This window comes from Molossus molossus, unplaced genomic scaffold (genome assembly GCF_014108415.1).
Source record: "Molossus molossus isolate mMolMol1 unplaced genomic scaffold, mMolMol1.p scaffold_m16_p_20, whole genome shotgun sequence".
NCBI lineage: Eukaryota > Metazoa > Chordata > Mammalia > Chiroptera > Molossidae > Molossus > Molossus molossus.
This window is the reverse complement of record NW_023425356.1, coordinates 31,607,594-31,662,359: the sequence shown is the minus strand read 5'-3', so window position 1 is coordinate 31,662,359 and position 54,766 is coordinate 31,607,594. Positions and strand designations below refer to the sequence as shown.

At 40.3% G+C, this 54,766-nt stretch overlaps 2 protein-coding genes across 5 annotated transcripts; both read left to right on the top strand.

Moving 5' to 3' along the window:
• The first annotated feature begins 57 nt into the window (after positions 1–57).
• RAB29 (RAB29, member RAS oncogene family) lies at positions 58–6,197 on the top strand. Of its 2 annotated transcripts, XM_036272809.1 has the most exons (6): positions 58–79; positions 394–640; positions 3,213–3,284; positions 3,963–4,144; positions 4,971–5,092; positions 5,361–6,197. In XM_036272809.1, exons 2-6 carry the CDS (start codon positions 517–519, stop codon positions 5,470–5,472), a joined length of 612 nt encoding a protein of 203 aa, XP_036128702.1. In that variant the 5' UTR covers positions 58–79; positions 394–516; the 3' UTR covers positions 5,473–6,197. The 2 variants fall into 2 exon arrangements, with proteins under 2 accessions (XP_036128702.1, XP_036128703.1); XM_036272810.1 differs by lacking the exons at positions 58–79; positions 394–640 and adding an exon at positions 2,559–2,637.
• Positions 6,198–36,018: 29,821 nt separating this feature from the next.
• NUCKS1 (nuclear casein kinase and cyclin dependent kinase substrate 1) lies at positions 36,019–52,588 on the top strand. Of its 3 annotated transcripts, none has more exons than XM_036272214.1 (6): positions 36,019–36,147; positions 38,354–38,459; positions 41,710–41,765; positions 44,644–44,796; positions 45,502–45,651; positions 47,368–52,588. In XM_036272214.1, the coding sequence occupies exons 1-6, from the start codon at positions 36,051–36,053 to the stop codon at positions 47,565–47,567; spliced, it is 762 nt and encodes a 253-aa protein (XP_036128107.1). In that variant the 5' UTR covers positions 36,019–36,050; the 3' UTR covers positions 47,568–52,588. The 3 variants fall into 3 exon arrangements, with proteins under 3 accessions (XP_036128107.1, XP_036128108.1, XP_036128109.1); XM_036272215.1 differs by having other exon boundaries at positions 45,505–45,651; positions 47,368–47,627; XM_036272216.1 differs by lacking the exon at positions 47,368–52,588 and adding an exon at positions 46,947–47,035.
• The last annotated feature ends 2,178 nt before the right edge of the window (positions 52,589–54,766 follow it).

Below are 54,766 nucleotides of genomic sequence, written 5' to 3'. Positions count from 1 at the left end.
GTAGTTCTTTAAGTAACCTGCATGTGACCCGTGCAGAGTAGGCGAGAACGACAGCGCCTGCCGGGTCTGGGGAGAGAAAGTATGAGCCGCTCCCTACTCAGAGTTTGGTTTGTTCTGTGAAGAAGGGGGACTCCCATCTTCTGCCCAACCCGGGAAATGAGCTGGCCCGTTTAGTCGCTTGCTGGAGCCGCTCCGGGGAAGTCCCGGCGGGGAGGCACCTCCAAGCCTCATTCCGTTTCTCGGCAGCGGGGCCGGGAGGGGGAGAAGGTGCGATCAGCCGGGGCTCGGAGCTCGCGCCCCGGCCCTGCGCCCCGCGCTCCACGCCCCACCCAGGCTGCGGCCGCGCGGGGAGGAAGCGCGTAAATTCTGAGTGCAGTTTCCCTTTCTCATCAGAGCAGCCCCAACAGGCGGTGGGCGGAATGCCGAACTTCAGTTTGAAGGGGGTCGGGAGCCAAAGGGGTTAAAACCAGCGACTTCTCCCGCTTCCCGCCTCCTAAAACGTCCACCCGGCTAGCCATGGGTAGCCGTGATCACCTGTTCAAAGTGTTGGTGGTGGGGGACCCCGCAGTGGGCAAGACGTCCCTGGTGCAAAGATATTCCCAGGACAGCTTCAACAAACACTACAAATCCACGGTGGGAGGTGAGATGTCGCGGCGGGGCGGGGTGGACAAGAGGCCGGGACCACGGGCTCGAGCTGGGGACTCAGTGGGATGGGAGCTGGGGATCTGGTGTCGTTGGGTCCTTCGCCGGGTCAGGGAGTAGGTTCCGGGATCCTTGAGGGAATACTTGCTGGGTGTTTGGTTTGCGTGCCTGTTTGGGGTTTCCGCAGGTAGGCTTTCCTGGCCTGAGCAGACTGCCTGGAAAGAGAGGGCGAAGGTGTGAAGATGAGACATGGGGAAGGGAGGAGCAGAAAATGAGCAATTGCTGTGTTCCGCGAGGAACTATGGACTCGGGTCTCTTCGTGCATGCCCTTCAAGCGGTCGTGGGCAAAGCTCTGAGACCAGCGTCTGGGACCCTGTGGAGGGCCTGGTGAGGTGCCAGCCGGGCTGCCGTCCTGCCTCTCACGGAGTTCCGGGAAGCTGTTGCAGGGGCAGAAAGGCATTTAACCTGGCCTAGCTTTGTTTGCTGGATGCATGCATGGGAGACTCCTAGGCCACACAATCAATCAGGGCTGATGAACTGTGTGTTTGCTGTCCATTGATTGCTTAAATAAAGGCAACCTAGGAATTCTTCAAGAATCTGAAATATACCATTTCTTTGACCTAGCTTCCCACCCCTTTTTCTCTCAAACTGGGTTAAGGAGGAAGGTAGAGAACACTTTTGTTGTTGTTGTTGTTGTTAATCTGCTGTTGTTAATCCTCATCTGAAGATTTTTTTTTTTCTATTGATTTTTAGAGAGAGGAAGGGAAGGGGGAGGAGGACGGAGGGGGGTAGAGAGAGACATCCAGGTGAGAAAGACACATAATTGGTGGGGGGATTAAACCTGCAACCCAAGTACCTGCCCTCCACCAGGAATCAAACCCAGGACTCTTCTGTACACCAGCCCACACCCCAACCACTGAACCACAGCGGCCAGGAGGAAAACACTTTAAGAGTTACTTCATTTCTTTCTAGGTTTGATCTTTGGACTGTTTTTTTTCAGAAGTAGAAATACTTTTATGTAAAATAGAAGGTGCTTGGCTGGGCAGAGCTAGTAAAGGGGGAGAGTAACAAACATTTATTTATCTCCATTAAAAGAACTTTTTTTAAAGGAAAAAAAACTTGCACCAATGTAAATTTTGAAACTGTATGTTGGCATTCATTATGAAACTTAAAAAAAGCTAACAATTGCAATTAAGACATCCTCCTTAAGAACATCGAACAAAATTAAAGGTTTAAAGTTTCAAAGACTGTTGTCTAACCACTCTGCCCACCCCCACTCCTAAATAGTCTGAGGGTCCCTATTTCATGGATTTGGTTTAAAAGTGTCCCCCTAATAAATGTTTAGCAATTGCTCTAGTGTTCCTTTAGTAAAGAATGTAAGTGACTCTGGCTAATTTTTTTTTCAGTGTTTACTCTAACTTTTCCTTAACTTTTATTTCTGTTACAGATGTGGAAAACAGATTTCCAAATCTCAAAAATTATCCTATTTCTGCCCTAGCCTATTTGGCTCAGCAGTTAGAGCATTGGCTGGCGGACCAAAGAGGCTCAGATTTGATTCCGGTCAAGGGCACATACTTCAGTTGCAATTGGGTCCCCAGCCCTGGTCAGGGTCATGTGGGATGCAACTGGTCAATGTGTCTCCTTCACATCGATGTTTCTCTCTCTCTCTCTCTCCCTCCCTCCCTTCCTTTCTCCATTTCTCCCTCCCTCCCACTCTATCTGAAGATTAATGGAAAAATATCCTCAGGTGAGGATTTTTTAAAAAATTTATCCTATTTCTCTCCTTATCCAAAAGCTCTTCCCCTGCATACTCATTGAACTTGAACTCATGGGGTCTCAGCCCCTGCATATGTTGCAGTGGATTCCAGCCCAGCTCTTGAGCTTCATTTATGCAGTGTCTTCTTTCTAGGAACCCTCCGGGACCTTTTCACTCTACCCCACTGCTGCCCAAGATAATTCCTACAGCCTTATGGAAGATGTAGAATTCACCAAAGAGTGTGTTTTTATCATAATACAATTGGATTAGAAACCAAGAGTGAAATTGAATGTGGAAGAGGCAAAAGCCTTCATTTCTCCCTTCCTTGTACCCTGTCATCTCTTCCCTGAGAAAACTCCCTAAATCTCCACGAGACTTTTAAACCTGAGATTAGGAATTGTTTTCGTGATTACCCCCCACTCCTATCTCCAGCCTTGGAGACAAGTAGTATCAAATAAATTGCTTTGACAAGAGAGTAAAAGCTAAAGAATTTCTCCTAAGGTTGAGTACGAATGATTTGTCTCATACTTAATACATGAGTGTAGGCTCATCTCAGCTCACTGAGGGCTTAAAAATTAAATGAATAAATAAATAGGAATTGTGTATCCCTAGGGTTGTAACTGTGTATTTGATCTGAGCTTTTCCATGAATTGTTTAAACGTAAATTTTAGCCCTGGCGGGATTGGCTCAGCGGTTGGAGCATTGGCCTGTGGACCAGAGAGTCCCGGTTTGGTTCCCGCTAGAGGCACATACCAAAACTAAATAAATAAATAAATGTAAATTGTATTCAACTATATTATACATCTATTTTCAGTGGATTTTGCTCTGAAGGTTCTCCAGTGGTCTGACTCGGAGGTGGTGAGGCTCCAGCTGTGGGATATTGCAGGTAGGCTGGGAAGACTGTATAGGAACTAAGGGAGAAATTTTGGCTTAACCAGCCAGCTCTCAGAAAAAAAGCGGGGCTGTAAAACCACAAGTGCTTTTCTAAAGCTGCAGTGATTGAGCTGCTCTGAGGATGCATGAGCTAACTAGACGTAGAACTTTTGTAGATGTTTTCTGCAGATACCTTGCCCTGATTAATGTAAAGTAGTCTCTGTGTGGGTGGAGGGGCTGGCAAGGTGGTGGATTGTCCAGGCCATAGGTTGGATGCTCCCACAGCAGGGGGAGGGTTCTTTTTCCAGGTGTTCAGCAAATCTTGGTGAGAAACTAGATACCCAGAAAACAGAGACAATAGTAATTGCTATGATGTGTCAAGCAGTTTTCTAAACATTTTAGATTAGCTGACTCTGTCCTGGCAGCCATCCTATGATAAAGCTACTGCTTCTGTCCCCACTTTACAGATGGGAAATATTTAGCCATTAAAGGCTTGACTTGTCCAAAGTCACATAGGTAATAAATGACAGAGCAGGGTTTTGGACTTGGATAGTCTGGATAAAAATCTGAACTCAACCACCATGCATACTGCCTTCTCTCCCACAATGACGGTAGAAATAGCAGGGTGTTAGCAGGTGTTCTGGGGCTGGTTCTCAGGATCACCTTCTAGAGAACTCTCCTCTCCTCCCAGGTCAGGAGCGCTTCACATCTATGACACGACTATACTATCGAGATGCCTCTGCCTGTGTTATTATGTTTGATGTTACCAATGCCACTACCTTCAGCAACAGCCAGAGATGGAAACAGGACCTGGACAGCAAGCTCACACTACCCAATGGAGAACCTGTGCCCTGCCTGCTCTTGGCCAATAAGGTACATGGACAATCTAGGAAAATGGCCCCTGGCCTCAATCTGTGGTGAGAGAGCAAGCCATCTAAAATGCTCTTCAGGCCCAGCCGGTTGTGACTCAGTGGACTGAGCATCATTCCATGGTCTGAGAGGTCGTGGTTCAATTCCCCGTCAGGGCAGATGCCCAGGTTTCAGGCTCAATCCCCAGTAGAGGGCATGCAGGAGGCAGCTGCTCCGTGTTTCTCTCTCACATTGATGTTTCTATTTCTCTCTCCCTTCCTCTCTAAAAATTCAATAAAAACATATGTTAAAAAATAAATAAATAAATTTCTCTCTGGGCCCAGGCTGGTTTGGCTCAGTGGTTGGAGTGTTGGCCCTTGGACCAAAGAGTCAGGTTCGATCCCTGGTCAAGGGCACATCCCTCATACCTCAGTTGCAGGTTCTATCCGCAGCCCTGGCCAGGGTCCTGTGAGAGGCAACCAATCGATGTGTCTCTCTCACATCGATGTTTCTCTCTCTCTCTCACTCTCCTTCTCTCCCTCTCTCCCTCCCTCCCTCCTTTCCTCCATCTCTTCCTCCTTCCCACTCTATTTGAAAATCAATGGAAAAATATCCTTGGGTGAGATTTAAATAAAAAATGCTCTTCAGTTCATGTTATCCACTTTCCCTTTCAAGTTGGCAAAATTATCTCTACCTCCTTTCAAGGGATGTTGAGACTTTCTTTGGGAAGAATGTTGAATATAGATTTTAGATGCTACTGTTCTCAGTCATTGGTGGAAAGATTTTAAATCCATAGATATCTATTCCTTAGAAGTTTATGGTGTTGCCTTTTATTTACTCTCTTTGCCAGTGTGATCTGTCTCCTTGGGCAGTGAGCCGAGACAAGGTTGACCGTTTCAGTAAGGAGAATGGTTTCACAGGTTGGACAGAGACATCAGTCAAGGAAAACAAAAACATTAATGAGGCCATGAGGTGAGTAGCTTATGGGCACACAGATATACCCGTCTTCCACTGCAACCCCGTAGTACCTTGTTTTCCTGTTTCTGAGCAAATAAGAACAGACTGAGCCACTGGAATGCCAGCTTCTGAAGGTCAGGGATGCTGTCCTCTCTCCTGAGATTAACTGGGGACGAACCATGCAGCTTTACTGAATGCCATCTGGTGTTTAGACAGACAATATCTGCTGTTTCTCCCTTTCCTCAGTCCAGCTTTTCAGACTTATTTTTTATTTGTTTTTTAGAGTCCTCATTGAAAAGATGATGAGCAATTCTAGAGAAGATATGTCTTTGTCCACCCAAGGGGACTACATCAACCTACAAACCCGGCCCACCTCCAGCTGGGGCTGCTGCTAAGTAGTGTTTGCTCTCCAGGTTTTAATCCCTTCCCCTTGGTTGTCCACCCAGTGGTTTTATTAAGTACGTCTGAGCTGCATTCTGCTGACTGTCCAGCAAGGAGGGCCATCCTTACTAAGAAGAGACACTGGGACCCACGTGCATTTCTTGCAACTTGGGTCTCACTTGCTGCTGGCTCATGTAGACCTGTTAGTGCCCCCCCCCCGTTTTTATTGAATTTATTGGGGTGACACTGGTTAACAAAATTATACAGGTTTCAGGTGCATAATTCTACAACACATCATCTGTACAGTTAGTGAGTTTTGTATAAGAAAAATCATCTCATCGCTCAATTTGTGATCTGGGATTTTGTGGGAAGGATTACAAATCAGTATCTGTGTTTTAAGGATCATAACTCTCAACTGCTTTTGAGCCTATTTTTCCCACTGATGTATGTTGAGATATCAATCTGCTATGACTTCAGATTGAGAGGAAAATGAGATCAAGGGTCATTTCCCAAATTCCTCATAGGTCATGACTTTTGTCTTGGATTTTGAATTTAAACATCTGATTCCGAAATGCGGGAGTGGGTCTTGATATCTTTGGGTTTTGGGCTACTGAAGGTGACCCAAATCACTATATTTTTGAAGCTTCTAAAGTCATAATTAGTTGCCCTGGCTGGTTTGGCTCAGCGGTTAGAGCATCAGCCCGCAGACCAATGAGTCACTGGTTTGATTCTGGTCAAAGGCACGTACCTTGGTTGCAGTTCGTCCCCGGACCTGGTCGGGTGATGCAGGAGGCAACCAGTTGATGTGTCTCTCTCAATTTGGTGTTTCTCTCTCTCCCTTCCTCTCATTCTATCTGATGATAAATGGAAAAATAGCCTCGGATGAGGATTAAAAAATAATAATAAAATAAAGTCATAATTAGCTAGCTGTCTCTTGTCTTGGCTTCGAGAACAGTCAAGCTTGCCCTGGCTAGTATGGCTCAGTTGGTTGGAGTGTTGCCTCAGGTACTGGAAAGTCTGGGTTCAGTTCCTGGTTCGGGCATATGCCAGGTTTTGAGTTCAGTCCCTGCTTGGGGTGCCAGCAGGAGGCAACCAGTTAATGTCTCTCTCTCCCACACCCCCCTTCCTCCCTCTCTAAGAAAAGAACAGCCAAGCTTTTAAACTGTCTATCTTGTGTATGAGAGCATTTCTTTCCGCACAGAAATGACTTCTCACATTAGGGTGTTCCCTTCCAGTAGGGTAGGGGCGGGGTTTGCAGGTTTCTGGGTTGATGTTGCAAGTGGTGCAGTTATCTGTTCCCCGAGGTTCTGGGAATCTGAGTGGAGGAACAGGGAAAGGTTAATAGAACAAAATCCTGCGGAACAACTTGCTTATGAGCTATTTGGGTGGCTAGCGCTGAACAGCTACAGATCTTTGCCTGGGGGTGGGAGTAGATAGACAGGAAATCATTAGCTAATTTAAGTTCTGAATTGGTAAGGTTTTTAGACCGTTTCGTTTGTTAAATTCTCATAGGATGGTGATTTATAACCTACCCAGAGTTGTGAATATTCTTAGTGAACACAGAGACCTGGAATTCTTTGAGAGACACTTATCTAATTAAGTGTCCTAAGTCAGTGGTTCCCAATTCTGGCTGGTCAGATCTACCTGGGATATTTGTTAAAATTTTTAAAAATGTTTTAAGATTTCGCCCTGGCCAGTTTGGCTCAGCGGTTAGAGCGTCGGCCTGCGGTCTGGAGAGACCCGGGTTCGGTTCCCGCTAAGGGCACGTACTTCGGTTGCAGTTTGTCCCCGGCCCTGGTTGGTCGTGCGGGTGGCAACCACTCGATGTGTCCCTTTCACGTCGATGTTTCTCTCTCTCTCCCTTCCTCTCTCTCCCTCCCACTCTATCTGTACAAAACATGGAAAAATATCCTCAGGTGAGGATAAAAAAAAAAAAAAAAATGTTTTAAGATTTCTGGGTCCCAACCTCAAACCTACTGCATCAAAATTTCCAGGGGTGAAGCCTGGGAATTTGTTATTTTGTCAAATCTTCCCAGGTGACTCTGATCAGCCTGGTTTGAAAACCATTGCTGGAAAACTTGGTAAAGATGCTGAGACCCAGCCTTTCCTGTTTAAATGATTCTGGGCTTCTGCTAGCTCTCTAGGTAATTCTGATGCACACCAGACTTTAAAAACCACTGTCCTAAGAGAGAGATCAGAGTCCAAATACTAGAAAGAGAATGAGAGCCAAGCCTTCAGTAGTTTGTTTGCTTATTTGTCTGTCTGTTTTTAAGATTTTTTTTAAATTGATTTTTAGAGAGAGAGGAAGAGAGAGAGAGGGAAACATTGTTGTGAAAGTGAAACATCAGCTGGCTACCACCTGCACGCCCCACACTGGGAATTAAGCCCAAAACCTAGGCATGTGCCCTGACCAGGAATCTAACCAGGACCTCTCAGTCCGTGGGGCGACCTCAATCCACTGAGCCACCGGCCAGGCAATGGAGGGTCAACCTTTTATTCTATTTAGGCCTTCAACAGATTGGATGAGATCCACCCACATTGCTGAAAGCAATCTGTTTTACTCAGACTACTGTTTAAGTGTTAATCTCATCCGAAACAACCCTCACAGAAACACCCAGAATAATGTTTGACCAAGTATCTGGGACCTGATGGTCCAGTCAAGTTGACACATAAAATTAACCATCACATGCACTTAGTAGTACTTTGCTGTATAAAATGGTGATGTTTTGGTACCTTTTCTTTACACTTTAATTTGATTCATATTCAAAGTCTCTCTGATTAGGAAGTAACTGTGGGAATAAAGAGGAGAAAGCAAATAGGAAGAGGAAGGAGAGAAGGTAGGCCTTCTACATTTTACCATGTGAGAAGGATAGCACTGGATACCAATGTCTGGATTAGTATTAAACTCTTCCCTGAGATATGTGAGTGGTGTGTGGTTCTTACACTATCTTGAAATAAAGCAAACAGTTCTTCCCATTTTATGTTTGCGGGAACAAATGTCTCTAAATCTGACTGTCTGAAAGGCAGCTGGTTGAATTTGTAATAAAGCCAAGACATAACTGCAAGTCGTCTAATTACCCATCTTCATTCTGTCCTCTAGGTTTCTGGAGAACATTTAACCTGAAAAAACCTATTTTAGAAAACAAGCCCGGACAGTTAGAGAAACAGAACTGACCCCTTTTCGGTTGGAAACTCTTGGTTCGTGTTAGATTTTGAGACCATGTTCATGGGTAGACTCGAGAGAGATGCGTGTAATTAAATTTGGAGCCAAATTAAATGCAGTTTCGGTAGCATGCAGTACAGATATATCATAACATGCATAATTGACAAGTTCCACTTACTGAGATATGTCACTGAAGTGCAGTGACGGTCATTTAATTTTGAATACCAGCTCTCCTGTTTGCAAGTACAGGGGTGTTAGTAGCAATTCCATTTTCGACTGTTGCTGCTAGTAGCTGACATCTGAGTGTTGCCATAAACCGAGTATTCTGATCACTTCATGTAGATTATTGTTATTTTCACAATGACCCTGTGATATATATTAATAAGGACACTGGGGCACAAAAATTCAATACTTTGCTTGAGGTTAGACAGCTAGCAAGTGGCAAAACTGATTTTTAAGCTTAAGTAGTGTGACTTCAGGAACTGGGCCCTTCACTACCATACACTGCCTCCCATTTTGCATGTGTGTTTTGGTGGGGGTATCCTTGAAGTTTTTCCATATAACGATTTTTCAGTACGGTGGAGACAAAGAGTAATTTATTAAATGGGCCCTGGCCGGTTTGGCTCAGCGATTAGAGCGTCGGCCTGCGGTCCTGAGAGACCCAGGTTCGGTTCCCGCTAAGGGCATGTACCTCGGTTGCAGTTTGTCCCCGGCCCTGGTTGGTCGTGCGGGTGGCAGCCACTCGGTGTGTCCCTTTCACATCGATGTTTCTCTCTCTCTTCCTCTCTCCCCCTCCCACTCTACCGAACAAAAAATGGAAAAATGTCCTCAGGTGAGGATAAAAAAAAAAAAAAAATTATTAAATGGGCATACAGGTGTTCTAATACCTTTATAATGAAAATTTTTAAATCCATTCACTAAGAGAAATGGAGGAAAGAAGAAAAATCCAAACCACCACTTATTTACATTTTGATAAATTTGTTTTCAGTCAGTATTTTTAAGCAAAGATTATTTTTTCACATAATTGTGTGATGTTTTTTAAATTTTATTTATTTATTTTTTTGGTGTGGCAAGATGATTTATTTATGATTCAAAACCAAAGAAGTTTCCCTCCTGGGTTCTCAATGTCCCATCTCTGTCCATCATGCCAGGTAAGACATTCAGCTGTGTCTTCAGCAAGGCCAAAACAAGGGTCAGTGTCCAGAGTTTCTATTTTATATTAAAGCTTAGTGGCTGCCCATGTGGCTCAGTGGATTGAGTGTCGTCCCATGGACTGAGAGGTCCTGGTTCAATTCCCAGTCAGGGCACATGTTCAGGTTGTGGGCTCGATCTCCAGTAGGGGACGTGCAGGAGGCAGCTGATTGATGTTTCTATCTCTCCCTTCTCAAAAAAAATCAATGAAAATATATATATATATATATATATATATTTTTTTTTTTTTTTTTTTAAAGCTTTGTTTTTTGGAGTCTGTGGCTCCAATTGCTGCTAGACGTACATCATGCTCCTGGGTGAGAGAGAATGCAAACGAATGGTCAGAGAGAGAGAGAGAGAGAGCGAGCGAGCTATACCTTCTTTGTTCACCTCTGTATAATCATTTTAGATGACAGTCCTTTTATGTATCTAGTATTATAGTAGGAGTTGTGGTGGATATAAAGATTTATGTCATAGAAGTTTGAAGATGAATGAGGTCAAGAAAGATTTCTTAAAGGGAAACAGGACTTTGATGGATACAAATTGAGGAAGAGATGGACTAGGATTTCAGGTTGGGAAGAAAGGGAATTTAGAATTCTTACACAAGTTTGAAAAGTAGTCAGTAGAACAATGGGCTCATCTGTAGAGCAGTGAGAAAATAGATTAGAAAGATTGTTGACAAATTGGCCCTGGCCGGTGCAGCTCAGCGGTAAGAGCATTGCCCGTGGACCGAAGAGTCCCAGGTTTGATTCTGGCCAAGGGCATGTACCTTGGTTGCGGTTTGTCCCTGGCCTCAGTTGGGGTTGTGTGGGTGGCAGACAATCGATGTGTCTCTCTCACATGAATGTTTCTCTCTCTCTCTTCCTTCCTCTCTCCCTCCAGCTCTGTCTGAAGATTAATGTAAGAATGTCCTTGGGTAAGGATCGATAATAATAATAATAATAAATAATATCTTTAAAAAAAGATTGTTGACAAATTGTATAGGTCACTGGTTAATGTAATTGATAGTGACGTACCTACCACATGCCAAGTACTTTATTAGAAGCATGGGATGAAGGCCTGGAGAAAAGAAGGTTCTTGCCCATTCCATGAATGGCAGTCCAGAACTGCATCTCACTGCAGGGGAGTATCAAGTCTACTTCTTGTAGTGATGGAGGACCAGAGGGAGGTCAAGAAAAGCCTCATGAAGAGAGGGCACTTCAGCTGGGTGTCACTTACTGGAGGACTACAAGAGGAAATAAATGCATCTTAGACAGAGGAAAGTAAATAAAGGCCTAGGGACATGCAGTAAATAGCAAAGGTTGCTCAGAGAACAGTGGACGTTCATTATGGCTGGAGCTGTCAGGTGTGGAAAAGGGGACTGTGAGAAAATAAGGCCAAATCAAGGAGCGCTCCACCCTGGCCAGGTAGTTCATTTGGTTAGAGCATCATCCTGATATACCAAGGTTGTGGGTTTGATCCATGGTCAGCATATACTAGAATCAACCAATGAGCCCTGGCTGGGTGGCTCAGTTGGTTGGAGCATTGTTCCATACACTAAAAGGGTGCAGGTTTGATTCCTAGTCAGGGCACATACCCAGCTTGTGGGTTCAATCCCCAGTAGAGGTCTTTACAGGAAGCAACTGATTGATGTTTCTCACTTCAATGTTTCTCAAATCAATAAAAACATCTTCGGGTGAGCATTAAAAAAAAAAAAAATAGAATCAACCAATGAATGCATAAATAAGTGGAACAACAAATGGATGTTTCTCTCTTTCAAATCAATAAATTACAAACAAACAAACAAACAAAAAAGAGCCCTATAGGCCATGCTGAGGCATTTGAACATCACCTTGTAGTGGAGAACTATTACAGGGTTTCATTTTTAAAAGTTTTTTCTACTGAAAAGTACTATATATTATTACCTTTTTTAAATTAATTAATTTATTTATTTATTTATTTATTTATTTATTTATTTATTTATTCTTACCTGAGGACATTTTTCCATTTTTTGTTCAGATAGAGTAGGAGGGAGAGAGGGGAAGAGAGAGAGAGAGAGAGAGAAACATCGACGTGAAAGGGATACATCGAGTGGCAACCACCCTCACGACCCAACCAGGGCTGGGGACAAACTGCAACCAAGGTTCGTGCCCTTAGAGGGAACCGAACCCGGATTTCTCTGGACCGTAGGCCGACGCTCTAACTGCTGAGCAAAACTGTCCAGGGCCATTATTACCTTGTTAAAAATAGCTTAAAACAACCAAAATTTATTATTTTATAGTTCTGGAGGTCAGAGGTCCAAAACAGGTCTCACTGGGCTAACATCAAGATGTTGGGCCCTGGCCGGTTTGGCTCAGCGGTTAGAGCATTGACCTGCGGTCCTGAGAGACCCGGGTTTGGTTCCCGCTAAGGGCATGTACCTCTGTTGCAGTTTGTCCCCGGCCCTGGTCGGTCGTGCGGGTGGCAGCCACTCGATGTGTCCCTTTCACATCGATGTTTCCCTCTCTCTCTCTCCCTCCCACTCTATCTGTGCAAAAAATGGAAAAATGTCCTCGGGTAAGGATAAAAAAAAAAAAAAAAAAAAAAAAGATGTTGGCAGGGCTGCACTCCTTCCTAGAGGCTACAGAGAAGAATCATTTTCTTTTCTAGCTGCGAGAGGTGACCCACATCTCTTAGTGCATCACCCCTTCCTCCATCTTCAAAGCCAGCAATGGCTGGTCAAGTGTTTCTTTTTAAAAAAAATTTTTTTCTTTATTGATTTTATTTATTTTTTTCCCAATTTTTATTTTTGTTACAAATGTTTCTCCTTTTTCCCCCTAGAACCTTCCTCCCCATCCCGCCCCCCCACCCCCCTAGAATTGTTGTTTATGTTTGTTGGTTATGCATACATCCACCCTGCCCCCCTCCTCTGAGGTTTGTCAGTCTGAACCATACTCCTTTCTATGTCTCTGGGTCTAATTCCTTCATGAGCCTACCTTGTTCATTATATTCCACAAATAAGTGAGATCATGTGGTATTTGTCTTTCTCTGATTGGCTTACTTCATTTAGCATAATATCCTCGAGGCCCCTCCATGTTGTCACAAAGGGTAAGAGATCTTTCTTTCTTACAGCTGCATAGTATTCCATTGTGTGTATGTACCACAGCTTATATGTCCACTCATCTATTGATGGACACTTGGGCTGTTTCCAGATCTTAGCAATTGGAAATAGTGCTGCTATGAACATAGGGGTACATATATTCTTTCTGATTGGTGTTTCAGGCTTCTTAGGATATATTCCTAGAAGTGGGATCACTGCATCAAATGGCAATTCAATTTTTAATTTTTTGAGGAAATACCATATTGTTTTCCATAGTGGCTGCACCAGTCTGCATTCCCACCAGTAGTGTACTAGAGTCTCCTTTTCTCTACACCCTCACCAACACTTGTTGTTTGATGATTTGTTGATGGCAGCCATTCTGGCAGGTGTAAGGTAATACCTCATAGTTGTTTTAATTTGCATCTCTCTGATGATTAGTGACATTGAGCATTTCTTCATATGTCTCTTGGCCATATGTATGTCCTGTTTGGAGAGGTGTCTATTCAGCTCCTCTGCCCATTTTCTAATTGGGTTCTTTGTCTTCCTTTTGTTGAGTTGTATGAGCACTCTATATATTTTGGAAATTAACCCCTTATCTGATGTATCATTGGCAATTATGCTCTCCCATAGAGTGGGTTCCCTTTCCATTTTGATGGTTGTTTCTTTTGCTGTGCAGAAGCTTTTTAGTTTGATGTAGTCCCATGTGTTCATTTTTTCCATTGTTTCTGTTGCCTTAGGTGATGTATCAGTAAAAATTCTGCTGCGTATGATTTCTAAAATTTTGTTGCCTACATTTTCTTCTAGGATTTTTATGGATTCACAAGTCACATTTAAGTATTTTATCCATTTTGAGTTTATTCTTGTGTATGGTGTAAGTTGATGGTCTAGTTTCATTTTTTTGCATGTAGCTGTCCAATTTTCCCAACACCATTTACTAAAGAGGCTGTCTTTACTCCATTGTATGCTCTTGCCACCTTTGTCAAATATTAATTGAGTATAATATCTTGGGTCAATTTCTGGGTTCCCTGTTCTTGTGTCAGTACCAGGCTGTTTTGATTACAATAGCTTTGTGGTATGGCCTGATAATCCGGTATTGTGATCCTGCCTACTTTGTCCTTCTTTTTCAAGATTGCTGTGGCTATTTGGGGTCTTTTTTGGTTCCATATGAACTTTTGAAGTATTTGTTCTAGTTCTGTGAAATATGTTGTTGGTATTTTGATGGGGATTGCATTGAATCTATAGATTGCTTTGGGTAGTATGGACATTTTAATGATGTTAATTCTTCCAATCCATGAACAAGGTATGTGCTTCCACTTTTTTATATCTTCCTCTCTGTCTTTTTTCAATGTCCTGTAGTTTTCTGCAAATAGGTCCTTTACTTCTTTGGTTAAGTTTATTCATAGGTATCTTAATTTTTTTGCTGCAGTGGTAAATGGGATTGTTTTTTTAGTTTCTCTTTCTGTGAGTTCATTATTGGTTTATAAGAATGCCACTGATTTCTTGATGTTAATTTTGTATCCTGCTACCTTGCCAAATTCATTTACTACATCTAGCAGATTTTTTGATGGAATCTTTAGGGTTTTCTATGTATAATAATGACAGTTTCATTTCCTCCTTTCCAGTTTGGATCCCTTTTATTTTTTCTTCCTGTCTGATTGCTATGGCTAAGACTTCCAGTACAGTACTATATTAAATAAGAGTGGAGAAAGTGGGCATCCCTGTCGTGTTCCTGTTCTTAAGGGAAATGATTTTAATTATTGCCCATTGAGTATGATGTTGGCTGTAGGTTTTTCATATATGGCCTTTATTATGTCGAGATATGATCCCTCTATTCCCACATTACTGAGCGTTTATATCAGAAATAGGTGCTCGATTTTGTCGAATGCTTTTTCAGTGTCTATTGATATGATCATATGGTTTTTATTTTTCATTTTGTTTATGTGGTGTATCACATTTATTGCTTTGCAAATATTGTACCAGCCTTGCATCCATGGGATGAATCCCACTTGGTCATGGTGAATAATTTTTTTAATGTACTGCTGCTAGATCCAATTTGCTAGTATTTTGTTCAGGATTTTGGCATCTATGTTCATCAGGGATATTGGCCTGTAGTTTTCTTCCTTTGTAGTGTCTTTATCTGATTTTTGGAATTAGAATTATGCTGGCCTCATAAAATGAGTTTGGAAGTCTTTCTTCTTATTGAATTTTTTTAAATAGTTTGAGGAGAATGGGTGTTAGTTCTTCTTTGAATGTTCAATAAAATTCCCCCACGAAGCTGTCAGGGCCTGGGCTTTTGTTTGCTGGGAGAGTCTTGATTACATCTTCAATTTCCTTAGTTGTTATTGGTCTGTTCAAGTTTTCTATCTCTTCCCGGTTCAGTTTTGGGAGACTATGTGTTTCTAGAAATTTTTCCATTTTGCTTAGATTGTCCAATTTGTTGCAGTATAATTTTTCATAGTATTTGTTAACGATCCTTTGTATTTCTGTGGTGTCAGTTATTACTTCTCCTCTTTCATTTCTAATTTTGTGTATTTGGGTTCTCTCTGTTTCTTGGTGAGTCTAGCTAAGGGTCCATCAATCTTGTTTATCTGCTCAAAGAACCAGTTCTTTGTTTCATTGATCTGATTTTTTTTTTTTTTTTGTCTTTATATCATTTATTTCTGTTCTGATGTTTACAATTTCTTTCCTTCTACTTGCTCTGGGGTTTTCTTTTTGTTTGCTTTCTAGTTCTTTAAGTCGTGAGGTTAGATAGTCAATTAGAAATTTTTCTTGTTTCTTGAGGTAGGCCTGTAGTGCTATGAACTTCCCTCTCAGAACTGCTTTCGCTGCATCCCATAGATTTTGTGTTGTTGTGTGTTCATTTTCATTGGTTTCCAGGAAGTTTTTTGTTGTTGTTGTTTTTTGTTTTTGCATTTATCTTCAGATAGAGCAGAAGGGAGAAAGGGAGGAAGAGAGAGAGAAAAAAATATCGACTTGAGAGACACATTGACTGGCTGCCACCCATACAACCCCAGCTGGGCCGGGGACAAACTGCAACTGAGGTACATGCCCTTAGCAGGAACCGAACCCCAGTCTCTCTGGACCGTGGGGCGACACTCTAACTGCTGAGCCAAACCTGCCAGGGCAGTTTCCAGGAAGTTTTTAATTTCTTCTTTGATCTCCTTGGTAACCCATTCATTGTTTGTTTGTTTGTTTGTTTGTTTTTATCCTCACTTGAGGACATTTTTACATTTATCTTCAGATAGAGTGGGAGGGAGAGAGGGAAGAAGAGAGAGAGAGAGAAACATCGACATGAGAAAGACACATCGAGTGGTCCCCACCCACACGACCCCAACTGGGACTGAGGACAAACTGAAACCACGGTACCTGCCCTTAGCTGGAACTGAACCTGTGACTCTGGTCTGGGTGCCAACGCTATAACCACTGAGCAGAACTGGCCAGGGCTGATATGTACTTATTTATTACCATTTTTGTTTTTATTAGTTATATTTTTCTTCCTATTTTTTCTACTTATTACAGTAGTTCTTTTAACATTTCTTTCAGTGCTGGTTTGATGCTAATATATTCCCTTAGCCTTTTTTTGTCTGGGAAGCTCTTTATTTCACCTTCTATTTTGAATGATAGCCTTGCTGAATAGAGTAGTCTTGGATTCAGATCCTTGTTTTTCATTACCTTGATCACATCTTCCCATTCCCTTCTGGCCTGTAGTGTTTCTGTTGAGAAGTGAGCCTTATGGGGGTTCCTTTGTAGGTAACCTGCTGCTTATCTTTTACTGCCTTTAGGATTCTCTCTTTGTTTTTCATTGCTGGCATTTTAATTACTATGTGTCTTGGTGTGGGCCTGTTTGGGTTCTTCTTACTTGGGGTTCTCTGCTTCTTGAACATGAGTGCCTTCTTCCTTCATCAAGTTAGGAAAGTTTTCTGTCACTGTTTCTTCAAATATATTCTCTAAGCCTTGTTCATTTTCTTCTTCTTCTAGAACTCCTATGATGCAAATGTTGTTATGTTTCCAGTTCTCTTAAGCTGTCTTCCTGTTTTTTGTTTTTTCCTTTTGGTTTTCCGATTGGTTGGTTTTTTTCTACCCTGTCTTCTAATTCACTGATCCAGTCCTCAGCTTTCTTTACTCTGCTGGTTATTCCTTCCAATGTGTTCTTTATTTCTGCTGTATCATTCTTCATTTCCACTTGGTTGGTTTTCAGTGTTTCTATATCTTTACTCATGGTGTTGAGCTCCTTACTCATGCTGTTGAGCTTCCTCAAGATCATGGCTCTGAACTCTACCTCTGATAATTTGCTTAACTGCATTTCATTTATCTCATCTTCAGTAGAGTTCTCTTGTTCTTTCATTTGGGATTTGTTTCTTTGTTTCACTATTTTGGCTATCTCAGTGGGTTTTGGAGCACGCCAAATTTCCCCTGTGGGTGTTGGTGTTCTGCTGTCTGTGGCTCCCTCTACTGGGTTTGGGTAAGTGTGGGAGGACTCATGTTAAACATCACTGTCGAGTCGCACTTTCCTGGGTAGATTTGCAAGCCAAGGAAAGGTTCAGTAATCCTCTAGTTTTTTGCCTGGAGGCTATTAGTCTTAGTTACTTGATGAGCCTTGGGTTGTAGTCCTCAAATGAATGAAAAACTCCCTCAGCTGTTCAGTGTAAGAGGATTTCCAGAGGGTGGGGCAGATGCTGGTTGTTAATGGGCCTCAATTTACATTTCTCTGGCCCACCTGGGTGGGGTTAAATCTCTGAGGGAGGGGCTGCTGCTTCTCCCCAGAGCTATGGGAAGGGCTCCTCGAGCAAGATGGCCACCGTTCTATGTGGTCATAACTCAGCAAAAACTCTGAGCACCCTCCCAAGTCCTGAGTGTTCCCACACAGTTCCAGTCCAGTCCACCCTCCCTCTGCCAGAACCCAAGGTGAGTGGCTGTAGCTAACTTAGTGCTCTGTCCTGGCCCTCTGCTCTGTGGAGCCAGCTTGGGATTTTAACCCTGAGGGAGCTGCTCACAGCTAAAACAGCTGCTGTCTGTGGGCTCCCAGCCTGCCCTCTCGCACCCTCGCAGACCTACCAGTCTCAATTCAGTGTCCTTTTTTCCTGTCCCTGGTTATATGAGTCCTCTCCAGCTGCTTTTCTGTTGCTTTTTCCCACCAATTTGTCTTTATTTTAGTTGTAATTCCAGTTTGATCCTGGGAGATGGTCTGTGTAGCTTCCATTCATTCCTCTGTCATTTTGAAATCCCCTTCTTTATTGATTTTAGAGAGAGAGAAAAAGAGAAGGAGAGAGAGAGAAACACTGATGAGAGAGAACATTGATTGGCTGCCTCCTGCATGCCCCCCACTGGGGATCAGGCCCACAGCCTGGGCATGTGCCCTGACAAGGAATTGAACTGGCAATCTCTTGGTATGGGTCGACACTCAACCATGGAACCACACCGGCTGGGCAGGTCAAGTCTTTCTTACCATTCTAATACTTTCTGCCCCCCTCCTCCACTTTTAAGAACCCTTGTGATTACTTTGGATCACCCCAGATAATCCAGGTTAATTTCCCTATATCAAGATCAGCTTATTAGTAACCTTAATTCCCCCTCCTATATTCAGAGGTTTCAGGGATTAGGTCTTGGACATTGGGGGGGGGGGGGTCGTTATTGTGCCTGCCACCAATGGAAAAACTGAGGAGTAGTGCGGTTAAGGAGCTGGCTTGGGGTCACACAACTAACTATAGGGCCAAGAATAAACATAATTTTTTAAATTCAAATAATACAGACATTTTTTAGGAGATAGAATTCCTTGGATAGTCTTCAGGTTTTTCTCTACATATACACCCCCAACTGTACACTCCCTTCATTAAAAAAAAAAAACAGGGGATTATTATATGGCTTCCTGAAACTTGCGTTTTTTCTTTTCAGTGTAACTTGAGTATCTCCTCAAATATGAACATATAGTTCTACCTCAATCCTCACACAAGGATATGTTTATTTTTATTATTACTAATTTGAGAGAGAGAGAAACATCAATCAGTTGCCTCCTATATGCGCAACCGGGGATTGAACCTGCCACCTTTTGGTGTATGGAACAACACTCCAACCTAACCGAGCCACCCATCCAGGGCTACCTCATTTCTTTTAATTGCTGCATAAGGTTGTCTGTATGTGTTATAATTTATGTAACCAACTATATATCTATTAATGGATATTTGGGTTATTTTTTCTGTGTTACAAATAGTGCTGCAAATTAACATCTTTATATATGTATTTATACACTTATGAGAAAACTTCTTTAGGGACTCCTAGAGGTGAGTCAGAGTATACACACTTTAAGTTTAAATATAGTACCACATTTACCACCAAAATATTTATACCAATATACTATACTCCTACCAACTGGGGCTGAGGGACCAGTTTACCCATATGGTAAGCAAAACTGCTTTTTAACCTTGACCAATCTGAGAAGTAAAAAGAAATTTAATTTTTTATTTTGTTATGAGTGAGTGTATTTTTAAATGTATTAGTCGATTTTATATTTCTTCTGTTAGTCACCTATTTGTATCCTATGTCTTTTTTTATTTTGTTGTCTTTTTCTTAGTGGTTTTGTAAAAGCTCTCTGTATAGTAAGGATATTAACTTTTTGTCATACATATTACAAATATTGTCCCCAGTTCATGGAGGAATTTTAAGCAGAGTGATATTAGATTTGTGCTTGAAAAATCTATCTGCTAGTAGTTTCAATACTAGTATAAAGCATTTAGACTTTATTTATGGAAGCTGTACGAATGTAGTGAGCACTGTGCTTCCGGAAGGTAGTATTGTCTGTTGTATCTACTTACAGATTTTTAAAAAAATGGAAAGAACAAAAGCTGTTACAGTAGTTTAAGCATGAATGGTGACAGTGGAAATGGCCAGCGAAAAATCAATTTGAGAAATGCAATGAAGAAAGAACAAGAGGTTTTCATGATAAAGACTAACAGTGAGGCATGGGGGTGGAGTCAGTAGCCACAAGGATTTGAGCTCCGGTGATTAACAAGATACTGCTGACAGAAGTGGGGGATCCAGGAAAAGAATGGGGGTTGGGGGTATGCTTTGTTTAGCATAGATAAATTGAGCTAGTGGGCATCCATGTGGAGATGTCCATTAGGAACTCAGAAAGAGGCAGCGAGCCTGGCAGTAGTGTGGACACACACTGGTACTGGTATCACTGGAATAGGTCAATTTTCCAGGAATAATTAAGAGATAGTAAAGAAAGAGCGACAACACCTTGGACATTCACAGTGCTGAAAGATGATTATCATCACTCTCACTGTCACCTCTTCTCTGGCTGTAAGCTATGGGCAGTCTTTGTAACTCTGTTCCCAGGGCTTAACAGTAGTTGTGTTCTGTTGGAGGAGTAAACCAGCTGTTGGACGACAATGTGAAAACAAAGTGATCCATTCTACCTCCTGCAGTGCTTCACAGTGTAACAAGTTACTTCCATAAATGAGCCCCTTTTTTCCTTATTATGCCAACTGCTATAATTATTCCCATTTTACAGATGAAGGAGCTGAGGTACAGGTCGTAAATTACAGTACTCAAAGGAAGATATTCTTTTTTTTTTTTTTTTATCCTCACCCGAGGACATTTTTCCATTTTTTGTTCAGATTGAGCGGGAGGGAGAGAGAGGAAGAGAGAGAGAGAGAAACATCGATGTGAAGGAACACATCGAGTGGCTGCCACCCGCATGACCAACCAGGGCCGGGGACAAACTGCAACCGAGGTACATGCCCTTAGCGGGAACCGAACCCGGTTCTCTCTGTACCGCAGGCCGACGCTCTAACCGCTGAGCCAAACCGGCCAGGGCAAAGGAAGATATTCTTGATTACAAGTTTGGTGCTCTTTCTGTTATATCTTGGGGCCTCTCCTGTCAGCAATGTTCACTTCACAATATTTGTCGGTGGTTCAGCTGGATAAGGCTGTGTCTCCTTCAATGTTACCAGAGCAAGTTTTCAATAGATTTTATTGGTGTCAAGCAAAACAGCAAGTGTTGGGAAGAACAAAAAGTATTAGTCTATTGGGGTTTTTCCCCCCTTCAATTTATTTATTTTTATTTATTTTTTATTCTCACTCGAGGATATTTTCCTATTTATCATCAGATAGAGTGGGAGGGAGGGAGAAAGAGAGAGACAGAAAGAAACATCACCCACATCGACTGGTTGCCTCCTGCATGACCCTTGGGGACAAACTGCAACCAAGGTACGTGCTCTTGACTGGAATCGAACCCGTGACTAATTGGTCTGCGGGCGGATGCTTAACCGCTGAGCCAAACCAGCCAGGGCAGCTCTTAACATTCTTAAAAGAATGAGTCTGTCTCCGGGGGCTGCCTGGCCTCTGGGGTTGCAGAAAGACTAACCAGACACACAGCTCTTCTGTCCCATCCTTTCTACTGAGTATGGTGGGGTGCAGAGTCACCAGGTTGAAGGCAGAAGTTTAAAAAAAAAAAAAAAAACGCCCAAAAGAAGAAGCTTTCTTTAACTTCCTGAAAGGATCTTCAAAGAGAGGTGACTTTGTGTGTTCCTGTGGTCAGTAGAAGCAGTGTCTGTCTGTCTTTAGACCTGGTTGGCTGACTTTAATGAGATTCTAAAAAATTGTCATAAAGCTCTCAGCTACTATAGCATAACCTTGAAGGAAATGGGTTTTTGTTAGGGATAGGGAAGAGTCATCAGTCCTACACCACTGCTACTTCCCATTGTCCTTAATATATGCAGGAGAGAGGAAAGGCTACTTCTCAAAATATAACCAAAATCACAGGAGAAATTGAGCATTGGGTTTAAAAGGCCATTACATCTCATTTCCAGGGGAAAGGAATAACTGACTTTTCTGTCTCTTGGACCTTTTTTTGTTTTCATAATTTATCAAAGTTTTATTATGGGTATTGTCTCTTCAAGGTTATCCAATAGTGCTTCTAATATCTAACCTATCATATGATCAGTGTCTTTCTTCATTTTCAAACAAACTGGTTGTGGTTGAAACATGTCCAGGCAGATCACTTGGAGATGGACTAGAGGGGACAGACTTTAGAGACTGTATTCCAAGTCTGCTTGGCAGCCAGGGAGACAGTGCTGGGGCTTTTGCATAATTCTGTACTTGTCCCCTAAAAAGAAAACTAGAAGTTCAAGTTTTAATTTACTTCCTTCCTAAGAGACAGTGTTTGTTGAAATACTGAGTGAATAAACAAATAGAGGGAAGATGTTAGCTGAAGCTGAGGTGAGGAGAGAGGTAGGGTATGACCCTCACCTTGCATGAGGAAGAGTCTTCATTCAGTGGGCATCTGTATATTGGCCTTGAACTAAAGTATAAGGCCAAGGCCTAGAAGACCTGCTCTGAACTGTCAAGGCTGCCTGGACATGTTGACTATGGCCAGTTCCTTTCATCACCTAATAAATGAGTAACAAGAATTCCTCTGTCTCATCTCACAAAACCAAATAATAGTATTTGCTAAAATAATAGCGATCCGCCCTAATAAAATAGCCTCCAACAAAGTCATTTATGATCACTGCACCACCTCATTCTCTGTACTGGCATTTTAACAACAATATGGACGATAGTGTACTAATTGAAACATATTTGGACACTCATTAGGATGGCTATTATAAACATTTTTTAAATCAGCCCTGGTCTGCCCTGGCCGGTTTGGCTCAGCGGTTAGAGCTTCGGCCTGCGGTCCTGAGAGACCTGGGTTCGGTTCCCGCTAAGGGCATGTACCTCTGTTGCAGTTTGTCCCCGGCCCTGGTCGGTTGTGCGGGTGGCAGCCACTCGATGTGTCCCTTTCACGTCGATGTTTCTCTCTCTCTCTTTGTTCCTCTCCCCCCCCCCCCCCCCGAACAAAAAATGGAAAAATGTCCTCGGGTGAGGACAAAAAAAAAAAATCAGCCCTGGTCAGTGTTTCTCAGTGGTTAGAGCATCCGCCTGTGCACCAAAGGGTCGAGGGTTTGATTCCTGGTCAATGGTACGTACCTGGGTTGCAGGTTTGATCCCTGGCCCCTGTCAGGGTGTGTACCAGAGGCAACCAGACAATTTGTCTCTCTCACATTGATGTTTCTCTCTCCCTGCTGTCCCCCACATCCCTTCCACTCTCTCTAAAAAAAAAAAATCAATGGAAAAAATATCTTCAGGTGAGGATTAATAACAACCACCTCCCCCACACACACACACAAAATAACAACTGTTGACAAGGATGTAGAAAAACTGGACCCCTTGTGTACTCCTGGTGGGAATGTAAACTGGTTTCACTGCTGTGGAAAATAGTATGCAGATTCCTCAAAAAATTAAAAGTAGAATTACTATATGATCTAGCAATTTCATTTCTGTGTATATACCCAAAAGAATTGAAAGCGGGGGTACAAAGACACATCTGTACACCCACGTTAATAGCAGCATTATTCACAATAGCCAAAATCTGGAAGCAATCCAATATCAGCACAAAATGTGATATTATGTAATGAAATATTATACAGCCTTTAGAAGGTAGAAAATTCTGACATGTGCTACAACATGAATAAACCTGGAAGACATTATGCTAAGTGAAATAAGCCCATCACAAAAGGACAAATACCATATGATTCTATTTATATGAGGTCCCTAAAGCAGTCAAATTCATAAAAACAGCAAGTAGAATAGTGGGTGGCAGGGGCTGGGAGAGAGGGAATGGGGAATTTATGTTTAATGGGGAGAGTTTCAATTGGGTTTGATTGAAAAGTTCTGGAGATAGATGGTGGTGATGGTCACACCACAATGTGAATGTACTTAAGCCACTGAATTATGCAATTAAAATGGTGACTTTTGTGTTATGCATCATTTTACAACAACAAAAGAAAATATTCAAGAGAGAATGAGTGTAGTGGTGTGGAATAGGCAGAAGATAACTTTAATGCTTCACTGGTGTACTGTGCTAGTCTCTTCCCTTAGAATACCCAGAGTTTACAAAAGAGACTTTCAGGGGGCAGACAGTGGTGGGTTTGTTTGTTTATGGCGTATATCTCCAGTTGGTTATTAACAGGCTGCCTGTGGTAGGGATTAAAGTCTACTTTACAATGGTGGGATAAACCTTAGTTGTTCTCAAAGGGATCCTGAGCTCTGCCTCCAAGAGTTAAGGCATTCAACAAATGTTCATGGATTTAATGGAATGATCTGAGTAACCCTAAGTTATATAACTTGAGTCTTATATAACTTAGGGTTACTCAGATCATTCCATTAAAATCCATACCCAACTATCTCTACCCAGGGATCAGGTCATCTTTTAAAAATTGAATTGAACAATTTTAAGGGCTTACATAGTGTTTATTGTGTGCCAGGACTGTCCTAAACGTTTTTCATATATCTATTTAATCCTAATAACTCTATCAAGTATTATTGTTCCCCATTTTACACATAAGAAAACTGAAGCCAGGAAAGGTAAAGGTATACATCTATTAGCTGTGGACCTGAACTTCAAACCAAAACACCTTGTGGCCCCCCCGAGTTCACGCTCCTAATCTTAGGCCCCCAAAGTAACGTTGGAGATCTCGAGGTTAATGACCTGAAGTGTATCTTACGGTCCAGAATGAAGAATGGAAATTGGAGGTGAAGTTTTGCCTTGATTATGATTCTGCTTTTCTGCTCTAGCAGCAGTTGGACACCTGAGGGCCAAACGCTAAAACCAGGCGAAGGGACTTGTGAGCTTAAGGTCAAATTTTTTGAACCTATGGAATTTCCCTCCAATTCTGAAGCAGCCCTTTAATGACGAATCAGCTGCCCATCCCATAGGTTTTGCTATTAGTGTAGTTTCTAGATGACTAAGCAGGCGAAATAAAAGATAATTAAACTAACACTAGACGATATTGACTCTTACATAAATCTTTTTTCCTAGTCTTTCCAGATTGCGACCCATAACGAATCTGCAACTCTGGAGTGGAAAGCACGGGGCGGGCTGCGCAGCGACCATTTTTGTTTTGCGGCCGTGCGCTCTCAGAGCATCTTGACTAACAGGACCCAGTGGAGGAGGCGGGGCCTATCAAAAGATGGGGCGGGGTCTGAGGGGACGTGATGATTCAAACGGTCTAATGAGCTCGGCGCATCTGGCAAAAACCGCCAATGATCTGGCGCCTGGAGGCGGAGTCCACAAGCCCTAGTGGGTTTGGTTGCACGGCGGCTTTGGCGCATTTTCGGCTGGTTTGATTCATCCATTTTGAAGAGACGGGGGAGCGGGGGGTTCGTCCGATTACGGGTCTCTGAACCGAGGAGCGGCGTTGTTTGAGAAGCCAGCAGCTCGGGGTTCTGCGGTATCGGCCCCCTCGGCCAAAGTTGGGGGGGTGGGGCGCCGAGCGCGCGGGGTGGGGGGGGTCCAGGTCTTTGGCTTTTCGACTCGGTCTTGATTCGACAGCGAACATGTCTCGGCCTGTCAGGTCAGTGCGGAGTCTGAGGCCTGGGGTGGGTTGGAGAGGTGGGGGTGGGGGGGTGAATGGTGAAGGTGTGGGGGACACGAGCTTAGAGTCTGCTCTCTCCCGTGCCACCTACGGACTCCTCTTTTGGGGGCCCGCGCACGCCCTTGAGCATGGGGGGCCTTGCTGGCGCACAGTGCTGCGTGGGGGTGGCGGCCGTGCGCCCATGCGCGCTCCTCCCCGCCCCGCTTCGCTGCAGGGCTCCTGGCTGTTCGGCTGCCTCCCCCACCCTCTGCACTGGAGCGGGCGGGGTGTTCCCTGAACCGCCAGCGGCCGGAGAGGGAGGGGCGTCAAGTCAGTGCCCCCACCCAGGCCCCACCTCCTCGGGGCCGGCCCCTTGGCTCCCACCCGGGAGACCTCAGCGGACCCGGCTCGGGCCCCCACTTTAAGTGAGGAGCGGAGACACCAGTATTGCCCCTTCCCTGCCTGTTCTTGCGTGGGGGTTGGGGGGAGATTCAGCTCTCTCCTGCGCCTGGGGTGTTCCACTCCAAGGAGGAGGGCGGCACTGCCACAGTGCCCGCCTCCGTTCTCCGGGGTCGCTGTGGGGCCCCGCCTCCCGGGCCGCGCGTGGGCGGGGCCCGTCCTTTCCCCCTCCGCCAAAGTGAGTTCGGAACTGGTCCTTGGGGAATGGGGACTGCTGCCTTTCCCCCAAGTCGAGTTCTGAGCTGGCTGAAGCCCCTCCGAGGTCGCCCTTTCCCTCCGACTAGAAATGCCCTTCCTCGGGGAAATGTCCTTCCTCCGGGAGGTGCGGGTTAACAGCACGACCCAAATCCCGTGTGGTTCTCGTTCCCGCTAGCTCTACTCTCACCGGCGTACACGTCTCGATGTTTTTGTAACCCTCTCTTTACCCCAAACAACTTTAATAATAAAGGGGCTGTATTCAGTTAACCATTAGACTTTATTCTGAGAATTTCAACAAGTTTGCTGTTCTCCCGCGGACGATGGAATCGTCCTGTGCCGTCCTCCTGGCTATTGTATGGAATGTGCCTTTTATGGAGGGGTGTGGCTTAATTCAATCTGTTGAGGCCTTAAAAAGGAGAGCTGTTGCAAATAAATATTACTTTTCATGTGATGGCCATTTGTTTTCGATGTAAGGACCTGGCTACTTTGCGAAGTGTTTTCTGGATAAATAGGTAAAGGTTTAGTTTTAAAATGTTAACAGTTGTTGCTTCCCCTTCTTCCAAGTTTTGTGAGAAACGGAAGTATTTTGACCTAGAGCTCTAAAGACAGGTTTGGAAGCCCGGAAAGGGTTTTGTTCCACACTTCTATTTCCTGAGTAGGCCATCTGTCTCCAACTGGTGGTGATGTCGGACTGCATACCCTGCGCTTGGGGTGGGCATGAGGCGAGTTCTAACTACCTGACTGCTTTTCTGCCTTCTAATTTCAACCCGCATCTCTGATAACTTGCCATCGCCACCAGGAAGAGTTCGGCCGACCTTTTGCAAGGAGTTTGAGTAGATATTTCAGGTTATAGTATTTATGTGTTTTTTGGCATAAAAATTGACCAGTGTGTCCCTTCGATTTATGTAGAACATTTTCTTTAGAATCAGGTCAAACAAACAATATCAAATACTCGTTTCATCTGGATTAGATCTTCTGCCTTCTGGAAGTGAATTACTGTGTGGAGAAATTGGACTATAATTTTTCTCTGCTTTTTAACTTAAGTTCACTAGGTTTTGATTACTTTAATGTGACTTTCTTATACTCATATGCCTGAATTTGTGTTTCCAGATTTAGTTACTGGGAACAGGAACATTATTTTACTTGAAAACTGGATTTTTAAAATCATCAGGTGGAGACAAATACATTAAGCACGTTCTATAAGTTTTTTGGAGGCACTGGTATTTCTGCACAACTTTTTTCTTGCTCAATATGTTAAAAATAATTTTAACTGTTTATTTGCTCCTAATTGATGAATGAAGTTAATATATTGTGGACTTTTTTTGCTCTTTCAAATTATTTCAAAGCAGCTTGGGTTTTTATTACATTATTAGTAATAAAGTATCTTTGTAACTTTTTAAAAGCCTTTAATATACTCATGACCAATAATAAAGCAGAAATAATTAAACTTGAGTTTGGTGGTTTGTTAAATTTGCAATTAGAGAAGCCCTCTTAGGGAAGTGCTTTTGCTTCAAGGTGTAATTGAAGATCTATGTACCTGAGGGCATTTAACAAAAAATTAATAGTCTACATTGATCTCAGAATAATAAGCCTTGTTTAAAAACAAACCAAAAAAATCATTTTGGAAAATATCAGCGCATCTTCTTTTGGAGTATGTTTCTTCCCTTAGGCCTATATTTTGAGGTTTTCCGAATACTGTAAATACTCATTTTCATTTTAACATTAACCTAGGCATTTAAAGAAGATTTAGAAGTGTAGTAATGGCTGCTTGACACCAGTTTTCTAATGAAGGGAATAAGCTACAGTAAGGTTTTCCACAGATGTGTGTGTACCACGCAATATCCTTATCCCTAACTTTTACAGTACCTGACTCATTATATATAAATAAGAGCTCAAATATTTTAGGCCTTGGGTTAAAATTTATAGCATAATACTACAGTCTTGGAACTAGGAAGAAATTTAGGCAAATTAATTTTTCAAGGGACTTAATGGGAACCTGAACAAATGAAGTGCCTTGTATCACACACTAGTAGATGCCAGATTGGGTCTAGAATTTAGATTTCTCCTTCAGTCTTGCTCATCCTCACTCTCCCCCTTTCTGTACAATAATTACTTTACCACCTTCTTCCTGACAAATACTGATATTATTGTAGTGTATGGAACTTAAAACTTTCCAAGTGCTTTCATGACCCGTAACCTTGTGAGGGAGGGAGAAAAATGCTATTACTTGTAAAAGATGAGAAAGTTGAGAGAGTTACCGACTTGCCCAGGCTAGAAACCAGGTTTCTTGAAATGTAGCTTGGTATATTCTTCAGAGATCCTCCTCTCCTATTGTAAATTATCCTAGTCACTCAAGTCAGTTTATTTGCTCCTTTCTTTGTAGGGTAAGTGTACTTGATATCTTGTCTTTTTTTTTTAATTGATGTTTAGAGAGAGAGACATTGATTGGCTGCACGCACCCCTACTGGGGATGGAACCCACAACCTAGATATGTACCCTGACTGGGTTTTCAGAACTCTTTGAATTTCTAAATTGTGCATGACAGATTTTGGACCTTTAACAGAAGTCCCTTTCTCAACTTTTAGTTTTAGAAAAAAATAGTCATGTTGAAACTCAATGGCGTTATCACTTACTAAGCAACTCTATGCCAAAATATTCTATCAGGTACGTTACACATATTTCAAAATCTTGAAACAACTCTTCAGGCAAGGTATATATTATCCCATTTCATATGTGAAGTGGCCAAGGCTTGGCTAAATTAAGTGACAGGCGCAATTCACTTAACTATTAAAAGGTGAAGCAGGAATTCAAATACAAGTGTGGCTAACTCAAAGCCAGTGTGATCTTTCCTGTAAGACCCTGCCATGAGGCATTACTCTTTCTCATGATAGTGGCATACTTTGATAGGACTTCTGTGGGGAAGACCTACTTTAAAGTGAGCTTAGAGGAGGGGAGGGTGGTAGACAAAAAGACAATTTTTGGAAGGAATAGGAGAATATGTGAAGAGATTAAAGAAAGATATACCTGAATATAGAGAAAAAAGTAGTGAAGTGTATTGTGAAGCTTTTTTGGGAAGAAATGTGAATATTAGATAAATAGCATTGCTTAAGTGTATACATTATATAATACAAGGACATTTCCCCATGACTAAACTAAGTAAATAGATTTCCAAACCCACCTAAAGGGGATACTACAAGAAAATTAGTGGGTTCATTTTATGTCTAAGTATAGATGCAAAAATGCCATACAGGATATTGGCTAACAGTTCAATGTATATTAAAATATATATGATTAATTAGGATTTGTCCCAGGAATAAAACTTAAAATCTATCACTGGTTCATCATAAAAAAGACTAAAAGAGAAAAACCATGGCATTTGAAAAGGTTCAACATCTATTACACTCATTATTAGTACATTACAATTAGTACATAGAAGGAAATTAAGATTAAAAATGGAGTTGATTGAATTTGACAAAAGTTACAAGGTAAGGTAAGTTGTTGCATTTTTAGTGTTTTAAATCAATTAGCAATGAAATTATTGCGGGAAGGTAACGTAGCACAGCAAAAGAAACCCAGCCTCTGCTTAGGGTTGCATAATGGAGATAGTGAACTCCTTTTGAATAATAGTACCTTGTATTTTCAGAGCATTTTATAGTTCTCAAGATTTTTCTCACAGGTTTCTTTTGGTTCTAAAAATTAATATGAAGGAGAAAGTAATTTTAAATAAAGGTAGATTGGTTTTATTTATTTACTCATTTATGTTATTTCCAGAAATATAAAACAAGGCCACCATATTGTATAACTCTGGGACATCATCTATATTACATCCACATTATAATCCATGTGAATTGTGCCCCTCTAGAGTTAATAAGATTTAGAGTCTGCATCGCCAGATGGGTTGTATTACAAACTTGGTTACTTGAACTTAATAACAATGAAGTCACTGAGCATGCTGTGAAGTGTTACTTCTATTCGCTTTTTTTTTTTGGTACATGCCCCTAGCGGGAACCCAACTGCTGACACTCCAACTGCTGAGCCAAACCAGCCAGGGCTCTCTTCGCATTTTAAAAATTCTTAGCTGCAAAGAAATAAATGTGACTCGGTACTGTAGATGAATAAGTGTCTTGGATTGTTTAGACTAGAGATAGTCGTAATTTAGGCGACTGCTATGTTGTACACAATGAAAGAAAACATTTACCACAGGACCACTGATCTAACTGGGGCATCCCTTTGTTTTGTCTTAAAAAATTTGTTACTATCTAGTTTCTAGGAAGTGGAACTGATTGTTTACAAAGAATTGCATTGCCATATTTTTTAAAGATTATATAAATAGCCATAATTATAGATCTTTGAAATACTTTCATGAAGAGACCACAAGTTGCCAAAAAGTGTTTCAACTGGGTATATTTTCAGGTGCTTTTTAGTGCATATCTATTTGAGAAGTAACAATCCACCTTGCTTTTCATTGGGCTGGCATAACAGACACAGCTGTCTGAATTCCACAGACATGCTGCATCTGTAAAGATTTATAATGATTCTCTAAAATCAGAGATTATCAGAAATTTGGCTGATTGAAATTATATCTATAAGAATGAAACATCACACATTCGTCAGAAATAGCTAAGTCCTTTTGACATGAGAACCAGCCTCAATTTACAACTTTAGCATTTCAGAGGAGGGGTTGCTGGCCACAAACTTCACTTCTACCTTAACTTTGCCAAGAAATAGGATGAGAGGTCCACTTTTCAGTCCAGACTTAATGTTGACCACTTTATACACAGTCCTATTGTCCTGTTGAGTCTATCAAAGCACTGCCTTTAAATTTCACCTAAATTCTACCTTTTCTCAAATCCTGTTAATTTTCCTGTTTGGTGAGATGTTCCACACTTCTGATGAGTCATTGATTTCACTGTAATAAGTCAATAAACCTGACTTCGTAGAGCTATGGATTTGTCCCTCGGTATGGGGTTAAGACAGTCCATTCATTTGTCATTGAACACTTGGATTACTTCTACCTTTTGGTTATTATGAATAATGCTACTATGAAAAGATGTACATATACCTTAGAATATTTCACTGAGGTTTCAGACACCTCTGCTATAGGACTCTACTCGGTAATGTGCACATATGAGATCCCTTCAGTTTCATCTGCTTGAGATAGGGTTTACACTGAACTTTCTGTGGGCAAAAATCTAGCCCATTTTTAAAAATCTAATACTTGATCTTACATTCATTGAAATTTGTGTGACTTAAGCAAAATATTTTCCTATGTGGAGAGAATTTGAATATTTTGAGAATAAGGAATGCCATATAAGAATTTTTATTCATCTGGGCTAAAACATTAACATGTTGATTTAAAAAATAGATTTAGTAGGGGATTGTGACAATTACCTAATAAACAGATATGTGCCTGATTCATCATTCAGAACTTCTTCACTGTTCCCCTTTCTGCAGAAACTTGATATAGAAACTTGATATTTCCATTTGAAAACTTTTAGGAGCTCTTTTTTTTCTTTTAATTTTTTTTTTCTTTATTGATTTTAGAGAGAAAGGAAGGGACAGGGAGAGAGACATAGAAACATCAGGGAGAGGGAACATCGATGGACCGCCTCCTACATGCCCCACTGGGGAATGGGCCCACAACCTGGCCATGTTCCCTTACTGGGAATCGAACCGGCAGCCTCTTGGTACATGGGTCGATGCTCAACCACTGAGCCACACTGGCCAGGCTTTTAATAGAAATTTTGACAGAGCTTCACATGAGGTCCTTGTGGGGAAAAGGAACAAATGTGGGCAGAATGAGTTCTCTGTGATGGACTTGAGCCTCAGTAGCCATACCCAGAGAAGACTGATTAACAGATTGATATCAACCTGGAAGAATATTTCCACTGATGCCTTAAAAGGCCTATGCTGATTAAGTTTGCAGATAATATGAATTTGAGAAAGAAAACAGTATGTCGAAGTATCGGTATACAAAAAGGTTTTAGATTTGGGGGTAAGAAGCTTTTAGTCATTGTAATTGCAATATCCAGTCCATTGTGTGATAAAACAGCCCAAAAGGCAACTGAGGTCTTGGATTGCATTAGTATAAATGTAGAGTAGAATAGGAAGAGAAAGGTCATAATTCTTATCTGATCCTCCCTGTCCCACACACCTTTTAAAAACCATATTGTTATGTTTAGATTGGGGCACTACTTTATGTACTGGAAAAAAATCTGAGGTGCTGGGATGCTCGAAATATGTTGTAAGAAAGAGTTAAAAGGAATCCTAGTATTTATTTAGCCTTGAAGAAAAAAGTAGAAACTGTCATAAATTTTAAGGGCTGCTCTGTGGAGGAGGGGCTAGGTTTAGACCATGATAATCCCAGGAGGTAGATGAGGTTGAATCAGTGAATGGACTTCAGAGACAGATTCACCTCATTGAGAACTATTTCATTATTGGAGTTTTCTTAGAATAGGCTGCCTTGGGAGATCAGGAGAGGTTCTGTCATTCCCTTGTTGATAGGATTAGTTTTGGGTAAGGTTGGATTAGAGTGTCTAAAGTCCAGTGGTTGAGGACATATAATATACATGGTATCATTATATCACCCTACCACAGTTCCACCCCCTGCCACACACAAACACACACATGTACGCACGTGCATACACACAGGCCACCAAACTGATAGATTTTTTTTTATTTTTTGAGTAATTAGGCTTGAAAAGGTGATTTTTTAAAAAAGATATGTTTCAGTAACTTATCATTATTTAGGTATAATTTTCTCTGATATTTTCCTTTTTTTTTAATGCTAGTTATACACCAGTAAATTGATAACAGATCCCAGAAATGTGAGTATGAGCTATGGTTATTACCTTCAGGAGGCTCAGATTAATGAAGAAAAAAGTGGCACAGCGATAATGTGTTAAGATATGTAGTATGCAGAAGGACAGTTAACCATTTGCTATTTTTTTAAAAGCATCTTTTTTATTAAACTTTAATAATCTTTAATTTATAGAATGACTTCTTAGATTTCTCAGCAACTTAGGTAATCCATTTCAATAGAGGAGGATCAGAGGCCCAGAGAAATTAAGTAGTTTGCTTGAAGTTCTAGAACCAGAACCCAGGATTCTTACTAACAAAGATTCTGTACTTATTACTATATAATTCTTTTTGGAGTATTCCCTAGTGATACACTAAGAAAGTAACTATCGTTGTCAAACTGTTAGAAAGTTATTTATGTTGGACTCACATTTAATCTGATAACCAAAGTTTACTACTTTCATTTCAAAACCTTAAAATAGCTAACATATTTTTCCTTCTTCAAGTTAAAAATCGAGTTTGTTCTTTTGTTCTTCATATGACAATACTTTTCACCATTTTAGTTACCTCCTCTATATCGTCTCATGGAATGTATTTATTGATTTATGGTACCCAGAAATTGTACCAATATTTGAGTTAGGATCCCACCTGGAACGATGCTATCTTTCATATATAAACTCAGTTTATAACAAAGCTAAACAAACTACTAATAGCCTACTGTTGACTGGAAGCCTAACCAATAGCATAAGCAGCCAATGAACACATTTGTATATGTGTTATAACACTATATTAATACAATGAAGTAAGTTAGGAAAAAAGTTATTAATAGTAAAGAACATGTCCTGGCCAGTGTTGCTCAGTAGTTAGAGCGTCAGCCCTTGAACTGAAGTGTCTTGGGTTCAGTTCCCTGTCAAGGGCAAGTACCTGGGTTGCAGGTTAAACCCCAATCCAGTTGGGGCACTTGCAGGAGGCAACTAATTAATGTATCTCTTTCGCATCAGTGCTTCTCTCTCTCCCCCCATCTTCCTCTCTGCCTTCCACTCTCTCTCTGAAAATCACTGAAAAAATATCCGCGGATGAGGATTTAACAAAAATAGTAAGGAACAGAAAATACATTTACAGTACTGTACTATATTTATTGATACTGTAAGTTTATGTCACCTGTTTACAAGATGAAAAAAATGTTATAAGTGGACCCATGCATTTCAAACCCATGTTGTTCAAGGTTCAACTGTAATTGGAACATATTTTTAAATTTTACATCTTGACTCATTGAGTCAGTAAATTGAGAAGGTAATTCATTATTGGTAGATTAAAGAAAAACAGAAAGTGAAATTCCTTAAGAGCCTTTCTTTTACTTTTCTTTCTTTCTCTAAAGCCAAGGATGTGACTATACCCTCTTCAACATTGCCCCAAATATGTTCTCAGAATTCATTCCTACACCTATCATTTTGCATATTTTATAGAAGTTGTGCCTGTGTTTGAATTTTCACCGACCTGTCTTTGAATTTAAGTGACATCTTTTTTTTTTTATCCTCACCCGAGGACATTTTTCCATTTTTTGTTCAGGTAGAGTGGGAGGGAGAGAGAGGAACAGAGAGAGGAACAGAGAGAGAGAGAGAAACATCAATGTGAAAGGAACACATCAAGTGGCTGCCACCCACACAACCGACCAGGGCTGGGGACAAACTGCAACCGAGGTACGTGCCCTTAGCGGGAACCGAACCTGGGTCTCTCAGGACCGCAGGCCAACGCTCTAACCACTGAGCCAAACCGGCCAGGGCTTAAGTGACATCTTAATCTTGATTCTAAAACCAGGAGTACACCTTTATTCAGGTTTAAGTGTAATTGGCTTGTTTCTCTTAATCCTTTCAATTCACTTGTTCAGTATCATTTAGTTCCAGTGCATCTAAGGCCCTTTTGAAAGCCAGGCTATCTGGATACTTATGTGGAAGCTTTTATACAGGGTGGAACAAAAGTAGGTTTACCGTTGTGTATATGGGAAATAATACCATCATAATAAACAATAATACAAGAACCGACTTTGTTTCCTATACTCACAACTATAAACTTACTCTTGTCCCACCCTGTATATCTCTAGAGGAGGAATTTTAAACTTCTGGTTTAAAATATGAAGTGGGAAAATAAAAATTAAGGTTTGTTTGAGATGATAAGCATCTTTAAAAAAAAAAAAATTTTTTATCCTTAAGGACATTTTTCCATTTTTGTTCAGATAGAGTGGAAGGAAGAGAGAGAGAAAGATCGATGTGAAAGGGACAACATCGGGTGGCTGCCTCTCGCACAAACCCAACTGGGGCCGGGGACAAACTGCAACCAAGGTACATGCCCTTAGCGGGAACTGAACCCGGGTCTCTCTGGACTGCAGGCCGACACTCTACCCACTGAGCCAAACTGGCCAGGGCTGAGATGATAAGCATCTTGAATGAGTCAGTTTTTTCTTTTCATTCTTCCTGAGGCGTCACCATTATTTATATATTATAATGTAATTGTATTATAGTATTTAAAAATCATTTCATCTTGAAAAACTCAGTAATAACCTTGTTTATCAGGCATACATATGTAGGTATATATAGCAGTAAGAAAAAAAACCCAAACATTTATGCCCTGGCCGAGTGCTCAGTTGGTTAGAGCATTGTCCCAATATGTCAGGGTTGTGGGTTTGATCCGGTCAGGGCACATACAAAAATCAACCAATGAATGCATGAATGAGTAGAACAGCAAATCTTCCTCTCTCCCTTTCTCTTTCCCTCCTTCCCTTTCTCTCTAAAATCAATACATTTTTAAAAAGAAGAAAAACCATTTACAGTTTTGGTTTGTGCACATGTGATATCTCTGAATAATGAATATAAGTGGTAGTTTGGATCATTTTGCAGTTTTATTTATGTGTGTTTGGGGAGGTAGGAGGTTAAGTGGGGAAAGAATAATATTTGAGTTATCACTGAGGTGAGCAATATGAGAATTGTAGTTTGAAATACTTTTGGTTTAAGCTGCACATTCCTGTAACAAAATGTGAAATTTTTTGCCCTGTCCATGTAGCTCAGTTGGTTAGAGCATCCTGCCAGTACACCAAGGTTCCAGACCCTGGTTAGGACACATACAAGAATCAACCAATGAATGCATGAATAAGTAGAACAACAAATCTGTGTGTGTGTGTGTGTGTGTGTGCCCCACCCCCTCTAAAATCAATCAATAAAAATAAGACAAGATAAAAATGGAAAGTTTTTTGGCTGGGATGGAAACTTGAGAATTTTTCAGAGAGAGAGTTCTAGTTCTGTTTATGAAAATGAAGTGTATTCTAATATCTTAAAAATGTCCTACATTTTTATTATCTTAATTAGAATCTTTTCTTTCTACAGAAATAGGAAGGTCGTTGATTATTCACAGTTTCAGGAATCTGATGATGCTGGTAAGTTTTGTGATTTCAATAAATTATAAGTTGGACCCTAATAGTGGAGAATCACCATTATGTACTTTTTATAATGCTTTTGGAGTAAGTTTTATTCTTTATTTTTAGACTTGTAAATTATGACAAGATCTGTGTCACCCAAACAGAAGTTGAACTTGCATGGATTTTAACTTTTCCCTAGTAAATCATTGATATAAACATTTGAATAATTTTTTTCTTATTTGGTTTTGGAGTCCAAAGTTTAAGTGTGCAATATTTCTAATGTGGTGTTCATTAGTTAATATATTTCTTGCTATAATCACAGTTAAAACTTGTACCTTTTAATAGGGAGTATTTTGGTTTTTGCATAATAAAGTAGTAACTAAGATGAAAGTATTTTGTGGAAAAACTTTAATGTGTGAACTGATTCATCATAGAATTAGTACTGTATCTTAAATCTTAGCCATAATAGGTTTCTTTAGAATATGATGTTTCTAATCATTATTTTCCAGATGCATTTACTTCTTCTTTTTTCTTTCCTTTTTTTAAACCTAATTTTACTTTATCAAGATAATATGTGCATTTTAGGAAAACTTAGAAAATGCAAAAATATATAAGGAAGAGTGAGAAAAAAAACCCTGTAATCCCACCTCCCAGAGGGAATATTAACATTTATTAAATGCTTGCTATATATTTGCATTTATTTATTTAATCCTCAGAACAATCCTGTTAAAATAGGATGTTATATTATTATTTACATTGTATAGATAAGGAAACTGAGACAAACATCCTTTATCCAGCAAATGACCATTTTAACCATTTTGTTGAAAAAGCTTTTGACTTTTTTTTTCCTTTTAAAAATCTAGTTAAGGTCTTTCTATAGGATTTTTGGGTTCTGTCCCTTTCCCACCCCACCCCCACTTACGAGTCTCTTCCTCATGTTATAAGAAGTTACTTGAAAAATTTCTGTTAATGGTCATATGATATTCCATAATGGAATTTATAATGTATCCAACCATTTAATAATTGCTGAAGCCCCATGAATAATGGTGTAGTAAACAATTTTGTAAATAATCATCTTTTAAGGTGGGGTAATTTTCTTTAGTTTAATAGGCTTTTGAAATTGGCATTACTTTGCATGAATAAGTGGAACAACAAATTGATGTTTCTCTCTCTCCGTCTCTCTCTCTCTCAAATCAAATTTCTTGCCCTGGCCCAGCGGTTAGAGCATCAGCCTGCGGTCCAGAGATACCCAGGTTCAGCTCTCGCTAAGGGCACATACCTTAGTTGCAGTTTGTCCCTGGCCCTGGTTGGGTCTTGTGGGTGGCAACCACTCGATGTGTCCCTTTCACGTCAATGTTTCTCACCCGAGGATATTTTTTCTTTTTTTTTTTTTGTACAGATAGAGTGGGAGGGAGAGAGAGGAAGGGAGAGAGAGAGAAACATCGACGTGAAGGGACACATCGAGTGGCTGCCACCCGCAAGACCAACCAGGGCCGGGGACAAACTGCAACCGAAGTACGTGCCCTTAGCGGGAACCGAACCCGGGTCTCTCCGGACCGCAGGCCGACGCTCTAACCGCTGAGCCAAACTGGCCAGGGCTCACGTCAATGTTTCTCTCTCTTTCTCTCCCTCCCACTCTACCTGAACAGAAAATGGAAAAATGTCCTCGGGTGAGGAATTTAAAAAAATAATAATAAAATTGCTTAAAATAATTTATTTTAAAAAGAAAGAAATTGGAGGTATTTTCCTTAAATGCCAGACTATACTATACTTAATACTTTAATTTAAAAGTAATTTACTTGATAACAGAAATTGTATTAGGATTGTAGAATTGTGGGTTCTTTACATTATAAAATGCTTATAATATACCCATATTGCTACAATAGTTTTCAAATAAATATGAAAATGTGGAAACATAGGAAAATCTTTAATAAACTGAAAGGGTAGGATATAAAATGAGAAGAGATATTTGGCTATGGATATATTAAAATATACACATGAGAACTAGGGGGTAATATGCAGAAATGGAAATGATTAAGTTAAGGTTGTGGGACTGAGAAAGAAGTGTTGTTGTGTTTTTGTTTTGTTTTTTAAAACACGTTATTTGGAAAATCCTGCCCTTCTCATTTAAATAGCATGAGAGATAATTATCTCAGAAAATGCAGTGGTAATTTCTGCATGTAAAAATAATGTAGTTTATTGATTTTTGAAAAATGCTGTGTAGATGAAGATTACGGAAGAGATTCAGGCCCTCCAGCTAAGAAAATACGATCATCTCCACGAGAAGCTAAAAATAAGAGGCGATCTGGAAAGAATTCACAGGAAGATAGGTAAGAGGCATTGTTGATTTGTTTCTGCTTACACTGTTAACCACTCTGAGGTGAGGGTAATTTCTGATCTCTTCATTTCTTTTGGGAAGGTGCTTATGGTTCACTTAATGTTTTACATATTTCATCTTAACTTAGGCAGGGCTTCTGAGTTTAGACGTTGGCCTCTTTAAGGTCATGAGGCTTGCTTGGACTCAACCTGGAGTCTAAGATGATCTTTGAGAATGCCTTTGTTGCTACCTCAAACCTCTGAACATAAACAGAAAATTTATTTAAGTATGTAATTTTTTACCTAAGGTTAGTATTGACATTTTCATTGTAGTCATAGCAAAGAATGAGTGACCTTTCACATTTAGTCACCAGATCACTTGGTAGAATCATAACTAACATAACTAAGGCTTACAGAATTTTAAGTGTATAGTCTGCTGAGTTTTACTGCCTATAATCAGTTCTTCTTTGTTTAGATAATTTAATCATTTGGGGCAGTTTCCCTTCCCTTAGTTTAATAAATGAGTTTAGATGAGTTGTAATTTTAACTAAAATTGCCTCATGAGACCAGGATGTTGTAGCTTTCCCCTCTGTTCTTACAGGTGTACATATACTTTCTCATACTCAATGTGGCAAGACCTCCTTGATGATGATGATGATGATGGTGGTGATGATAGCTACCATTTATGATTGTTATGTTCTAGTCTCTATTATGTGCTAATTTATATTTATTATCGTTTAGTGTTCACAAATCTCTGTTAGAGATTGGAGGGGTTCAGTGATTTATCCAAGGTTACCCAGCAAATGGACCAACAGGTTTTGAAACCATGCCTGTTGGTCTCCAAAGTCTATTTTTTAACCATTGGGCTATACCACTTCCAAATCATACTATTAAATATGAGCAGTTCAAAGACATGCAATAATATTTCTTTTTTTAAAAAACATTTTTATTGATTTTTAGAGAGAGGGGAGAGGGACAGGTAAATAGAAACATCAATGAGAGAGAAAGATTGATCAGCTGCCTCTTGCATGCCTCCTACTGGGGATCTGAAACCCAGGCATGTGCCCTCACTGGGAATCAACCCAGACCTCTCAGTCCGTGGGATGATGCTCAGTCCACGGGATGATACTCAGTCCACTGAGCCACACTGGCCAGGTGGAATGAGCTTTTACATAGCCTGTTATAATGTCTCAGTGTAATTAATATCTAGCCTAAATTTTTCCTTGTTGTAGTCATTTGGTTTTATTAGCCTCTCCAAAATGTCAGAAGTGGTTGAAATAAATACAGCTGTTATTGCCATTTGTACGAAGTGATTTGTATGTTTATTTCCTCAGACCATATTATGTTGATTTTTCTATTGGTCTCTACTAAAAGTTGAGCTTTTACTTGGCTTTGCTGTAATGGAATTTGAGGATTAATGCTTTCTATAAACTCAGTAATAAAAGAACTAGAGAAAAATAATATAATTCTTCATCATTGTCATAGACTTGTGAATTAAATGCTTATTTTGCATAAAACATTTATATAGAACAGTCACAGGTTTCAGAATTACAGTATTTCTTGGATCAGATTGCTTAGTAAAGACATATGTTTGTTTATTCTCTTTACTTAGGAATCTTGGGTTTGATAGTTTGTTGTTAAAGTGTGGTCAAGATTATGGAAAATACCAAAAGAGATTTGCAAGACCTGCTGTTTAAGAAAGGAAATCTATGAAGACAGTTTTTAAAAAAATATATTTTATTGCCCTGGCCGGTTTGGCTCAGCGGTTAGAGCGTCGGCCTGCAGTCCAGAGAGACCCGGGTTCGGTTCCCGCTAGGGGCACGTACCTCGGTTGCAGTTTGTCCCTGGCCCTGGTTGGTCGTGCGGGTGGCAGCCACTCAATGTGTCCCTTCACATCGATGTTTCTCTCTCTCTCCCTCCCGCTCTATCTGAACAAAAAATGGAAAAATGTCCTCGGGTGAGGATAAAAAATATATATATATTTTATTGATTTTTTTAGGGAGAGAGAGATAGAAATATTGATGTGAGAGAGAAACATCGATCTGCTGCCTCCTGCATGCCTCTCTCCCCAGCCCCAAACTGGGGATCAAACCCACAACCGGGCATATGCCCTGACCAGTAATTGAACTGGGACCTCTCAGTCCATGGGATGATGCTCATTCCACTGAGCCACACTAGCCAGACTGAAGACAATTTTTTATGTATGACTGGGGATTTTTGTTGTTTGTCACAATTTCTCATAAAATGTTAGCGCTGAAGAGTACCAAGTGATTTTCCTGAGATCATAAAACTAATTAATAACAAAGACAGGAGGCTAGAATCCAGATTCCTGAGTTAAAATTTGTGAGGACATAAAATTTGCATCTTTGTGACTTTAAAATTGTTTTATAAAACTTTTCATTGAACTTTTGTTTTTAATCCTCACCCAAGAATATGTTTTTATCGATTTAATATGAGAGAGAAGCATTGAGATACATTGATCAGTTGCCTCTCATACATGCCCCGACTGGAGATCGAACCTCAGTGCAGATATGTGCCCTGACCAGAAATTCAACCCATAACCTTTTGGTTGGTACAAGGCATGCTCCAACCAACTGAACCACCCAGCCAGGGCTCATTGAACTTTGAAATTCCTTATTTTATGTTTCAGTGATCTTGAGTTCACTTTTATTTTCTCTAGGATACAAGGCAGGCCCATGTACTCATGTTTCTGATGTATAGAAATATTGGAGGCAGAAAATATTTAGTTAATATTTTTTTATTTTGTTTTAGATAAATATCTGGGCATATTGTAATTTTTATAACTGAATTCCATTTTCCTTTACTAATTGTATTTAGTGTTTTTTGCATCTATATTTGGTGCTGTCCATTTATTTGCCTGCTTTACCACCATTGACACATTATGTAATTGCAGTATTTTTATTTTCTGCCTCTAACAACAGAGAATTTTTTTATTAAATGTTTTTGTGAACTAGGCCTTATCTACAGGTGAGAAATGTTCAGCCTGTGTTGTGATGCCTTCTTTTTTCCCTGTGGGTTTTTGGAAACGATATTTTTCCAAAAGTAGATAAAAATTGTGCTTTTTCACCAGTATCCCTATAAAGTAGGGAAATAAAGGAAACAGTTTTACTCCTCATCATCATTTGGATTTCATACATAAAGGGAGTTTTTTTTTTTTTTCAATGTTCTTTAGTTAGCTACTAGATCTACATTCACTTAGATTTTGATCTAATAACTTAAATTTTTTATTCCTTCCCCTTATAGTGAAGACTCAGAAGAAAAAGATGTGAAGACCAAGAAGGATGATTCTCACTCAGCAGGTAATAAACCATATTTAATGTAATAGGTATAATTCTCTTTATGTATTTATTAGTGGACTCTTTTTTAATCCTCACCTGCAGATATTTTCCCATTTATCTTCAGATAGAGTGGAAGGAGGGAGAGAGTAAGAGAGAGGGAGAGAGGGAGGGAGGGAGGGAGGGAGGGAGGGAGGGAGGGAGAGAAACACCGACATGAGAGGGACACATCAACTAGCTGCCTCCCACATGACCCTGGCCAGAGCCAGGGACAAACTGCAACTAAGGTACGTGCTCTTGACCGTAATCAAACCCACAACTCTTTGGTCCAGGGGCCGACGTTCTAACTGCTGAGCCAACCCGGCCAGGGCTATTTAGTGGACATTTTAATACGTGGTTTCATAGTAGTGCCTGGCAGTGTTATAAATAGTGGAATTTCAAAGATGTTTCCATCTTTCAAGAGCTCATAGTGATTTTCAGTCCTGGTGGCTTATTACAGTCACCTGTAAAAGGTTTCATTTTGTTTTTTTAACATAATTATTATGCTCCTTCCCACCTCAGGATTTCTGAAATAGTTCTAGGTGGGATTTTTTGTTTTTTGTTTTTTGTTTGTTTTTTTAAGTATTTACAGGTTATTTTTATGTGTAGTCAAGATTGAAAACCATTTATATGAATAAAAGACATCAAACTAAATAGAATAATAGTATATAATACTAAGTGAAATAGAGGCATAAAAATTGGGGAATGATCTACTCTGTGTTGAAAAGAAAACAAAGGTTAGTTAGTTTCAATCTTCCTTTTAGCTAGGAAGTTAATTCTTTGAAACAGTAGCCACAGGGAAAGTCTTTTCTGTAAGAATTTTAACTTAAAAGAATGGATGAGTCTGGTCGGTATGGCTCAGTGGTTGACTCAAGGCACCAAGAGGTCGCCAGTTTGATACCCGGTCAGGGCATATGCCCAGATTGTAGGCTAAATTCTCGGCGGGGCGGGGGGGGGGGGGGGTGGCATGCAGGAGGCGGCCAATCAGTGTTCTCTCTCATGGATGTTTCTCTTTCTCTCTCCCCTCCTCTCTCTCTCTAAAATCAATAAAGAAAGAAAAAAAATTTTAAAAATATTGATGCGAACACTCCATGGCCAAATACAATATTAAATCTTGATTACTTATTGTTGGGGTTTTTTTTTTTTTGTTTTAATATAACCTATCTAAGAATTAAGAATTTGTTCCATATTGCCACAAATCACTTTAGTTTTGACCTTCAGTCCCCTACATTTGCCTTCCTGGATTTAAATGATACTGCTGTGTAGCTAATACATAGAGGGTAGACAAAGCTCCACTGAATTCACTCCACTGAGCTGTTTTACTTTAATTTCTTTTCAAGTCTGCTATCTGACTGCCAAAGTTGAAAAGAAACTATATTAACCTTTTGTACAGTCTAGTGATGTTACGATAATATAATAGGCACTTTTTTTGTTGTTGTTCATTCTCACCTGAAGATAGTTTTTTTTCCATTGATTTTTAGAGAGAGTAGAAGGGAGGGAGGGATGGAGAGAGAGACAGGCAGACAACGATATTGATTAGTTACCTCCCGCATGTGCCCAGATCAAGACTGGGGATAGAACCACAACCCAGGTATGTGCCCTTAACCGGTAATCGAACCAAAGACCCTTCGTTCTTGGGCTGAGGCTCTAACCACTGACCCACACTGGCCAGGGCTAATAGGCGCTTTTATTAACTTAACCTTGTGTAACTTAATTTGATTCTCTTAAATTTATTTAATTTATTGATCACTTCAAGATGAATAACTCTGTTATTAGTGTTAAACGTAGCTCCTACTGGGTGGGTTTAGTTTTGAGTTTGTCAAAGTCAGCTTTATTCCCCGTTTCTCTTTGTCTCTAGATGAGATTTTTGACAGTGAAAGTGATGACTTAAACACTGACCATGGCAAGGCTAATAGGACTACAAGTGTTTCCAAAAGAGTAACAGCTTTATTCTTAACAGAATAAGGGAGCCTCAAAGTCCAGGAAAAGGGCTGTAGGTAGAGATTAATACAAATATACCTTGATCTAGAGCCAGTAGGCCGGCAGCCTGCCCTTTAACCAGATTTATTCACAAACACAACTATGTGTTGAAATTTTTTAAAATTAAGACTATGTGTGTGAAAGCCAATTTTAAAAAAATTATTTATTGAATTTAGAGAGAGGAGAGAGAAATGTCGATTTGTTGTTTTACTTATTTATGCATTCATTGGTTGATTCTTGTATATGTCCTGACTGGGATTGAACCCACAATCTGGGCAACCTGAACCCACAACTGGGATTGAACCCAACAAACTGAGCAATGTGGCCAGGGCTGAAAGCAGTTTCTTTTTTATAAACTTGTTAAGAGCTAATTGATCTAAATATGTGTTTTAAAGGTGGCCACACCTCACTCATTCAAAAGAATAGTAGTTTGGCATTATTTTAGGGTCTACGTGTTTTGTGTCTTATAATAAATATAATTGGAAGATAATATTCCTCTCTTCTATTTAAAAATATTTAACTTAGTTTTTAAAAACTGAGCATAGATTTGAATGTAATTGAGAATTTTAGGGCAAAGCAATGATATAAGTTTAACGTGTGTTATAGGAAGCATGTGTTTACACCTAAATTCAGCTTTATTTTTACTTAAAACTACATGTGTAAATTGTTTTATATGTAATAGTGGGGTACATAATCTTATTCAAGTTCATTCTTTTAATTTTAGCCCCTCTTTTGTAGGCGTTGTTAAGGATAAATTTTATCCTTTTTTGAATGAAATAAAGCTGCAGGTTATATCTCATAATGGCCACTGCATTGACTTTTGTAGGTAGTTGTCAAATAAATACAACTGTTAGATCAGTGCATTATAACTTTGGTATTGCAGAGGACAGTGAAGATGAAAAAGAAGATCATAAAAATGTACGCCAGCAACGGCAGGCAGCCTCTAAAGCAGCTTCTAAACAGAGAGAGATGCTCATGGAAGATGTGGGCAGTGAAGAAGAACAAGAAGAGGAGGACGAGGCACCATTCCAGGAGAGTACGTAAAGTTGGCTTGTTGCCCTGGTCATGATTGTAGTATGTGACCTTGATTACTTGGGCATTTTGGAGGGGAAGATAAATGTTACAAACAGTCCCTTAAAGTACTCACTGTTAGAGATGACAGCGTTGACATTTATTGATACTGTAAAAGGTTCAAAGATTCTCATGACTGTGCTGTCCATCGTTTGTATTCAAATGCTTAATAAACAATTGTTAGAATAATCGTTACATGGCAGGTGTTGTGATTAAGATTTGTATTTTGGCCTTGTGGAAAAGGATGTAGACCTCCTCCCTGACAAAAAGTGTTAATAACAGGAGTGTTTCACAGGTTACTCAGATTAATTAGTTACAGACCAAGTCGATTCATTTTCATTTCCTTGGTCTTGCTGGTACTATGTGGGAATGATATAACTACCAAAAGTTGTTTGATGGCATCAATTTTTATTCAGATTGTTTTATCCCTTCCTATTTTCATCCTGCTCTTCCAATAAGTCAGTCATGTAACCCTCGAGTGTGTGCTAAACCCATCTTACAGGTGGGGCCACTGACATCTCCAACCAATTTGTAGTATAGCTGCAAATAAAATCCAAGAGTGTTTGAGTTCTAGATCCCATCCTCTGGTCATTCTTAGCACTCTCTCCCTTTGTTCACTTGGAAGGATGTATACATTAAGTTGGACGTTGAAATTCTTCTTTCCTCTCAGAAGATTCCGGCAGTGATGAAGATTTTCTAATGGAAGACGATGACGATAGTGACTATGGCAGTTCAAAAAAGAAAAATAAAAAGATGGTTAAGAAGTCCAAACCTGAGAGAAAAGAAAAGAAAATGCCCAAACCCAGGCTAAAGGCTACAGGTGAGTTCTGCAGAATTAAATTATTACTTTGAAATTTTCATGAACTAATAAACTTTCTCTACAGAAATTCTTCATTAGGGCTTGGCATTGGCCACATAGTTAAGAGTGAACGAATTCTGAAAGGATTCTTTCTTCTACACCTGGATATGTCACTTATTTATTAATCAAGACTCCAGACCCTCCAAGAGTCTGGTGGCTTAGCCCTGTTTTTTAACTGTTGCCAAACATAAGCAAGATTTGGGAATGACCTGTTTGTGTCAGGCAGTGTTAAAAACACAGCATACAACATAACCGTCATTGCCCTTTCCCACCGATACCCCAATCCTAGCAGCTAGTGAAATTGTGGAAATGTGCACCTCCAAAAGTTCTGTGTTCTGATTCCTACACCATCCTCTGTGCTTACAGAATAAAACCACACTTGAGCACATGCATTTATTTTCTTGAGGCCTTGTGGTTTCTGACAGATATTCTTCTAATCAGAGATAGTTTGTCATTAAATCAGAAAGCTAGATTTGCTTCTTTTTTTTAAACATATTTTGTTGAGAATATGAATACGAGGGTTTTTTGGTTCTGTTTTTAATTTTAATTTTATTATTATTTTTTAATTCTCACCCAAGGACATACTTAGAGGAAGGGAGAGAGAGAGAAACATTGATTGGTTGCCTCCCACATGTATTCCAACCAGGGATCAAACCCGAAACACAGACATGTGCTCTGACCAGGAATCAAACCAGCAGCCCTTCGGTGCACAGGACGATGATCAAAACCACTGAGCCGCCCTGGCCAGTTTGGTTCAGCGGTTAGAGCGTCGGCCTGCAGTCCTGAGAGACCCGGGTTTGGTTCCCGCTAAGGGCATGTACCTTGGTTGCAGTTTGTCCCCGGCCCTGGTCGGTTGTGCGGGTGGCAGCCACTCGATGTGTCCCTTCACATCGATGTTTCTCTCTCTCTCTCTCCCTCCCACTCTACCTGAACAAAAAATGGAAAAATGTCCTCGGGTGAGGATAAAAAATAAATAAAAAAAAAACCACTGAGCCACTTAGGCTGGGCTAGATTTGCTTTTTTTTTTCTTCATTCTGGCAAATGGAGCTGGTGATTTTTAAACCTTTTACTCATCACTTCTTACTGTTGGGATTCCTAGAACTGTCAAAAGTTATTTTATGGCTTCAGTTTCTGCTCAGGTTGTCATATTACTCTTTTTTGTTAATCCTCACCCATGGATACTTTTTCCATTGATTTTAATCTTTACTGTTGAAAGTATTACAGATGCCCCCCCCCCTTTTTCCATTGATTTTTAGAGAGAGTGGAAGGAAGGGAGGGAGATCCAGCCAGGGCCAAAGATCGAACCTACAATCCAGGTATTTGCCCTTGACCAGGAATCGAAACTGAGACCCTTTAGTCTATGGACCAGTGATCTAAACGCTGAGCCAAATGGGCCAGGGCTTCTTTCTTCTTAACCCACTTTTTAAACATAAACACCATTTAGTTTCACGACCCATTAAGGATGATGTACAGTTTTTTGTAGCATCCCGTTTCTTTATTATAAGCACTACTGCTAACATAACGTAACAGTGCTGATTAAAAGTGATTGGAAACCAGTAAATTGGGAGTGTTGTCTTTATAGATTTTATTCTTATAGATTGTTTTGTTTTGTGGCTGATTTTTATAAAGACATTTTCTTCTCTTCCCTTCCCCAAACTGGTATTTTTCTTCTCTCAGTGACGCCAAGTCCTGTGAAAGGCAAAGGGAAAGTGGGTCGCCCCACAGCTTCAAAGGTATCAAAGGAAAAGACTCCTTCTCCCAAAGAAGATGATGAGGAGCCGGAAAGCCCTCCAGAAAAGAAAACATCTGCAAGCCCTCCACCTGAGAAGTCTGGGGATGAAGGGTCTGAAGATGAAGCCCAATCTGGGGAGGATTAAAAGTGATGGTGGTTTGGAAGAGATTTTATTTAAAAAAAAAAAAAAAAAAAAAGGAAAAAAGAAAACGGGGGCAAAAAAAGAAAATCTACATAAGATAGAACATGGTTTTGGCTATGGCTTTGACTCATGGGCTTTCGATGCTTTTTTTCCCTTTTGTTGAAAATAACATTTTCTCTCTCTTTTTTTATTTTATTTTTATTAAGAAAACCTTTGTATGTTTAATTTACCTTTTTGTCTATTGGTCTTTTCTTTGCCACCACCCTCTCTTCCCTCCCTTTTTCAGTGAAAGCCATGTCAAATTAATCACTGGATTGACTGCTTCATCTTTTTATTTTTAAAGGCTGGTATACCACAGTTGTAAAGCAATAAGATTTGAGATGAACACTATGGAAATGTTGCTTTTTGCTAAACAGTAGCAAGTTGAGCAGTAATCAAAAAAACATAGAAGGGTATTAGTTCAAAATGATTGCTTCTTTCTCTACTTGGACTTTTTAAGAAATCAATTGTCATCTAATGCAAGTTTATTTTTTACCTTGGGGCAGGGCAGGGAGTGGGTTACCTGACCTTGTTTGAGGGTGGGTTTTTTTTTTTTAATTTCATCAATTGTTATTTCAAAGAGATTCAGAGCCAGTGATCCTTTTATTCTACTACAGTCTTGAAGGAATTAAAAGACAAAAACAAGGACTGCCAAAACTTAAATCACGCTTAATTTCCTATTTTATTCTCTAATGGTTCATGTTTTAAAATATATATGTATCCTGTTTCTTGAATAAATTTTTACCAAGGGTAAAAAACAAACCAAAACCCTAGAATTTAAATGGCAAGATCTATATATCACAATGGATTTCTTCTCAAACTGACAGTGTTTAGGTTTTAAGCAAATAAACTACCGGTTAATGTGAAACTCATTCACAAAGACTTGAGATTTTTTTTTCCTTCATGAAAACAGAATTGAAATTCCCTTATGCTATAAATATGCATGCATTCAGAGTCCAGGAACTGTGCTCTGTTTTTATTTGGAGATAGAACATTTCCCTTTTCATACACCTATCTTCCATTTCTTCATAGAAGCATGGTATGAAGTGCATCTCTCGGCTTCTTGCTACTGTGTGGGATACCACTGCACACCCACCCCCAGTGCCTACCAGCCCTGCTGTAGGACATGATTTCTCCTGGCTCTGTCTTCACTCACTTCACGTCTTGTGTTTGAAGGGAGTGTGTTAAATGCTGCTCCCACACCTTCAATTTGCTTTTTTCTTTTTACTGATGTGCCTACTTACTGCTCATGTTGCTTAAAGTAGGAGTTTAAGGGGTTCCGCAGGGCTAGAGAAAGCATGCATTCAGGAGGCCTATGTGCAGTCCATAACAGACTACATGCCTTATGAAAGCCGTCGGGAGATAGATCTGTATGTGTGATCCTCCACATCCTGAAACCATGAGCTTCTGGGAGCAAGGGTTAGGGGCCTTAGTGTGCTAAGAAGTTGAAAAAAAATTAGTGAAATTTAATCTCTGCTTTTTATCTAGATTTGCTTCCTCGATATTTTACTTAGCATTTTTCTTTCTTTTAATTACAAAATATTTTTCTCTCAGATAACATGGCTTTCTTGCAGATGTTCCGAGAACAAGTTATTTAAGGAATATTTTTACTCTGATTATTAAGACACTTTAAGAAATATTCTTACTTTGTGATTTAAAAAAACAAAACACCCAGTGATAGAGAGTCATTTCACTGTTGTACTGTGTGTTGAAGAATGAATTTGAAGATTTTAGTACTTGGCCAAAAATGCGAAGCTTGAACATTAGTAGCAGTTGGATCGTTAGTTATCTAAAGATTATTCTGTTTGCTTTAGTGGGTTTGTTCAGGTATCCAATTTTAACAAGGTTTGTGTTCTAGCAAGAGACCTACCAGTGTTTCCACCATGCACTTCTATTTTTAGGGGTTTATAACTTTGTCTTGCATTCCTAGTAACATTTGGGCTTTTCTTAGATTATGTTTTGTGAAAATTGGTGGGGGGTGTATTAAAACTCTAGCCTCGGTATTTTATGTAACACAGTCTCTTTAATGTATTAATCTGCACTAATATCTCTGATATAGGCACATACTTTACAGGTAATCCTGTCTTCTAAGTTCCTTGTGTGTATCTGGTTGGGCTTTTTGTTTGCGATCCTTTTTTTAAAAAATTAATTCATGAGATTGAAAAATGTATTATACATATATTTCTAATAGACTGGACAAAAGGATCTGTGTCCCCAAGTGAGAGACAGGCTCTGAATGACCTTTGTTTTCTCCACTTGTTACTGATTTAAAACACTCTAGTCTTCCCCTCAACTCATGCATGCAAGTAGGAGGGTAGCTGTGGTGTCTCAACTGGAAACAGGTGCCCAATAGTCAGACTTGATGGTGATGTCAGGATGGGTTACAAGCTATAAGCTGATAGTGAGTGACTGGCCATTGGCACCACCCTTGACTAAACTCCCCCTCTCTCACGTGCCTATGGTGAACTGGCAGTAGCATCCCGTCTGTTCTGCAGCGCTCAGGAAGTGGGACATGAACTTTGAAGGTGCTCGTTGTGCTCTCTGAGTCCTCTGTTAGCTGTTAGGTTGGCCTCTGAAGCGGGTTTCGGCAGCTGTGCCGACTGACACTACATTCTAGTTCTTCGGGTTTTTTTCTGGACTTCCCAACACACACATGCACACGCACAACCTGACATGAATAGTTTACATACTATTAAATCTGTAACTTGCTGCTGCGCTCAGCCCTCCCCGCCTCAGATTGGATCAATGGAGTAGACCCAAAGGATACATTTTAATTTTAGTAATGGTAGATTTGTCCTGCTTTCTAAAAACCTCCTTTTATATCTGCACTCCCCATTGAGTCCAAAAAGGGAAATTAATGGGTGTATCCTCCTTTAGGGAGGTAATGAGTGGGAATCTTAATCTCAAAGAATAGTCGTGTATTTCCCATGAAGAAGGTTTGATACTGACTTGCCCCCCACAGTAACAGTTTGCCCCAGGTTGAATACTCAATTCAGTACTTATTCTTGGTAACTGGTTTAAGTAGCCTTTTCTTAAAGGTAACTAACCAAGAGAAACTGGAGGTTATAATCCAGTAATGGTTTTAATACTCTTGAGTATATATATGGTCAGCTAAACTGAACTTGACACTTTTTTTTTCCAAAAACTCTTTAATCCACGACCATTCAGGAAACATGAATTTCAGAGTACTGGTTGGGGAAAGGGAATAGTGCTTTTCTTTAAAGAAACCAGTTTAGTAGATGCTTTGAGAGTGTTAGGCAAGAGCAGAAGTTACTACCTGGAGCAACAGGGAAAGCTTTATATAAGGTCATGTGGCCCCTGTCACTGTGGTACGAATGGGAGATGGACTGTTCCTCCTGTGCCTGCCTCAGCAGGAGCTGCACTGAGAAGCAGAGACAGTCACCTCGGGGGTTTGGAAAGAAAACCTGGGCTCTGGGCTTTACGGCCTCAGACTCCGGTCTTCGAACAGAACGGGCCATGCACATTTCCTGTCAAGGCAAAGGGAAAATCTAAAAATCTCGTTGCTCTTTGGGTTAGAAAATTGCCCTTTTCTCTGTGCTTGGAGCTGGGTTTATTTGGAAAGGGGTTAGTTTATTTGAACATTGGGACATCAAGCTTATCTATAGCCAAATTTCAATCTGCAACCCATTTTCTCTTTGTCTTGGGGTTGAACTTGACGCAAGGTGACTCTTTTTGAATCCCAAATCCCTAAATTACACTTTATTTTCAAAGCCTAATTCACAAAATTCACAGTGGTGCTGACTGTGTATTAACCACTATTGGGAAAAGTCCCTTAAACCTGCCTGTTGCCATGCCAATGGAATGACTGAACTGGTGACATCTGTTTAAGCATGCTTTGTGTGGCTGGTGGAATGCCACCATTGTGCGTACACTTTGTACATCAGGGGTGAAGGGGGGGTTTTCTAGACTTATGGGGGGAGGGTAAAAATTTTTTTTAATGGAGAGTGGGTATAGTACTTAGCTTATGCCCCAAATAACATGTATAAAAGCCCCTGAAGTATTGTGTGGGTGTGTGTGTGAATGTGTGTATATGTCTGGCAATTAAACCTTTATCTTCTGGAAATTAGTGAATTCTTTTTTTCCTCCAGAAGTATTTGTTACAAGATTTGTAAATAAGAGCTCTACTTAGTTTGTTTACCATGACCATGTTGCAGCAAACCTTAAATACCTAATTCCTGCAAGATTTAAGGAAAGACTTGAAGACTTGCCAGGTTAAGCAGCAGCCAAGTTCTCAGTAATTGTTTGCCTTGATTCATCTTTCAGACTTCATTTTGCCACCTCTAAAATTCCCAGTCTTCCTTAATTTTATAGTCCTTAATCTTTTACGTTCTGAGCAGGAAGGGTAAAAGAGGAACCTGCGTAAATATATTTAATTGTAAGTCCGTGGGCTGAAACCGGGCAACCCTTTCTTAATACTGCAATGTTGCTAGATCGTGATCAGACACCAGAGGTTGGGCATTCTCGAAATAACAGTGCTGGAATCTGCAGCATGGTACTAAGGAAGTTAAAGTTTGAATGTAACCACTTTATTTAAAAGTTTTTTTTTTTTAATTTAAATGGGGTTGAAGTGAACATGATTTTGTTCGTGAATTATAGATGCAACATGCATTGGTAGACTTGTGTGATGGTCTTTTGTGATACTTAATTTTTACATATCCCAGTCTCTGTATGTACCTGCATAGACAAAGAAAAACAAACTCCTGCTTTCTTTTATGGAAGGGTTTCCAGGGCTGTGTGTCTGCTCCTGAGCTCTGTTTTAAGTATGTGTATCCTTCGCTTGTATTTTGTATTAAAAAAAATAAGAAAAAAGAACCCTTTATTGTTGAGCATGTTGCCATTGTCCTCCCCCCCCCTTTTATTTCTTTTTGGGACATGAAGCAAGTTATTCTTTTTCTGTATCTTTTTTTCTTTTGTAAACTTTGTTTTGTTTAAAAATGGCTTTATAAAAGGGCTTTTATAACCCAGATATGTGCTCTGTGTACTTCTTGTGATACTCTTAACGCAAACACACTGACATAGAGCTGATCGCCTTGACCTATCAGCTCCCAGTCCAGCCTAACTTGGGGGGGGGGGGGGCCTGCTTCCTGAATGATTCTTTAGGAACTAACAGTAACCATCACTCTTTTTGGTAACAAGAAAATTTTGTCTTGCCTGCCCGTATGGCTCTGGTTGAGCATCGACCCATGCACCAAGAGGTTGCCAGTTCGATTCCCAGTCGGCATGTGCCCAGGTTGTGGGCCTGGTTCCCCGGTGGGGGGCATGCAGGAGGCGGCCAATTGATGTTCTCTCTCATTGATGTTTCTATCTCCCTCTCTCTAAAAGTCAATGAAAGAAAAGCTTGTTTCAAGTCAAAAGGAGAAATTAATACTTGACTCATCAAGGGAGCACTGACTACTGGGTGCATGAGTTCCTAGCTAGCATTTTGCCTCCTGGTCACATCCAATGTTATGAAGTGTGGAGGGCAAATTCAACAATCATATAATTTAGGATGCTATTTATACTCACCAAACAGACATTTGCATTCAACTTTAAATATCCAAAAGAACAACATTCTATTGTAATTTTAGAATTAAATTCTACTTAGGTGCTGAACATGGTAGAAGGTCCAGTTTAGAATTGAGCTGATATTGTAGCTTTTAGGGTTTTATTCTTTTCAGCCTTGCCCCTTGTTTACATTCTTGCCTTGTCGGGCGAATATTGAAATTCAATGCTTTTTGCATGTTGTTGTCCCTCAGTAGTTAATTTCACAATTATTTCTTATAAAGTTATTTGTTCCCAAAGTTGACTTCAGAAGAACATTAACCAGTCACTTCCTCAATATGAGGGTGTTTTATGATTAACATATTAGATTTCTATTTCAGTACAGTACTGAAGAAATACAATCTGGTTTTAAGGATTTCAGAGCCCAGGGGACAAACAGGTTTGGTGTGGCAAAACACGTTTGGAGCTCCCTCGACTCTTATCCACGAGCATTACTATAGAGCAATTTAAGACAAGTGGTATAGTGCTTTGCAGTTCATAAAGAGCTTATTTACATACTACCCCATTCCATTTTCTTAACTGTGACTGGCCAGATGTTTGTCATTCTTCCAATTTTGTCAAAAATAAACTGGTTCAGGTAGGATGTGCTTTGATGTGGCTGGTATAGTACCACGGTTTGCATCAGGTTGTCAGTTCTGTGTTCTTGAAGTGGTCACAGCTCCATTATCTTGTATAAATGGATCCCTTGAACCTTCTTTCTGATAACCTTTTGAGCATTTTGCTGTTGTTCTTTAGCATCTCTAAGTAACATGCATGAACCAGTCCAATGACTTACATCATAGACAATGGGAAAAAATTATTTTCAGTGAGATATAAAAATTTCTTATTAAATACTAAAGTTTACTTGAAAATTCCTATGGTCTCTAGATATGAAGCTTCAACTTCTTTAAAAACTTTTTATTTTCTGATGCCTTAAGATAGTGCCTGTACAGGAAAATACTGGTCATCTTGATTATACAGTCCTTATTTTGTGCCAGTAGAGGGCAGTGTTTGTCCTCATATACTTAGTGAACCCTTGCTCACCACATCTTACTTTTAGATACTTTCCCCTGGGCTCAGTGTCCACTGTATCAGGGCACACTACTTGGGTTAGAGAAGTTCTGTGATCAGTATGCCATCTCAACATCCTAGTGTATGCAGCAGCAATATTTTATGAATTTTAAGTGCAAAATAGCATCTCTTGGTTCATGCACATCTGTGTGCTTACGTTGTTCTCTTTTTACAACTCCCAAATCCTATGTGGATAATATCCCAAAATTAAAGTACACATGTTGAGATTTCAAAATACAGCTGTAAATTCTTGGCCCTAGTTTGAAACAGGTGTTGTCTTTTGAAATTGCCCTCCAACCCAAAGCCTGTCTCTTGCACAAGCAGCACTGATACGTGTTCACATACAATGAACACTGAGGCTCATTTGCAAGGTAATGTGGTAGCTTGTGCCCCTTTATTCTTGATGGCCTGCTTCCCTTTCCCTCCATGATCTTAACAGAATGGACAGGCACCCAAGTGACATGCTTTGGCTGGGCCACCACCAGAAGAAATCATTACTCAAGGGTGTGCCCCCGTCTCAATATTAAAGTCCTGGACAAACATTGTGAAAT

What these genes read in the sequence shown, in the direction of transcription:
- RAB29 (XM_036272809.1), top strand. Translation starts at nt 517, where the DNA reads ATGGGTAGCCGTGATCACCTGTTCAAAGTGTTGGTGGTGGGGGACCCC. An exon ending in CTACAAATCCACGGTGGGAG is followed by an intron (nt 641 to 3,212) that starts GTGAGATGTCGC and finishes ATCTATTTTCAG; the next exon opens with TGGATTTTGCTCTGAAGGTT. An exon ending in AACATTAATGAGGCCATGAG is followed by an intron (nt 5,093 to 5,360) that starts GTGAGTAGCTTA and finishes TTTGTTTTTTAG; the next exon opens with AGTCCTCATTGAAAAGATGA.
- NUCKS1 (XM_036272214.1), top strand. Translation starts at nt 36,051, where the DNA reads ATGTCCTACATTTTTATTATCTTAATTAGAATCTTTTCTTTCTACAGA. An exon ending in TCAGGAATCTGATGATGCTG is followed by an intron (nt 36,148 to 38,353) that starts GTAAGTTTTGTG and finishes AATGCTGTGTAG; the next exon opens with ATGAAGATTACGGAAGAGAT. An exon ending in GGATGATTCTCACTCAGCAG is followed by an intron (nt 41,766 to 44,643) that starts GTAATAAACCAT and finishes TTGGTATTGCAG; the next exon opens with AGGACAGTGAAGATGAAAAA.